Source organism: Coptis chinensis, chromosome 1 (assembly GCF_015680905.1).
Source record: "Coptis chinensis isolate HL-2020 chromosome 1, ASM1568090v1, whole genome shotgun sequence".
NCBI lineage: Eukaryota > Viridiplantae > Streptophyta > Magnoliopsida > Ranunculales > Ranunculaceae > Coptis > Coptis chinensis.
Genome location: NC_141456.1, coordinates 25,837,980 through 25,910,068, shown reverse-complemented (window position 1 = coordinate 25,910,068; position 72,089 = coordinate 25,837,980). Strand labels below are relative to the sequence as shown.

At 37.2% G+C, this 72,089-nt stretch overlaps 2 protein-coding genes across 8 annotated transcripts; both read right to left on the bottom strand.

The window, feature by feature from the left end:
- Nucleotides 1–30,991: 30,991 nt before the first annotated feature.
- Nucleotides 30,992–35,134, bottom strand: LOC147523155 (uncharacterized). 7 transcript variants are annotated; one of them, XM_086561525.1, is made up of 8 exons: nt 34,987–35,134; nt 34,841–34,898; nt 34,644–34,757; nt 34,147–34,278; nt 33,399–33,489; nt 32,584–32,685; nt 32,066–32,500; nt 30,992–31,754 (listed from the first exon to the last, which is right to left on the bottom strand). In XM_086561525.1, exons 3-8 carry the CDS (start codon nt 34,730–34,732, stop codon nt 31,368–31,370), a joined length of 1,236 nt encoding a protein of 411 aa, XP_086417651.1. In that variant the 5' UTR covers nt 34,733–34,757; nt 34,841–34,898; nt 34,987–35,134; the 3' UTR covers nt 30,992–31,367. The 7 variants fall into 7 exon arrangements, with proteins under 7 accessions (XP_086417651.1, XP_086417631.1, XP_086417637.1 ...); XM_086561505.1 differs by having other exon boundaries at nt 34,841–34,870; XM_086561511.1 differs by having other exon boundaries at nt 30,992–31,751; nt 34,841–34,870.
- A 104-nt stretch (nt 35,135–35,238) lies between these two features.
- LOC147523154 (uncharacterized) lies at nt 35,239–43,323 on the bottom strand. The gene is made up of 11 exons (XM_086561492.1): nt 43,021–43,323; nt 42,865–42,916; nt 38,602–38,638; nt 38,430–38,514; nt 36,995–37,464; nt 36,701–36,910; nt 36,529–36,621; nt 36,309–36,416; nt 35,960–36,202; nt 35,760–35,891; nt 35,239–35,683 (listed from the first exon to the last, which is right to left on the bottom strand). The coding sequence occupies exons 5-11, from the start codon at nt 37,427–37,429 to the stop codon at nt 35,420–35,422; spliced, it is 1,485 nt and encodes a 494-aa protein (XP_086417618.1). The 5' UTR covers nt 37,430–37,464; nt 38,430–38,514; nt 38,602–38,638; nt 42,865–42,916; nt 43,021–43,323; the 3' UTR covers nt 35,239–35,419.
- Between the last annotated feature and the right edge of the window lie 28,766 nt (nt 43,324–72,089).

Here is a 72,089-nt window from a genome sequence, read left to right as displayed (position 1 = left end):
TTCCCCACCCCCTCTATTAGCTATTAGCTTATCACCGGGATTTACACCCATTGGAAACATGTTTTTGACATTTAGAGTGTAAATTTTACACTTTAAACAATTTACACCCTCCATTGGAGATGCCCTAATGGGTGGAACTCTTATAGAGTTGCATCAGTTTTTATTTCCAATATTAGTATGTTCTAACCTTGTTTTGCAGATATTCCAGAATTTCACGCGTTTCTATGGTATTTTTCTACCCTCTTTATTTAAATGCTTTGAGGACAAAGTGCTTTTGTTTGGGGGTATAGAAACACGTGTAATTAAGGCATCTGTTAGGATATAGATATGTATAATATGCATTTGTTTTCAAGTTAAAAATTTCAAAAATATAAATAAATAAGTTTATGCTATACACTTAGGAATATTGGTATTGTTTTCTTTCTCTATGCTCTTAACAATCTAGAAGTCTCAATGTAGCTTTTGCTTCCTAATAATTGTTAGAAACTTAGGTTAATATGTAGATAATAATCTTTGCATCTATCTATAAATATATTACATGAGTATCTATGATTGTTAGCGATAAGTTTCAAAATCTAGGCTAGAGTACTTATTCTACAAATCCTGTGAGAATATAGCCTAAAGCCTTATATGAGCCGAAACATTTGAGAAATGACACAAGGGAGAAGTAAAATCCGGATAGAAAATCACACGCCCACTTGCTTGATCACTATGCCATATCCTAAGCGAGAATTTAGGCCCTCTTTGGATCGATATAGCCAGAAATTCAAACCTATGAATTATTTTCCGCTAGTCGCCCCCTCGAGCCTTTCTTTAGCCTTTCATAAACCAAAATTCCTTTACCCCATTACAAAAAACAAAACAAAATAAAAAATAAAAAATCAACCTACCCAATCTAGAATAAGTCCGAGAATAGAATGAGGAAGAAAGAAGAAGAGAAAACCATGTAAAACAAAAATTAGTTAGTTGCTTGAAAAAAAAAAGAAGTTTCCATCCAAGGAAAAGAAAAAATATATATAAATAAATAAAACTCCAAAAATAGAATAAAAGGGAGTCAAAAGCCAAAGAAAAGAAAAAGAAAAATATGGCTAAGGATGGAAACAAAGTATAGAAGAAAAAAAAAAAATAACAAGGTTTTCTCTAAGTTACATAATATGAAGACTCTATTATCTCAGACTTGTCCTTTTGAATATCCATTTCCTTCCTTCTTAAACCATCTCCTAATCCCCACAACACCTAATAAAGACATCTAGCTCAATTAGGAATAGGTTAGTGTGATAGTAAGTGGCAGATGTGTTTGATCGACTCCGGCTTCCTTGTTTGTCATTGAGATTGTAAGGTAAAGTGTGCCCACTGCACACTGGAGTAGCGAAACTTGAGAGGAAAAGTCAGAGTAGTTTTTTGTCTTGACATTTATGTGAGGACCTACTTAAGGACGCTATTCTGAGTTTTCAAAAACGAACCTGCTAGGCATTTCATAGTATTACTCATAGTATATATATTTGTATCATAGATGATTGATTATTATGCATATATTAGCTTAGGTTTTTGATTTGGTTATTCTTATTCAATTGCTAGTGAGATGTATAGATAGTTGAAACAAGAATGAGGAAACAATAGTTTTATTTCTTAGTCGTTGTAGTATAGATGAAGTTTGTGAGTACCTTCACTGGAAAACTCTCATGAGGCTATAACTCGTCCACTAGGGAATTCCTAGTGGTTTAAGGCCTTGTTGCATATGGTCAATGCAATCGCACTCAGAAAAACGAGAGTAGTTAGAACTCCATTTTGGTCACTTATTCTAATTTCTCATATTTGCTTGAGGACAAGCAAAATGTTGTTTGGGGTGGTTTGATAAGAGCCCAAAACTGTAGTTTTAACCCCTTAACAATCGTACTTTTAGACCAATTATGTGAATAATAAGTAAGAGTTAATACCGACACGTGTTTTTATGCATTTCGTGTTCAAAGTCCATTATGTGCAGAAATGTGCCACTTTAGCGAGATAAAGGAGCAAAAGTCGGTTGCTAAGGAGTTCTGTGATTAAATGCCAATTTTCAAGAAGACAAAGCCTCTGTAAAGCCCGGTCAAAAGATGAAAAGTCAAAGTCCACGCGGCCAGAAACAGTGCACAAAGTTAATAGAACTTCCGAAGACCATATCTTTGGACTTAGACCTCGGAATTGGGCCTACCTTACGTCAAAACGACCGTCTCGGAAAGAGCTTTCCAATGGTCTAAGCCTTAGCCCAATCAGAGGAGTAGAAGTGGACAAAAAGTCTGTCGAAGTCAACTGCAGCTGACGAGGCCTTTTTGGACTGAAAGTATTGGGTTTTGGGCCTGATTATCTGGCCCAAAACATGGCTCCAAGCCCATACACGATTTTTGGATCTGAACATATAAAAACCAAAGCTTAGCTCTTTGTTAATGGTAGATAGTTAGGTTAGAAAATAAATTAGGTTAGGAAGCTAATGTTAATGGAGTTTAGGGTTAGAATAATTTTTAGATCTAGAATTAAATCTCCATTTTAATTAGTTTTCATTTCCCTTGTTTTAATTTAAAGTATTAAAATATTGTTATTGCTTCATTAGATAAATAAAGTAGTTTATTATTGATCAAATTCGATTTTGTCATTTATCTATTACTTAGATCTAATTTCATTTCTTGGTTGTTAGTCATTTCGTAGTTATTGATGTTGGGTTGGATTATTGTTTAGTTAAATTTCATAAAGTTAGAATCTTTAGATTATGTTGTATTCAATTTCATATAGAAATGATAGTATAATGATATTAGAAATTTCACATCACACATTACTCTCACCATTGTTTCTTGTGTCGAGTAGTTGAATTCTATTTAAGTCTTGAAGGTTTAAGAGTGGAACGAATCCTGACTCTCTTATATTACTTCGTTATTGAGAATAGGAATATTGATATAAACACGTATTTACGTAAATTGATTATTTGTGTTTACACATAGATAGTTAGAATACGTAAAATCATTTTTATCAGTCGTGGAATTTGAGATACAAACAGTTGGTAGACGGAGGATTTTTTTATCCTTCCCAGATACAATAATAAGTTCTATGAAAGAGAAATGGAGGGGATGAGACCTGACGTGGACAAGATGTTGAGTTTGAAGAGTGAGAGTGAAGGGGATGAGACCCTTCATGGATACACTAATGAGTTTTATGAACGAGAGCCAATAGATTGAGACACGTTGTGGACATGATGATTTATTGTGAAGAGTGAGTGCCAAAGGAAAGAGACCCTTTGTGAAATGGTAGTGAATTCTCTGAAGGAAGAGTGAGATGAGTGGAGGATTATAATACAATTCACGGCTAACAAAGTCACAGGGTCAAGAAAGATGAGAGCGCAGAGTTCAAGAGTTTGCGGACAAAGAGAGTAGGGACTGAGTTCTTCATAGACATATGGTACAGTAGTAGATTACATGGATATAAAATGTCCTGAGGAGAAGAAGACTGCATACAGTCTCAAGATACTGCGGATATCTAGAGTTCAAAGAGAGTGACAAGGAAGTTCAAGGACTTCTTGGCTCCACCGTCGTCATCGCCGCCAAACCCGAGAGGGGGCAAATGTATTAGCCATTTTCATAGATGGATCATATAGGTATTGGGCTAGGAGATTGGCCCAAAACCATACAATAGCCCATGAGATAAACCTAAAGATAAGAGAGGGAGGAGAGAGAAAAAAGGGCAGGGGGGAAGGAGGCTGGGAAAGAGAGGCAGCTCATAGGAGAGTGAGGAGGGGAGGAGGGGGAGGAGAAAATAGTGAACTACGGCGGCTTGATGTCGAAATGGGTACGTAGGCAACCTAAGATGTTGGTGCAGCCGATAAAACAGAGAGCTCTAAGACATTTCACGTAATTGGGTGCGATAGTATCCATGTTCGTTCAATATCATTCTATATAGCAATTGCTGGCAAGTTTCCATCTCCAAGATCTAAAACTCACTTGCTAAAGTCTTCTATAGAGCTAACTCTTTTAGGGCCTACTCTGTTATTTTGTAATCTCATGTTTTGAGTCAGATGAAAGACTTTACATTCTTCCCAGATTTTGGACCTGTCAAATATAGATAATGATAGTAAAAAAATTAAATTGTTCAAGGTTACTAAGCGAATTATTTGATAAAATTGAGTTTTTTGATATATCCAAAATCGTACCTATTTATTGAAGCGTCAACAATGTCACCTCTTTTACCCCTTGGAATAACTGGCAAAATTTTTCTGAAGTCACCACCCATTAGAAATGTTTTGCCACCGAAACGTTTGGTTTCTTCATCCATTATGTCTTTTAAAATTCTGTCAAGAGCTTCAAATCCGTGCCTATGAGTCATTGGGGCTTCATCCCATAAAATACGATCGGCTTTCTGTATGAGCTTGGCCAGTGCTTCATGTTTTGAGATGTTGCAAGTTGAATCTTCTTTGGTCGGAATTTGAATATTAAACCTCGAATGTGCTGTTCATCCTCTTGGTAAAAGGGGTGATGCTATTCCTGAAGAAGCAACTGCAAGTACAATTTTACCTTATGATCTCAACTTTGAAATGATAGTCTTGTACAAATACATTTTTCCAGTTCCATCGCACCCATAAACGAAAAATACACCTCCATTATGTGAATATACTGATCCTATGATTGATTGGAAAACTTCACGCTGCTCAGTATTAAGGGCTTCATGCAATTTAACATATTCATCACGTAATGCACGACAGTTATAGTCAAGTTCTTATGCAATTATTTTATTCCCAACTAGCATTTGGTCCTCCATATATGGAAATGAAAAGTCCTTCACAATTGCCAAAGTTTTTCCTCTTTTGAGCTTGATATTTTCAATCTCACACAGAGTGTAATTTTTTATTTTCTCTTCTGATAAATTCAATGTCTTATTTCCATTGTTTCTTCTATACCGATATAAGATGTCTTCTCCAAGAGCATGATGATGTTTTTCCCATAAATTTTCAGGAAATGATATCTCGCACTTCAACATTAATGTCACAAACAGTTCACATAACTCTTTAAGGCATTGAAATCCGCTGGCCTCTTTCAGAGCATCATCCCACTCGCTGTCATCATCAAGCAAACCTAGTGCCTGACAAGTAAATTTAATTTAATAATATATATATATATATATATATATATATATAATAGGATGTGCTAAATGAAATCAAAGATGTGCCTCTGATTGTGAAAAACTTTTAAATTTTTTGGAGCATTCATTTTATAAGTTACCTAACATGCTGCTTTGAAAGTAGGATAAGTAGTTCCATTTACTATTATGATCTCTTCAAAGCTTCTAGGGCCTTTGACAATATTAAGCAACATACAGAAGTAAAATCTTTCTCCTGATGTAGGGTGAGCATAGTAGACACTATCGATCTTCGATCTTTTTTTTACCACCACCTTTTCTAGGAGTCCACTCCCTACTTTTGGTTTGCCAAACCCATTTAGTGGGAAAATCCATATAAGTAAGTTCTCTAACTAACGGGTACATGGCATTTGCTTTAAGCCACTATGTAAACTTTGTCTTTGATGCATTCTCGCGCTCTATGACTTCTTCTGGTAGATCTTTATCACTGTAATAGACCATTTGCTCTCCTTCAAGATGGAATGGTAACCCTTCTACGCTTGGGTTTCTGTATTGAATTTCAAAATTCAATAACCTCCAACATGCTTCAGAAGCAGAAAGAGAACAACAATCAAGAAAATGTTCAACTTTGTCTACATTTCTAATGGTTTGTTTCCCCATGCCTACATCTGTTGTGACATTTTCGACAATAATGGCAGTGGCTCTGTCTTTTCCCTTGTTAATATACTTGAAAAGATATTTTATTGACCTCACCTTATTACAGTGCTCAAAATTTATGTGTGCTTGAAATTTCACACACAAATTGACATTATGTGGTATCACCCACCTATTGTCTAGTTCTTCAGTTTTATCAAAAACTTTAATCGTGACTTTATGACCATTGTTTCTTCTCCTATAAACGGTGAAGTCATTGTGATCAATAGAAGTCCCATTGCAAAAAGCCTTAGGATAGTGTCTAGAGCACTTATTTTCCAACATACATGTCGAGCTTGAATTTAAATCTCCACAAGGCCCACGCATCATAAATTGTGTGACTGCTTCATATGCAACTTTATCTTCTGGGTCTGGAAGCTCTGCTGATATTAACTTATTAATCTAAGCAGGGGTCTTTGGCTTCGCACCATTATCCAAGAAAAGCAATATATGAGCGTGTGGTAAACCCTTCTTCTGAAACTCTATTGTGTATATTGTTGCATAACAAAAGTGGGAAAGTATTATTTCTCTGACATAGTCAAAACTTGAAAAAACAAATTGAGTGGAAACTTTGGTGTACAAAAGAATATTATTATTGCTTCGAAACAGATTATATGTGCGTCTGTGTTTTTTTTTCAGCTTTGAATCCTCTTATCGAATTTAGAGAGATGAACGTATCAAAGCAAAATATGGAATTACTCCTGATCCTGAAGTACTTGACATCCTTCATACAATTCATAGGACCAAAGGGTACTCAAATTTAAATTTCTTTCTATAGTATGTTTGTAACCATATATAGAATACAAAGTGATTTGTGTATACCGTCCATACTACTAGCTTCGTGGTTATTATGATGGTCATGTTATTGAAAGCCCTATGACAGCTGGTGTGATCATTACTGAGGGTGAAAGTTCTTGGAGACAACTAAAGTTTCCAGTATGGGTCAGAGACTATTTTCTTGGATGATGCTTTCCATTGGATGATTGATACGAAAGATAAAACACATCCAACTACTCTCTAAGAGCGAATACTTGCACTCGATGTTAGTAATGAGGAGTTTCATACTATCAATATCCCTCCTTCTATTGTCTTTCCTGACTCTTTGTTCTTAATTAACTTGGCAGGGTACCTAGCTTTTGTTGAATCTACACTTGATACTTCATCTTAGATTTGGCAAATAGTGGGTTCTAAGACTAATGGTACATAAATTTTTCGATACAGCTGCAACTGTGTATCTGAAACAGATGGGTTAAGTTATTTTTGAAGATTGTTAAATATGTCGAGTGATGGATGGTACTATTATCAACCAACAGAGCATCTCCAAGAAAATCGATCGATTTCTCAACAGAGTCCTAAACCATGTGGTCACCTGGCCCTCTATAGTCCTGAGAAGGATCAATCATTCTTTCTGAATATGCACGGTAATTGAGCCTCCTCCTATCACTGTTAATCTCACATCAACAGGAATTTGAGATGGATTTTTTTCATTGTTTTGATTGTGATTTCTTCGATTTTGAGTTGGGAACAGGGTGCTTTATGAGCTCAATATTTCCTCCTTAACACGTGTTTCCAAGATGTTAGCCTTTTGCAAGTTTTTCAATCATTAGGAATAGTGTTCTAGTCCAAACACAATAACATCTTTTGGAATGTATAGCCCATATATCTTGTTTTATTCAATTCTATCTGGAGCCATGTCTCAGGATTCATAAGTACATCCAAGTCTAAACTTGGCACCCGAACAATGTTCCTTTGGTTTTGCTCTAACTTATCTGGATTCCTCAACCCGTAAATTAGTCCTGACTAGAGCTGTTATTGGTCTACTCTGCAGTACTGCACATGACTGAAGTGAAATTGTTAAGAAATGCTCAACTATCAAGTTAGACATCCTACCTGCATGGCTGGCTGCATCATTTAGAGTAGCTGAATCTAGTTGCATATGGAGTAAAGCACTTCGTACCAAGTAGTTCCAGTGCTTAATAAAATCAATCGGTATCTCAGATATCCTTTAATTTATTGGCATTAGTTCCCTTATTCTTTATGAAATTTTAGTGGCACATATGAAACTAAGTTTTCTAAGGAAATGCTATTTTAATAGCTGAAATTCTCTCTGGTGCTGGCTGATGAATACTTTTATTTTGTGATCAATGCGTTGTTTATTCATGGAATATGATATCTATAAATTTTGTGTGGTCTTCATACCATTTTTTTTTTTTTAATCATTTGTTATTTTATTGATATAAACATGGTGTTACATTGATCACTTCTTGCTCCAGGTTATGTTGCAACCATATTGGAGCTACATTAGATCTGCTACTTAATACATTTTGATAGTCCACCTCCACAGTTTTAGCCAACCATGGTGGAGGGTTCTGTGTTCAGCTATAGGACTGTGGGTATTTTACTGCAAAGCTAGCTAGTATATGTGCTGCTTTGTTTCCACTTCTGTGAACATAAGCTATATTTACATTATCAAAAGAGTTCAAAAAACATGCTGCATCAGATAGAGTTCCATTTGATTTCCATCCTACACTTGATGGTTTCCCTTGTAATTGATCTGTCACAGCTTTTGCATCCATCTCTACTACTAAGTTAGTAGTTAGAAGAAGCCCTCGGCACCATTTGAGGGCATAGAGAAGTCCTCTGCATTCAGCGTCTGTTGGGTCTGAGGCCCATCCTAGAGTGGTACCTGCAGCCAAAAATATTCCATTATCATCTCTTAACACATATCCAAACCCAGCTCTGTTACCTGTACTATGGTAACTAGCATCCACATTTAGCTTATGATAGCCTTTTGGTGGTGATTCCCAAATTACAGATGTGGGTACCTTTGTGATATTTGTAATCACTCTATGATTTGTAGGTTCAGAGAAGAAGCTAACAATAATTTTTGAAATTCTAAATAAGGATGCAATATTTTTATTATGAAACACAGAACACCTCTCTCTCCAAATATTAGAGTACAAAAGCAAACAAAATTTTGTCCAAGTCTCATTGTGGATCTGCCAGTTTGTAGGTGGATTAAACCATAAACCTATCCATTCTTTAACTTGAAGATGCCTAAACTTCTCAAGTCTAATAAGCCAAGGGGTTTGGTACCAAAGAGCCCTAGTAAAATCACATTCTAATAGAAGATGATGTATACTTTCAATATAAGAGCCACATAGCATACAACTCTTGTCAGGTATATAAATAATAGTAGCCAAATGATCTCTAGTTGGAACAACATTATTGTATAGCTTCCAAGCTAGTAAAGCCTGCCTTGGTGAATGTTTGTTATTCAAAAAAGACAGGTAAAGAGATTGAATAGTGGGTGGTACATATCATGAAGGCGTCATCAAAAGTGGGTGATAAGGCAATTATTGGCTACAGAAATTGGAATGCCTACATAATCGCATTGGCTGCATATTTTCTTTTTGTGGTTCTTCCAATCTTTCTGTTTTCACTGTAAGTATTAAGTGAAGACGTCTGTTGAAGTACATATAAATTTTGATATTTCTGTAGTTTATTTGTTATCTAGGGAATTTATTATTAGTTTTGGAATCATACATACAAATTTTTAAAAATCAAAATGTACAAGCAGCTTCCTCTCTCCCCAATGTGTACCACTTCATTGCTTGACACTTAATATGGGATTTCCTTTCAAAACCAGTACATTTATATTTGTGCCATCGTGAACAACATCAAGATTATCAGCTACAAAAATGTAAATCAGCTTGATATAGATTAAGGGTGAAGGTTTTAGTGAGATTAAGACATTTGTTCTTGGTACACACCCCACTTAAAATATTTCTTTAGATTGGAAAACCCCATGTAGTCCACTACTTGTTGATAAGCTTTTGTGTGCAGGGTCTTGGTTGGTAGTGTTAGCAACTACATTGTGACAAATGCTAGTTGTCCGGTTACTTTTGTGAAAGGTGCAGCAATGTCCAAGCCATTGTCACAAATTAAGTATATTAAAAAGAACCATGTCACATTGTATACTCAGCAAATTAAGTATATTAAAAGGAGCCATTGTATACTTAATCAGACCCCTTATCCATGGTTGGTATAGACCCCTTTTAATAGCACTAGCATAATTTGTGATGCTTGTGCTATTAAAAGGAATTTGAGTGGGAAAAATATACAATTCTAGATAGGCTGCAAATTTAAAAGTAGTTTTTGAATTTAGTGGCCTTAACAGTTATTTTTAATTGGAATTTCTCTATAAGTGCTCTGATTAATTTATTTTATTGACTTAAATGATTTTGTTAACTGAATAACTGTTCAGTCACATTCTCTGAGCTGCTCAACAGGTTTTCCCTCTGAAGTTGGGAACAGTTCGTTAAGTTCATCAACCCCCAAGCAAACTGGAAGAAGAACTAACGCAACAAATAAGAAAGAGGAAGAAAAACTCAAGAACAGTGATAGGATGAATCAGCATGGTTCAGAGAGTATTAATGTAAAAAAGGGGGAAAAGATTGACAGAAAGCAAGTAGCAAAAAGTGGCAATGAATTGAAATGATAAAGACGATAAAAGGAATTTCCATTGGTGAAAGTTCAGGGATGGGTTTGCCTTCAGTTGATGTTGTCTCCTGAGTAAACCTTTAGTTACTTTGTATCCACGATAGTCTTTCTTAGCTTTTCCAATATCCATGTTTATTTTTTTTTTATAATGAATGATACAAATTCTTAGTCAAAAACTCAAAATAGAAATGTGTAGTGGTAGGGTCTCTGTTGGGCCCTTTTTTTTGTACCACTTATCTGTGAAACACTTCTTATGTTTTTTATCACATGTTGAATGATTTAGTCCCCGAGTGTTTTTTGCACAATTGAGACTCAAACTTTTGTCATGTAATCCAGTAAAACATAAAAAATTAGGGGAACTGGAATGGGACTAAAAATAATGTATATATACATGATCGTTAATCCCAAATGGAACTATGCTTATGCATTTTATAAACTTAATGTGCAGAAATGATAGGCAAAATAATTAAACATAAAGTCTGACCTGCCCAAGCTTTACCAAAATGTTTACGTCATTGCAAATTAGTCATTAACTTGTGCAGTTTTATTTCGAATACCCGAGCAACAATTTCAGGGGCATCTTCAGGTTTTAGTCCCTTAGAAATCTTGTCTAATGCCATTTGAATTTCAGGCCACTTGGGGTTGCAAGTAAATGTGGTGAAAATATTAGGAGTTCCAGCCCATCTGGAAATGGCTATGGCATCCTAATAATTTTGTACCATATATCTTGGACCACCAGTAAAAGACGATGGTAAAACTAATCATTTGTCATTATATATTCATTTTCAAAGGTTGCAAGTTAGTTTTGGGAATTTAATTGAACTTACCTATAAAAGACGATGGTAAAACTAATCACCTACCAACAGATGCAGGTTTAGTGTCCCCAGAAACAACATCATCAACCAAACCTTGGTATAGTTCAGCACGAATCGTATGTTGGTTATTTCTAACCCACGAAAGCCTCATTTCCTCAACAGCAGTGTATGCATCAACCCAATTTTTATACTTTAATTGGCCACCTCTAAATATTGTTAGTCCTTCATTTGCTCTCATTTGCATTCTAAAAGCATAATACTCTCTCATGGTAACATGTTGTCTCTTACCAACTTTACTACCATTTCTGTATTTGATTTCAGGCCTATACCCATCAGCTCCATCAGGAAATAAGAGAGGGTATTGCATTGACATAAAACTTGGAAAAGTCTCATTGATTCTCTTCAAGTCGTATCCTTTCTTGTCAACAACAACGTCACGGTGACCTTGAAAATCATCTCCATTACCAACAATGACACCAGCTACCTCATTAGAAGTTGGCAAGTTGTATACTCTTCCGTCAGTCTGTCTTGTACTAATGAGTCTTATACTAACATCGGCGATTTCAGATTCTTTAAATCTATCTCTAGCCATTCTATAACTCTCAGCTATTATGTTGTTTTAATTTAACATTTCAATGAGTCCTACTATAATGTTTGGATCCAACAGTTTTTTCTTTTCAATCTTCTTACTAAAAGAGTTCAATCTATTTTGTACTTCATTTGCTGTATCATATACGTATAACTGACCAAATTTAGGAATCTAACCTAACATAAAGAACAAAAACCAAATTAACACGTACAGGACATGCAAAAAAAAAATTGTTAAGAAAAATCAAATGCCAAATTATTTTCTACATTGTTCATTAAAGAAAATTATACACACTAAAACAATCTAATATTTTAATATTTTAGAATATAATATTTGGAAATATTGTGAAGAGGGTTTTGCACTTCATTTGCTGTATATATGTATAACTGGCCAAATTTAAAAGCCTGACCTGGAATTGGTAGCAAGGTTCCAATTTTGTGATGATTCTGCCCACTGATCTTATAAACATATGGCCCCTTTCTGTTGTTTATTTTTTTATCAACCACTCCTCCAGTTGATGTGAAAGTAAACATCGAGTTATACGCCCGTATATTTTCTCTATAATTTGCTGACCTTGTACCACTTTCATAATCTAGTAGTTGGTTTAGGAATGGAGGTGCATCAGCTAGAACAGGAAGTTGAACTTTTCCATGTAGGCAACATATTCCAAACTTTGGTTTTTTGGTTTGTCTTCTTCGCCCAACCCTTTCTTCATACCATAATATTGCTCCACAAAAAGAACACACAAAGTTTGGTTCTCCAAAATTCCATGCTTCTTGAAAATTTCCTGTGTAAAAAAATATCAAAATAACACACAATTAACTTTATTTTTCCTACATTTTTTACATTCTAAATATCAAAATAACATATATTTAGATTCTTACTTGTATGTTCATTTTCTCCAAGCATCCTGTCTTCATATGAATTGCCTTCTTCATCACCATCTGATTGACATCCACTGATTTGTGAATAGTAATCATCATCTATGAGCGAATCAAAATAGCATCTTTTTCTCTTGAGGTATGTTTTTTTTTGGATGAGAATTTCTTTCATTAAATCCTTCTTTAGCTGATTTTGCAAATCACCAACACTTAGAGGTCTATTCCTTTTTTTTTTTCCTAAAGAAGACATCTGATTAGATCGATTAAATTTACATTCTTCTTTACTTAGTACTGGAGTACTAAGAATTGGCTTTTTTGCCAAACAATTTTCTAGGTCAGATATGTTTGTTCTTTATCTTCTTGCAGCTCTAGGTTTAGTTGTACTATGTGCTGCTCTGCAACTATTTGTAGTACGCTTTGTTGTCCCTCTTACAACCATATTAGAACTATAAGTTGCATAAAACATAAAATTATTATAAGAACTACTAAAATTTACTAAAACAAATATAATAGTTTTCAATAAAAGCAAGAGGCATTGTAAAGACTTGTCTCTATACATTCGTCAAATGGGCTATGTTATATAGGCTTTTCCAAAGCTATGTTATATCGGCTTTTCAGTTTTTTTTCTCTGGTAAGTTTCTTACACTTGTCTTGGGAACACCACGTCTACAGGATTTCTGCAACACCAAAAAAGAGGAAGTTTTGTCTCAAGTTTGTTTTAGAAGGTGAAAGTGGCAGAAGTTCTTCCCTCATCGTCCCTTACAGCTCCAGCCACAAACCCATTTCTCCTAAACTCACAGTCCTCGCTCTCTGCTCTGTTGCTTTGATCTTCATTATAGTTCTACTTATCTACTACCGTAGACGCCATGTATGGGTAAGTTGTGCGAAATATTTTCACATAACCACTTTCTTTTGTCATTTTTATGCACTTTTTTGTTTAATATTTACTTATTTTGATGATTTATTTTACATTTTTTTTTCAATCGCGTATCTTAATTTTGGTTTCAGCCGAATGAGTGTTTATATTTTTCGGGTGAATATAAATAAGATAGGTGTAGTAGTGAGCCAATGGAAGATTGTTGTAAGGCTTTCACATCAGTACTCCAATTCTGCTGATGGGTTGAGTTTGGTTAGGTGCTCCTAATAAAGTGTTTGAATTATGGACACTTGATCCTAAACTAACAATAACATTTTTTATCAGCTAATATTTTGTCTAATTGAATTTGTTTAATTTGTTTTGAAGGATATGTGCTTGCAGCTTGGTAAATTTAATTGATTCTAGTTGTTCGGGTTATAATGAAGATGATTTAGTTATTTTAAGAGAAATTGCTAGCCGTAATATGGCAAAAAAAAAATTGGAATCATTTTATTACCAAGAAGGGAGATATAGCCACGTGTTGTTCTAGGAAAGTGAAAACCCAAGTTTCTGATAAAGTTGTTACGAAAAGAAGCAGGAAAACTATTTTAACTGGAGTTGTTGGGAATAACATGAAAGGTTTAGACAGTAGTGCTGATGACGACATTATTAGTAGCAGTGCGGACGACTATCCTACCCAAAAGAAAAAAGTTAAAGGAGCAAAGATCAGGTAATTAACAGCTTTAGCATGTATATGTATTGATTTTTTTGTTTATTATTTTTGTAACCTTAACAGCTTTAATATGTATATGTATTGATTTTCTTGTTTATTATTTTTTTTTCCAGAAACTAAGCTGAGGTTAGGCAGACATCCACTTGTATTGATTTAACCTTTTCTTACATACCTTTGTCCACTCGCATCATCATTTACAATACTCTGCAGTACATGATCTAATGGAGGGACAAATTGAATTGAAAGGTTACAACTACCCTGAATTTGAGATGCTAGGTAATATGCCGCTCTGTTTACTTCTCTATACACATGTGAGAAAGAAACAAAGAGAAACTTTTCCTTTTTCTTTTCAATGGCTTCCAGAATATCCCAACAGTACCAAGGTGGCTTCTCCAGTTTATTGATAGCCTTCATTGCCCTCAAAGAATCTGTTTCCACCTCTACTTCCTTATATCCCTCTGACAGGCATCTCTGTAGACAAACATCAATGGCTTTTAATTCTTGAAAGAGCACTGAGTGCATTCCTCCACTTCCACTAAAACAAGCTAAAACACTGCCATCTTGATTCCTTATCATACCACCATGCCCTGGCCCATTGATACTCAACGCACCGTTAGCATTTGCCTTCACACGATTTCCAAGTGGAGGAGTCCAGAAATAGTCAGTATATCTTGGAGAGTTCAATTAAATATCTATATTCAACCGATGGAACAAATTCCTGGCAGTGATGGACTCTTTAATTTTCGGTTTCAGAACTTGCAGGTAATTTCTTAACTCACTTACCATTTTGTCAAATATCATCCTAGCTGATTTAAAACTTTTCCTGAATCTGCGAGAGTTTCTTTCCTTCCATATACTATCAACAGCTGCACAAAAGAAGACTTTGTAGATTTCCCCCACCTCCTCATTCTTACAGAGTCTTTGGATCGAAGACCATTCTCTATTTGTTGTTCTATTATCCGTAACTATGCCCATCAGTTGCTTGACTCTGGTAATAATCTCCCTCGAATAAGAGCACTCAAAGAATAGGTGCTCAGAGAACTCTCTGATGTTACTACAAAGACATCAAGCAGAAGAGGAAATGATTTTTCTTTGTACCAACCTGTCTTGAGTAAGAATGTTGTTTGAGAACAGTTGCCAGGTAGTAAATGAGTGTCTTGGTAGTACCCATCTTCCCCATACCAGTTTATACCATCCTTTCGTTTCTCTCCTCTGAGTTAGAGCATCGTAGGCACTGTGAGATGTGAAAAGTTCACTCTGATGTGGAGTCCATACAATCTTATCAGCTGGCAGATGCTGATTAATCTCCACTTTCCTAATAGTTTCTTTCAGCGATAGTGACTGTAAACAATTAACTTCTCCATTCCACCTCCCATTTTCAATGATTGCACTCAATTTTGTATCAACAGGGAAATTCCACTCTGCTTTAGCTTCTTCATCTTCTATCAGTGGTGATCGATCACACCATATATCATGCCACAATAAGATGTCATTCCCATTTGCAATGGTGTATTTTATGAATTTTTTGGCCACTGCTCTTGTCTTCAGGATACTACGCCATGTCCACGAGCAATCTTGTGGCACCTTCATAGTCCAAAAATAACTTGATTTGATGTGTTGCTTCCCCGTCCAATCAACCCATATTGTATCTTCTTTTGTCACCAATTTAAAGATCAAAGCACAATACGCACCAATATTCCATCTATGCAAGTTCATAAATCCTAACCCACCTTCTTCTTTTAGCTAACAAACCATTCTCCAACTTGCTTGGTGATAGCCTTTGTGGTTAGAGCTTCCAGACCATAGGAACTTGGTGCAGATCCTTTCAACTTGCTCTAGAACAGTCTTGGGTAAAATGAAGGTTCTAGCCCAAAAGGTATGAAAAGATAACAACATTGATTGGATTAGTTGTACACTTCCTGAATGAGAAAGCAGTCTCGATTTCCAGTTTGTAATCTTGCTTGTTACCTTCTCCACAAGAGGCTGACATTCCCTTATGCCTAACCGAGCCGAAAATATTAGGTGTACTAAAACCACAAATTCTAAAAGAAGTTTCCAGAAGTTAACTGAAAATATCAAAAGCTCAGTTCGAGTTGTTATACTTTGTGCTCTTAGAGCAAAAGATTGTCCAGAGCCCAGTGGCAGGAGATGTGGTGTCTAATATATGTGAACTGTGAAGTTTGTTTTGGCTTAGGCTTGGACTTGGGTTGATTTTTTAGTTAAGGTTGTAGTCTTTGTTGCCATTGTCTTGTATTTTTGCTTAAAGTTGAAAGGCCTTGTTCCTTTGGTAGTTGTCCAGGCCACAGACATTGTAGATTTGGTAGTTGGTTATCATTTTGTTCAGAACTATCTCTTTGCTTATGTATGTGATTTTAATTTGCATATATGTGAACTGTGAAGTCCGTTTCAGCTTAGGCTTGAACTTGGGATGATTTTTTGGTTAAGGTTGAAGTCTTTGTTGCCATTGTGTTGTAGGTTGTATATTTGATTATGTATGTGATTTTAATTTGTGTATATGTGCACTGTATGTCAATGGTTGTCTGATTACAATTGTTCATGATTATTGTTTGTACACTGGTAGAAGGCAATTATGGAGAGAACTTACTCTTATTAATCAGTCTAACTTGCCATGGCTATTGATTGGTGATTTCAATACTTACTTAAGCCCTACTAAAAAAGGGGTGGCCTCTGCCCCTCTAATAGAGCAATGACTGAATTCAGAGAAGTTATAAATCATAATATGATGCTTGACGCCCCCAGCAAAGGGTATCATTTCACATGGTGCAATAGGCAACTGGGAAGCAACAGAACTTGGGGTAAGCTAGACAGAGCATTCATGAATAAAGCATGGAGTACCAAATTTCCAGGTTGGTCATCTAAACTTGTTAGTAAGCTTTGCTCAGATCATTCTCCTCTAGTAGGAAGACAATTTGCCTGCCCCAAACCTAAGAACTCACCTTTTAAATTCTTTAAGATGTGGACTCTACACCCTAATTTCCTCAAGCTTATGGAAAATAGTAGGTCTATGCCAGTATAGGTTCATTCTATCTTCATCTTTTCTCAGAAGTTAAAAAAATGAAAAAGAGATACCAAGAAGTGGAACAGGGAGGTCTTTGGTCACATAGGCACTGAAATTTGAAAAGAAACAACAATACTTAAATAAGCTTGGACTTCAAATAGCAATAGGTAGGTATTTGTTTCTCGTGTCATCAGGTTGTGATTGAAGAAGAGTATTTGGTAGTGGTGGAAAGGGTTTTGTTGTTCATCTTAGACTCTTTGTTTAGAGGATGGTTTTTTATGGATGAAACATTAAACTTTGTAACTCTTCTCTCCTAGTCTCTAATGGCTATTTGGATTTACTATCAATCTTAAACTTGTATTGAAATGATGAAGAAAACTTGTATAGAAATGATTAAGAAAACTTGTATTGAATTGATTAAGAACTTGGTTTACACTAAAGCTTGAAGAACATGAAAATGGAAAATAAGTAAATAACAATTTATAAATTAAAAACATTTAACCTACTCCTAATGACCAAAAATTAGATCTAGGGTAAAGGTCTTTCTCTACAACTTTGGTTTATATAGGACACCATTTACAATCACACCCTTCCTTCTAGAAACAAACTCATGGGCTTTTTACTTAAGCCCATACACTAGAAGTCTTGAAATTGGCTTTAGGTCCCTGGGTCAGTAGCTTTCAGTCTAGAGTCCTTGCCTTTCACTGTTGACTTGACTTTTGACTTTGACTTTTCGACACTGTTGCTCCTAAGCTAGAATCTTCCCAAGGAGCATAAATAGCCATCCTTTTTGTGCCAAAATGCACGTATTAGGAATATGCCTCCTAAATGGCTTGTATCCTGCATATGGTAGCAAAAGCTATAAGTTGTCTGTTCATTAAGCATAAGGAGGGCATATTTGTAGCATTCATAAAGGTAATAAAATGTACATTTAGGGACTGATCAACTACCGCCAAATAGCATTTTGCTTGTCCCCAAAGAAAAGATGAGAGAAAAAACTAAGATCACAAATGTGTGATTTATTATACTAATCTCGTTTTGCAGAGTGCGATTGCATTGACCATATGCAACAAGACCTTAAACCACTAGGAATTACTTAGTGGACGAGCTTAAGCCTCGTGAGAGTTTTTCAGAGAATGTACTCACAAACTTGCTCTATCTAATACAAAGGATCTTGCTTCCTTATTTATTCTCAAAGGTTTATACATCTCATTAGCGGGAAATAAAGAAAAGCTCCTTTGAACTCAGATATATATATTAGTTTAATCATCTAAAGATAAACGTGCAAAACATGAGTGGTGAAATGCAAAAGCAGAGTCGTTTCCGAAACTTTTGGAGAACGTCCTTAAGTTGGGTCCTTACAGGGGTGTGTTGCAATCACAACTCTCTGATAGATTCACTCAAGTTTCATTTTCTCAAGTGCAGAGGGAACTTTTATTCCTCACATACTCGAATGACATCCAAGAAAATCGGGGTCGATTGATCACAGTATCAACTTACTATCACACCATCTTATTCCTAGTTGAGCTAGAGGTCTTTTATTAGGAATTACAGGGCCAAGGTAGTGGTTTAGAATTAAAGTGAAAGGAAAACAAACTCTAATAAGTTATGAAATTGGGTCTTCAGGATATTTGTAACTAGATAAGAACCTTGTTTTGTTCTTTTCTTCCGAAATTGTGATTCATTTTTTTTAGCCCTTTGGGTTTGTGACTCCATATGATTTTGAATTTTTGGGAGTTCTAACTTTGCTTTTGTTTCTTTTGACATCGACTCCTTTTGATTTTGAACTTTTGGGAGATTTCGATTTTTGAATCTTTTCTTTCTTTTCTTTTTCTTTTCTCTTTTAAAGCTTCTAACTAATCTAATTTTGTACAAGGCCTTCTCTTCTCTTTTTACATATCATCCAATTCTCAACTCGTCAGCTGGGTAAGCTTTTTATTGTGTGTGGTGACAGTTCAGGGATTGATGGCGAAGAAATAAAAAGGCTTTTAGAATTTGGTGAAGGCTCAAGGGGGGTACCTAGAGGAAAATTTATCTTTTGGGATTTTTGACGTTTATTTGGCTATATCAATCCAAAAAGGGAATAAATTCTCTCTTAGGATATAGCATGGTGATCAAGCAAGTGGACGTGTTATCTTTTTATCCGGACATCCTTATGTCATCACTCAATAATCATTCATATGAGGCTTTTGGCTAGATTCGCACAGGATATGGAATTTAACTGTTCTAACCTAGGTCTCGGAAACTCACTTCTATATACAATCAAATGCTGATGCATGCCATTCATGGAAATGTGCATAAACTATTGTATGTATATTAGTCTAAGTTCGAATAACGAATCTTTACTCTATTGCTATAATGAGACTTCTAAACCATTTATTCATCATAGAGAAAGGAAAACAAAACTTTTAGTACTAAACAGAAAAAAAATATTTTTGGTCTTTACGAAATATTTTAAGAAAGAAAGAAATATAGAAATGTATCTGATATAATAAATGTTATATGATAAATGCCTAGTTTTTGCAAATGTTACTATACCACCCCCAAACAGTAATATGTTTTGTCATCAAAGTATGAAGAAAAGGAAAGAGATTACCATAGGAACATTAGCAAAAATGGCAGAAACCTGTACTCCATTCTTCGTTATGAAAATATACCACCCGCAAACAAGTTTGGAACGTGGGTTGATAGGTATAGAACGAGAAATACATGGTTTATCTAAAAGGTAAAAAACATAATTATTCTAACATGAAATTTTTGGCTTTTTAAAATTTTATTTGTAAAACATGCATAGTGTAGAAAATAAGAAAAATTTGGGCATGATGTATTTGTATGTCCTTCTACTCATATACCACAAATCCTCATACATTCCGCAAAACACAGATAAACATAATAAATGATACTAAAAAAAACTAGAAGTGCAGAAAGTAAAAATAGTTACTATAACGACAATAAATTACATATAACTATGCAGACATTTGGGAGTTGCCTAGTCAGATTCCGTGCGGGATAACTAACGACGTCGACCTACTCCTGTCTCTCATCTCTCGTTGAGCTCTCTCAGGCATGGAAGCATGTGGAACTAACTTGTCTCGCAACTCCTGAAGCATCTAGAGAGTGCTGTCCTGAAGGGTGCGTTGCTCCTGCTGAATAATAGTCAACTGCTGATGTAGTAAACGTTGACCCTCATGCATGCATTACAAAGCATCTAAGGGACGCGTGCACTAAGATAGAGCTCCTGGAGCAAAGTAGTCTACTGGAGGTGGAGGTGGAGCGTCGTCATCATCGAGACTGTGCTCGATCTCTTGTACAACCTCTAGGGACCAGTCGTGCTGAACACAATGAAGGTAGACAGGAGTGAATGTGGTAGACTTGACTGTCACAAAGTCAGTCAGAACTGCTGCTCCCCAACTAAGCATGAGCCTAGTTACAACGGTAGGAAGGGGAGCAGTACTCCATCTACACTAAGAAAGTTGGTCCCACATGAAAGAAGCAATACAGAATCTGTTGTTCTGGGTCTGTAAAATCCAAAGAATGTGAATGATCGACTTACTGATATCTGAAGGTTTCATCATCCCCACAAGGTTGTGTGCAGTCCATATTGCCACTACTAACTGGTTATTTCTCAAAGAAGTATGCCTGGCACAGGAGCAACCAACGATGTACTCGCCCTCTAACACAGTCGCATGCATCAAACCAAACACTGTGCCATGAAAATGCTGACTCTCGAGTACCTTGTGTCGCGCTTAAATACCCAAAACCGTACCAATTGTTTGCCTAGAGAACACACGAGAGCGACCACCAAACGATACGGTAACCAAACTTTCGTTATCGCGAGCTAAGCCGCGATAAAAAGCTTGAACAAGAGAAGGGGAGTAATGGGCGGTGGGTTACGTTCTAGCAAGAGTGGCCTCCAACCTCTTCTAAGGATTTGTGCTTTAAAGAAAACATCAAAATCCTCGAATCAAAAAGATTAGAAAAAATCCATCTCGGGAACAATCTTTCGATTGGCAGTCATGGGAGGATGTTTTGGTTAAATTGAAGGTGGATATGAGGTAGGGTGAAGGTGGGCGAGTGGTAGTTGAAATTATTTTTGATTTGGTGAAAATTTAGGCGCGGCGTGGGTCTTGGCTGGCGCGAGCGCGAGTCGGCTTTTGTTTTGTGAGCTAGGGTTTTGAGTGGAGAAGATGGCATGTCGGGCAGTCGCATGGTTGGGTTATAAACCCATGTACAACCATCAGTTGTTGGGTTTTTAAGTTTTGAATTTTTTTGCCCAAGCCCATATGAAATGTGGAAATACCGAAAAGGTCCCGTTCTATCTCGTAACGCGTAAAATATAAATCCCCACTTCGTTACCAATCCGATTTGGACAAACGAACTGTCTAAACGATTAGTTCAAAAAATCCTATCCAACGGTATATCACATGCTTTGATCCAAGGTTGTATGACACACAAGATGATAGATGAAGGCCTTGAAGCATGAAGATGACATAAGTTGTATACACGAATGAGCTCTGATAATCATAGTTTTTATAGGTTTGTTATTTTTAAGTCCAAAGTCCGTAAAACATTCGATTAGTCAAGCTACCTTACTCACGTGGGTTGGTAGCATAGATCGAGTAAGGGATCGTCCAAACCTTAGGACTGGGCAAAGTTCACAACTAAATTTACAACTTCAAAGGAATTAGTGAGTAGGATTTTAGGTTATTTTTTATGTTGCTAAAAATATTCTCAATTAAAACTTGTAATGCAAGTTAACGTAGAACTACAAAGATTAATTTCTTAGTAAACTAGATAGAGAGAGAGAGAGATATAGGAAGAGGGTTAATCATAATCATGCAAGATCAGTTACAAACTTTTATAGCACCTTATCACTACATCTCTAATCCATCTTGAGTTCATAGATAAACCCGAAATGGCGTCGAGTATCGATCCCTAGTAAGATGTACTCATCTCTGAGTTCATCTCACTAGCATAAGGAGTTGAATTAACATTTCATCTCTGGAATATCACTTCAACTCTTGGTTTAGTTATACACCAACTGGGCAAACTAGAGGGCTAACGGCTACCATAGGATCTCGCACGAGACTTGACCTAGTGTTAACTTGGTCTCGCACGAGACTGATCTAGAGTATCAGCACTCCAAACTTGATCAGACTAAGTCATTTTGGGACTGGATGTATAATCAAAACCTATTTTCCTAAGTAGTGATTCTGGACTACTAAAATGTAGTCTGATCCTCACATGAGCATCATTAACCCTCCCTTTGGGAGGGTTTTAGCTCATGGTCCTTGGATGGATTTTATGTCTTTGATGTATGAAATGAAAAAGTAAGAAGAAGCAAAGTAAGAACTGGAAATTTAACTTAAAGAAAATAGATCTTATTAGAAGTTCAAGACTTCCTATATCAACCTAATATAAAAGCTTCAAATAGAAGAAAATACCATGCATGAAATGCAAACATCAAAAATGAAATGCAAGGATGAAATGGAATCCTTTCTCCAACATCCCAAAGATATATCTCTCCCCACCCCACTCTCACATGAAGCCTTCCCACCTTATATTACATGTTTCTCTTTTTCTTTACAAATCATCCAAATTTTGTCATACCTTTCCTAGTCAAAAGTGTAGTCATGCATTTAATTTCTTGTCTTATCTTGTTTTGCAAGGTGTCCAAGAGCTTGTCACTTGTCTATGCATGATGACTTATCACTTCTTGTGGGCATGCAAAGTTGGTCCACGTGCTGTGTCCAATGGCGGCATGGGATGTAGGAGTTTTTACAACTTTCTGTCTTTGCGTAGAGCTCGTCGCCCTGGTCGTTATGGCAGTTCACTTGCCGAAATCGGAGTCCATGTTTGAAAGATGCGAGCTTCGAAAATTTACTGCTTCTTTGCACGTGGTCCTATTCTGCACTGGTTTTGTCTCGTTGGAATCTTCGTCTCTAGTCAGGCTTTGTTGGGCTTCATTGGGGCTGAGTGGGAAGACTTCAAGTATGCACAGTATTCTCGTGCTTTGATGTATGTTTTATCATCATATTCACATTAACTGAGAAAACCTGCAAAAGTACGAAAATATAATTATTTCATGATTATTAAACACATAATTACCTAAAATGCTATGTCTGTACAGGGTTTAGTATTACAATTTTGGATGCTTATCACACCACCCCCTAAATAGTACTTTGCTTGTCCTTAAGCAAAGAAGAGACATTAAAACGATAAGTGACCAAAAATGTGCTGTTCAAAACTAAGTCTCATTTCGGTGAGTGAGGTTGCATTGACCGTACGCAAGAAGGCCTTAAACCACTAGGAATTCCCTAGTGGACGAGTTATAGCCTCATGAGAGTTTTCCAGAGAAGATACTCACAAACTTCATCTATACTACAACGACTCAGTAACAAAGGCTTGTTCCCTTAATTAATCTTAGATATCTATATATCTCACTAGTGGGGGAAACGAGGATTAATTCCTTTGAAATTCAAGTTAATATACATACAATAATCAAAACATCTACATATGAGCATGCATGTAGTGATCTTTACAATGAAATGTACGAGCAAGGCCGTTTCTGGATCCTTTGGATATCGTCCTTAAGTAGGTTCTCACAGGTATGTATCAAAACACAAATTCTCTCATATTTTTCCTCTCAAGATTTGCTAACTCCAGTGTGCAGTGGGTACACGTTTCCTCACATACTCAATGACAGTCAGAGGAGCTGAGGTCGAGAATTCACATCTATTACATATTATCACACCATCCTACTCCTAATTGAGTTAGAGGTCTTTATTAGGTGTTATGGGGCTTAGGTGGTAGTGTAGAAGAAAATGGATAGGAAACAATAAAAAATGATAAGTATGAGAGAATAAGGTCTTCGAGATATTTACACTAGGAAAATCCTTATTTTTTTCCTGCTTCTAACATGAGTTCCCATACTTAGCTCTTTTAAGCTTTTGTATTCCCTTTTGATTTGATTTTGAGGAAAGTTCTAACTTTGATTTTTCTTTTGATTTTTAGAAACATATTTCTATTTTTCTTTTTCTTTTCTTTCTGAAGCAAGTAACTGATTTTGATTTGTGACAAGTTTTTCTCTTCATTTTTCCACTCTTCATCCTATTTCTCATACTTATCATTCGGGTGGGTTTATTTTATTGGGGTTAATAGATGGATAAGGAATTTTTTGTGAAATAGAAAGGTTTAATGAAAGGTTCAGTGGGGCGACTAGCGGTAAATTTTTTACAAGTATGAATTTTTGGCTATATCAATCCAAAGAAGGCTTAAATTCTCGCCTAGGATTCGGGAAGTGATCAAGTAAGTAGACGTGTAATTTTCTCTATTCAAAAAAGCTATTCCTTTGTGTCATTACTCATATATCACACATGTTGAGGCTTTTTGGTTAGATTCTCACAAGATACGGAAATTAAATTGTCTAACCGTGGGTCTTATAAACTTACTGCAATGTACATTCAATGACAGTCAGTGCATGAATGCTCATGAAAAGATGTAAAAACTATTGCATACATATTAACTTAAATGTCTACGAACAAATCCTAATTATAATATTATGGTGAGATTTCTAGATATTTTTCATCACAGAAAAGGAAACGATACTTTGTCACTAAATACACTTATTTAGACAGAAAATAAAGCTATATACAACCTAGAAATGCTTAATTTTTGCGAAAGGTTCTAATCACCCCCAAATAGTAGGATGTTGTATCCTCAAAGTGTCAAGAGGAAGAAAGAATATACCTGAGAGGCTTGAGCAAAAATAGGGCTAATATCTACAACAAGAAATTATGCTAACACAACATATAATATACAAAAATAAAAGGGAAAGGGCACATTAAAAACTAAAACAACAAATATGTACATCAACTTACACTTCCCTAATTAAGAATTAGGGGTATGTCCATTCTAGCTTCATCTCTATCGAAGTGCCATTCTTTGGCGTCAGGCCAATTTATCGTCTTTGGGGAAGCAACGAACGTACTTCAGGTACATTGAAGAGCGCTGACGCCAGACCCGAAATCTCAAAGAACGAATTATCTTGTTCACCAGACACATAGAATCTACTCATACCCAGTCATGAAAAGTGGCTGAAAACTGTGGGAAGAATGCCCTCATTATCCGGCATGCGGTAATGGGTAAGGTGATATAATGGTGTCGAAAATCACGAACCTTTTTCAGGTTCTCAATTAAGAGGTTCGTGATGTCGAAGAAAGTATGTTGCTGAGCGAGAGCATGGAAAGTCTTGCAAGCTGATTCGGTGGTAGTAGAAAGATGTCAATCCCCCATGATGTTCAGAAGGATAAACAACATGGCAGTCTCGACATTCATTGTCATACTTGCTAGGGGAATTGTTTTGTTTGGCTATCGGCCATCTTCCTCACCTTCAACGATTTGGGTGAGGACATCACCGTAGAGGCTGACAAAATCTTCCCAATAGTAGTGATTAAAGGAGTTTTGTATGCTATATTGAATGGTGGGGGTGGGCTCGTGATAGGGAAGGTCCAAAGTCATAGCAACTGTTGGCTCATGAAAGATATGTCTGGTGTCACCCATACAGATTGCGAATCTATTCAAAAAGAAACCACGTGCACCATTAAATGTTGTTGTATTCTCCATATGATCATAAAAATATGCCACTAAACATGGAGAGTATGTCTACTCAGGTTGCAAAACGAGGGAGGATCAACCGGCTTGGGTGATAAGGTGTCTGAAATGAAGTCCTAACGAAGGAGAATCTAACATAGCCTGGAAGGATTGTTCAAGGATGATCTTTGGAGGTTCCATTATTGGAGATGCAAATAGTAAAGCAGGAACTGGATGAAAAAAGACATGTGATGAAAGACACCACTTGGAGACAAAAGTAAACTAATTTTTAGAATTTGATGGAAATGACTGAGTAAAAACAAATGACATTAATTATAATAGGAAAATTGTGCTACACGTAATAAGGGTTACTAAAGAAAAAATCGAAAACGACAAAGAACGAAAATTCATGAAATTTAATTTGGGCCATGGCCCGGGTAATGGTGAGGATCCTTAGGTGAGAGAAATCCATTTATAAGATTCTTGATGAAGTCAATCCGTGCAACAGCCCATTGCAACAACGCGCTCTGTGTCTAGTAAATCTCGGATTGGTTCTCCATTATGAGATTGTGATTTGTCAAGAACTGGTTGTGGTTGTGCAAGAATTGTGCTTGTTCCTCGACGTGCATTGTCTGAAGCTCGTGAAACTCAAGAAGACTGGTAATGATGATGTTCTGACGTGTGTATAATGTCATTAGTCCTTGGTGAATTAAACGAAAGCCTTCCATATTATTAAATATGTTGTGTATTGCATTGTCAGCGAAGATGTTGACAAAGGAAAAAGCTTTGCCGGTTTCTGCACCGACATGGTTCTTTGCAACGTCGAGAGTCCAAAAACCATTCATACACATGGAGTGAATGGTGAGAATGTTAGCTGTTCTGAGATAGGTGGTAGGAGCAGTAATAGGAAACCCCAACGCACCATGATAAGTGTCACAATGGTTGGCAAAGGAGCTGACTTCTTCCTGGCATGTGCGATCGCGTTCCAGAGAAATTAAATTATGCAAAAATCATTGCTTTTAGTCTGCAGGACCCAGAGTAGATGGAGGAGGGGTTTGGTTATTTCGGAAGTCTTAGATGTGCCGAGCACATTATAGGCTAGCCATTGGATCACAGCTAATAGGTTCTTTTGCAAGAATCGCTGATAAACAATGTAGTTTTTCCGGTTGTATTCGTCATAAAGGATAGTTGCAAATATTAGATGCCTTGTATTGTCGAATGGTGAATCCTGAAGGTGTACCCCAGGGTTTGTTATGGGAATTTGAAGGACCTCGGAGATGATTTCCTGAGTCAATTCGCGCTCTCATCCGTTTGCACGGTCAAAGAATTGACCGTTTTGGAAATAACCGTGTGTATAGAAATGTAGAACCAACTCTTTGGAATAAACTACGTCCTTATGATGTAATAGAGGGAACCATCCGCGACGTAAAATTTCATTGTCAAAATATGGTTAAAATAGACTGCTCTAAAAATTTTCCATAAAGTTTTGCTCAGGCATGAAAATTCGAGTGAGGGCCATTGAAGATGGAAGGAATGGAGTGGTGAAGATAATTGAGTGAAAAAAAAAAAGACTGGATTTGAGAGGTGTCTAGCCTAGCTATAAATAGGCACCAATCCGAAAGTTTAGAAAATATGGATCAAAGTGTCACAGGGTAGTTAGACCACATGTATCTTCTAAAATAATTCTATCAAGGTGCTTGCCCAAAAGATCGTTTAAAGTCAGATCCCTGAGACTGTGAGTCAGACGTGGGAAGAGATAGAATATACGAGAGAAGGTTTCACAGGGTAGTTTGACCAACTTGTATATTCATAAATCAATTAAACAAGGCGCAAAAGTGGATGTAGTGTGGAGGGGAAAGAATAGGGCATGCGACTACAAGGAGTAGCGCACTATACCTAATATATATATTTTTTAAGCAAGATCTCTAGACGTAGCATAAGTAGAAGAACAAGTAATGCGAATACGTAAATAGGATCTTACATTAAGTTGTAACAACGTACAGGGATGTGAAAACACACCATAATGACAACGGAAAAAATACAGATCTAGATATTAGATATGACTATATGTTACATCAACAACATTACGATAATAAAACTAACGAGCTTGAAGGTGAGTAGCATATTCAATTTACTGCTGCTCAAACTTTTCTAGTGCATCCATGAAGTTGAAGATTGGTAAGAACAAAAGCATAATTGGAATTAAAGAAAAAATATAGAGGGGAGAAGATGAAAGGAGTGAATGTAAAGGATGTGGTGAACTTTATATGTATAAAAAGGAAATTGAGCCGTTTTTCTGACCGTTGTGGTGGCGGTTTTATGACCATTTTCTGACCATTGTAGATCGTTAGTTATCGGTAAAACTTGTTGTTATGTGTGACGTCAACCGTTATATATATATATATTAGAATATATATTGGAGATATATAAGATCAAATATAATACTTGACAAAGCAGAATTTTTTTGAAAATGTAGGAAATATAAGACATACGTAGGTAGAAAATTAAAATGGAAACACGTATATAAAATATCCGATATAAATAAAATACAAGTCCAGGCAAATAAAATGTCTACTGGGAATCCTTAGGGGTTGCTGAAGAAGAACCATGATTCCTGCGACGGCTTGCAGGACGAGCTCCCATGGAGGCTAACTGCTCCTGGATATCGCCTAGAGTATGCATCACTTGGACTTGAAACTGGTGTTGGTTTTCCATGAGCATTCGCTAGAACTGGTTCTGGCGAGTACTTAGCTGATCCTGAAATGCATCCATGGAAGTGCGCATTTCTTGCTGAAATTTGCCCATGGTGATGGTCAGTGAATCGTGGCGAGTGCGCATATCTTCCCTAAATTCGCCCAAGTAATGTTCCATCGATACTTGGCGAGTATACATGTCTCGCATGCCACTGTTCATAGTGCGTAGGGCATCTATAGGACGACTCATCTGGCTCATAGCAGCCTCATCAAAGAAAGTTGGAGGGGATAAGGGAGGTGGAGTCACGTTATCGTGTTCCACTATCATGCGTGCTGTGGGTTCCCATAGGAACTGTATGCACTTCTTGAAAACATGCACATTCTCATATTGCAGCATAGGAACTAAAGGTGTAGCAAATAGGAAACCCAAATTTATCATAACTTGCGTGACAAGAACGACGAGAGGAGCTGACCTAAGTGTGGCATGAGTAATGATGTCGAATAGAAAGGTCACAATGTAGAAGTTTCCCTTTCACTTCTAGAGGACCCATAGTAGGTGGAGAAATGTCTTGTTAATGTCAGATGGCTTAGAGGTGCCAATGACATTCTGACCCAACCATTGAGTCACTGCAAGTTCGTTTCGACGTAGAGAACGTTGATAAGCGCATTTCCTATCAAGATTACAATCACCCTCGATTAGCGTGTCAAGCATTAGGTCGTAATTCCGTGGATTCACAGACTTCTGCTGAGTTAATACATGGTCGACCAAAGGTATGCCAATGATCCCAGAGATCAAGGCGGGTGTGACTTGGCGGCGCACATCGTCGATGGTGACCCAAAAATGGCTGCCATTAAAACCGCCATTGTTGTAGAACTTCAACACCAAATCCGTCGAATAGAGACCGCCATTGGCATACAACAGATACTCCCAACCTCGAGATTGAATTTCACTACCAAAAAATGGGGAAAACATCCCATTTTCAAAAAGTTATCCAAAATTCCTTTCTACTAAAATTCGCCTATTTTCGACCATTTGAAGATCTGAGGAAGAGGATGGCAATTGTTTTGAGATGAGAGGAAGAATTTGAAATTGGTGGCGGAACATAAATTGAAACGGGGTTGTGGTGGTCTCGTGCGAGACTGGAGTTGAATTGGGGGCTATCTCGTGCGAGACTCGAATGGAGGGGAGCTGTAAGACCCGGCCCAAATTATTTTTACATTATTTCATAACAATATTTAGTATTTCGGAATTTTGATATTTTGTTTCTTGGTCAACGGGCTAGTAAATGTGGGCTTGACTTTTCGATAGAAAGAGACAGGAGCGAAAAACAAGTTAATATTTTCGAAAATTTTACTATAGGAATTACTATTTTTGAATTTTGAATGATTGGTAAATATTTTTTTTATATTCGGAAAGTTTGCAAATAAAGGTATATAATAGATATACTACTTTTAATAGATAATAACATTCTATAGTTATGAATAGATATATTTAGTAAAATGAGAAGTTTCTAAAAAGTTATGCTAAATATATGGTAAGTAAATTCTTTAGAATGGTCTCTAGAAAAATAAGGTTTTTCTTTAAAACAAAAACTACACACACAAGCTAAAAACAAAGAAGAACGGAGACAGACAAGGCGGATTGTGCAAGCTAGCTTGGGATTGGTTTTCTGGCATAATATTCTATATACTTTTTCGCGATACAAGAGGTGAGTAGTTTAGTTTTTCTATTGCACGTCTATACAGAGATAACTTTACTGTCAAAGTTTTTCCGCTCAATTTTTGTTCGGCTTTTCCTCTGTCGTTATTTTTTCTCATCTTGTCGAATTGTTAGACTGGTTAGATGTCATTATATTAATTTGCTTCATTACTGAAACTTTTGGGATTGAACTGTTAAAGCTTTATGGGCCGTTAATGGTGGCGCAAGCCCAAAGAAATCGCCCTGTATAGTATTTTGAATTTTAACCTTTATAATCTTGTTGCTTTCTTGTGGTATGGTTGAATGATGTTTGGTTGTTGTTGTAAAGTGTTAGGTATGTGAATTGATGTTTGCTTGGGTGTTGTCGAAGCTTGGAGGGTCGTTAATGGCGGACGATCCAGTGTGGAGGAAGGGTTATCGAGATAAATTATTTTGTAGTTGTTTTGGTTGATTGGTAGTGGATTGTAGTGTGTGTGTGAGTATTGTAGTGTGTGTGTGTGTGTGTGGGCTGTTAAAAAAGCTTGAAAAAGGCGTTAATGGCGGTCGAGATCTGTTGGGGAGTGATTTCAAAAGTTAATGAAATCGAGTTTTGTGTTTACTAAAGTAGTAGGGCCGACTACAACAAAAATGAGATTTGACATCACTCGAAAAGTGATGTCAAAATACTATGACATCACTTTTGCAAGTGATGACAATAGTGGTGTCGTAGAAAGTCAAAAGTTTTGACATCACTCTTAAAAGCGATTTAGTTAAGTGTTGTTGTAAGTGTTTCGAAGTCACTTTTGAAATGATGACATAGGGGCGAAGAAATCACATCACTCAAAAAATTGATGCCCAAAAGTGATGTTATTAGAATAGACGTCACTTGTTAGGTGATGAATATTAATTGGTTCAACATCACTTTTGTAAGTGATACGAAATTGTGATTCAGAAAATATTTGAACATCACTTTTAGAGTGAACTGTAAACTAATAGTATAACATTTAAAAAGTGATGTTATACACATTTTCGTACATCACTTGAAAACTAATGTCAAATGTCATTCCAAATCACTCTAAAAGTGATGTCTAATTTTCAAAAAATTTAAAAAAAAAAATTAATTTCATTTTGCACCATTCATATCCTTCGATGAATTACATTGCAAATAAGTTGAATGGAATTTCTTGTTACTTATTTGCAATGTAATTTGTTACTTATTTACACTAGGGACACAGATTGTAGAGGCTGATGCCACTTTTGACCCAAAATTCCAGCAGATGATCCAACACTAGGAGTTCCACCAACCGGAAACCCTGGAAGACCTTGAACTCCTGTCCTTGATAGGGATGAGCTAATGCTTGTTGACAAACCACCTAGGGAAGGATTCCCTTCGGATTGACCTGAAACTCTAGAATTCATGCCAATAAGGTTAGAACCATCTCCTGAGTTTGACTCTCGCGACAGCCATGTTGATGATGTCCGAGGCCCGAAAGTCACATGTCCTTTATGTGCTGCGAAAAAGGAATCAGTGACTGTTTCCCTATCAATTCTCGAACCAATATCCATCTCCACACGTGGTAGTGGTAGATGATCTTCAATCTCCTGCTTACAGTTGAAGAAATCAAGGAACAAAGTTAATAAACCAGTAATTACAAAATAATTCAAAAGCACTTTAACTCGGTAATCATAATAAATCAAAGATCTAAAGTCAGCATATAATTGAGGAAATTATAGTTTGTGCTTGGCAATGATTCAGTAATCATAATATATAAGAAACAGAAACAAGAGAATGCTCCACACGGTACAAACTGACTTCCAGCATGACCTCTCATCCTAATACATAGAAGTAGCCATACAACACAATAGATTTGGAGAATCTTGATGTCCAAAATAATTATTTCTCTATAAACACTTACCATTTTATCTGCATCATCACCAGTCCAGCCTTCTTTCCTCGGGAATCTGGAGTTCATATCATCCCACATGTACTCCTCTTCCTCAGAGTTTTTCCAGTTCTCATTTATTATTCTGCTGTGTGCGACGCTCTGAGTTGGAGCCTTTTGTTGCACTTGAGTACCAGCTAGTGCAGATTTGGGTTCCCTTAATTTAGAATATCCCAGTTTGCTATCAAAACCATTCCTTTGGCTAATTGTTGCCTCTCCAGCATTTCGGTTAGCTCCATACCAAGGCTTATCATGTTCGTCCTGCTCAGTAATCCTCTCACCAGCTCTCACATATCCCAAGTCTGAATCCCTAGAAATATCAGAACTGTAATTGTTATCTTCATATCCTGCACTGTTCTTCTCATGAAAAGATTCACTTGATGTGTCTCTTTTAAGATGCTTAAATTCCTACAGAGTTCAACTCATGTTATAGCCAGTTTAAGAGATGGGGAAAGTATTTAAGTCGCAAAATACATGTTGTTTACAAGTACCTTACTGGGTAGATCTGTCCATGCCCTTTCTCTTCCAATAAGAGTTACATCATCATCATCTGGAAGAACTGAAATCCCACTATTGGCATTGACTCCCTTTACCTACATCACATAGACCCAATTGGGCAATTAGTGAAGTCCAAAATGATGTATGATATTTTCTGAAAATAATCAACATAACGAATACGGAGAATAGAAAAAATGTTAAAAAAAGAACATGTGAGCACCAAAGTCTCCTTGGAGAAGAAATCCCAAGAGAATAAACTCGAGAGGGAGCTCCTTCATATGTCTCCATTTCTTGCAAAAAAAGAGCATCATAGTCCTAGTGCCTAAATTTTCTAAGATATGCCGTAGCATGTGACTCAATGTGAATGTGGTTGCTCTAATCATCCCAAATAAAATAAAACTGTATTACCACTTCCTAGCTCGAGAAGCACCCATAGGAAGGCCAAATAAAAAAAAGGTTTGGTCCTAACCCCATAAACATCCTTATTAGTCCACTAACACCAAGGAGCTTATCCTAACGGCGATGTGTGCCCATAAAGGTCGTTAAGCCTGCAACTAAGTATCAACCAAACATCCTATTCACAGAAAAAGGAAAAACACGCAAGTCTGACTCCCTTATGACCCAAGGTCTCTTGATGTACATTGTTGCGCTTTCCTTGAACAACTCACTCAATTTAGAGAAATGGAAGTTCGCATTAAAGACCAACCACACATCATTCACTTTTAAATTGAATAACACAGCAGAAATTTACAATTCATATTCAGAAAATGAGAGCTATAAGTATACATCATACGCAAAATGGTTTTACCCTGCCAGATTGCTGAAGGCGCTGCCTCGCCTCTAAATACTTGGGATTCACATGAATGCTATGTGTAGGCTGTTGTGACTGTGATTCAGACCTAGAAGTCACATTTCCAGAAGATGAACAATTAATGGCAGGTGGAAAACCAAGCTCCTTCCCAATCATCTGAAGACAAGCAGGAGGAAAACACAAAATAGTAATGGATTGGCACAGAATCTGCTGCGCGTGTTAATTTCATATCTGGCGCAGTACTAATGCTTGTACATTTCAAAACTTCATTTCCTAGTATCTGACAAGCAAACATCACAAAATATAAAAATAAAAATTTGGTACGTTATGAGAAACAACCAAAATGCAAATTGTGAACAATCTTTTATTAATAAAAGTTAACAACAACTATTTGGTGTTATTAGGAAGAAACATTTCATTAGATTGAAGTTCTGAGACTTCTGGGGAAATGGCAGGAGATGGTAACAGGACCTCCAAAGAAGAAACATTTGGCTATGTGCCTAACTGACTCTGCAACCATCCCCTGGTCCCAGAGAATCCACCAGACACGATCCAACAGTTCTTAAAGCCAAGGCTTGTAAGCTCACTTGCAATGATTTTAGAATTATCACAGTGCCTGAGTATTTCAACGATGGATACACGTATAAATTAAACACATAAACACAGCGCCCAATCATCAAGCTAGAGTAATAAGCTTTGAAAATGATGCAAAGTAAACATAATGAGAAAGTCAAGAAAGACTCACGAGTCCATGATCACGATGTTTGAGTGCCTATGGAATGTCCTTAGGTATGAAATTTTCAGGGCAACTATCCCAGCTCCTGCTTTCTTTGCGTTTCTGACAAGGTCTTTAATCTTGCTTGATAGTTCTTCTATACTAAAATCACAAATTAAGGTATACTTGTTTTTAGGATCTTATCAAGAAATCGAGAAGTTCAATTTGATTGGAGAAATGAATGGAATATGAACAGCATACATGACTTATAGATGCATCTAAACACATTCAGTTGATAGGCAAATGAAGCTAAGTCATTATCTTACCAACCTAAGGATAGACTCAAAGAGGTAACCATGAAAAATAAGAAATTTTGAAATGTTCGCCACATCATATTACCCAAGCAACAGGAGTAATTTATCATCACCTCCCTTTTTCCTCACAGTATACACCTCTCAAAATCGTTCCTAGAGGAAATTAAGATATATGATTGAATTGACGCAAGTACAAAATGAAGGAACACTTACAGAACTGAGATCATCTTGTTTTTGGCACTAGAAGGAAGAAGAGGAATACCAACATTGTTCTTGTCATTCTCTAACCGGATATCGATCATATAGTAGATAGCAGTTAATAGACACCTGAACATATAGTAGATAGCAGTTAATAGATCTTGAGAATAACTTTTCTTCTGTGGCTTATACTTAACAAATAGGATTCTTACAGAGAATAGAATCGAAGCCAATGATGCCACCTGATGCAAATTACTTATAGCCATCACTCTAGAACAAAAGATAATATGACCTATATTACACTTACACAGATCCAGCAACAACATTTCCAAGGAAAAAGCACAACCTTAATACTTACACCAACATCAAGACATTTATTCACTCCATGTCAGCCTTCTTAAGGGCAGGGGCATCATTCACTCCATCATCAGCTTTCTCTTCAATTTTCCCTTTTCCCCTCCTCCTTTACCCGGGCTTGGGACCGGCAATGTAAAGCTATAGCTTTACACAGGCGGAGTTAAAAAAATGGTTGCCTGTAAGATGAAATCAACAACAGTTAGTATACATGTAGCATTCAATTACACAAACTTTAAAATGAACAATTAATAAAGAACCAAAAGAAGCAACTTAACCATTCAGACTTCCAAAACATAAGTAAATAACATACTTCGAAGTTTAGATAGCCTTCAATACATTAATAGACAAAAATGAAAGGAAATAAAATGTTTTCAAAGTTTAGGCAGTGTTCCAAAACACCAAAACTCAAGCACTCCAAAGGTGTAAACATCACATCAAGACTTTACTATAAAATTTGTTGGCCAAGCCACAAAGCTACCCACAGCATCTTCTATTGTCTTCAAATATCTATTTCCCCTAACGAGTAGTGCATCTTTTTGAATTGCAATGTCGATGGAAACCTTTGAATAACCAAGGCCGAGAGGTGAATGATGCATTGTTGTCGCAGGATTATCAGTGTACCAAAGACCTTCTGCCACGACATCTTCTGGGACAAGTCTAAACAATTTGCACTTCACTGGATTAGATGAACGACCTCCCTGCATGAAAATACAATAAAAAGCAAACTCTATAGATATGGTCAAATCATAAATGCTTTAAGTATAGGAAACCTACTGAGTTTGACTTCTGATTGCTTTTCTTAGAATGACTTTGATGGTCACTGTGATTTTCAGGGGGTTTTTGTGTAGGGGCAATTTGTTCTTCATAGGCAGGCTCGGCAGAAGGTTCAACAAATGAATTGTTCAACTGAAAAAAGATTAATATCATAGTAAATGCCAATATATATATAATATACAAAAAGAAAATGGATATACCTCTTGATTATTCAACAATTTGGCTACAAGCTCCTTGACAGAAGATAATTCATTCAAGACATTATTATATTGGTGTTGTAATTCATTCACCCTCCCTGAATACTGTTGAACACCATATAAAGTTGTTGGTGTAACTCCAAATCCAACGCCTCTTGCACGACCATTAGGATCCGGACCTAAAACCTGTGATAGAGCATCATCTCTTCCACAATCCATAGTACAGTCTTTTTCATTCAGTTGATCCTATATTAAAATCAAAGAGAACAAGGCAAAAAATAATTAACTTGAGTCATCACCACCGCAGTAGCATATATCTATGAATATATTTTTTAAATAATGAATGACATACTATTGTTTCTTTGGTGTACTGATTAACTGGTTCCCCATTCTTCTTCTTGTGGCCTGCAACCCATACAGTGGTTCTTGTAACTGGCAAATGACTTTTGTTTTTACGTCTCTACAAAATAGATAAATGGAACATAGTATTCAATAAAGGTGAACACAAAATTATTTGTCGAGAAAAAACTATAGCAAGCTAAACATAAATCATCTAAGTATAAATATAGTACCATGTCATCTTCCAATCTAGCAAAACCTTTACGACTAGAAGTGTGGGGCATCTTGTGCTTCTTAACTGCTTCCTTTCCTCTTTGCCTTAATATCTAGGAAATCAAAAGTGACACTAAATTAGTAATAATTTCTTTTTTGTGCAAGTCATACTATATATATGACCAAAAATACCTTGTAGTCGTCGTGAGAAACATAGGTGACAAATGCTTTCCAATCATCTAGCCTTATTTTTTTGGGGCAGTTCGCAAGTCTATCCTCGCCATTATCAAAAGCATCATAAAACTTCTTTCTCAACTTAGTTTTGTACCCACGCCAATTCTTCCCAATCGTCTTAAATGTCTGCTTCTTAACTACCACCCTGTCCGGTACTATAAAATGTTGCTATAACATTTAAACAAACTAAAATCATAATATATACTTATTTAATCATATCTCAAGTTCTCCACTATGGAAAAAAAAAAGAACCTTTATCAAATCCCATAACTTGTCCTTAACGTTTACTTTGTCAACTTTATGCCAAGTAGTATACCTAATTGGAACACGAGCCCTTGATAATTTGCCTAAGTAGCTGCTGTATATTTCGGAATTTTCACGAATTGGTTGACCTTTTTCATTGAAGTCCACAACCTTCTTTTTACCAGTTTCTGTGTCCAAGTGAGTCAGCATTGTCGGTCCCCTCACACCCTTCTTGGTACCTTGCTCTTCAGGATGGTTTGAACCTTGAGATGTGTTACCCTCTGTTTCTATTCCTTCGTCTTCCCAATGCATTTCCTGATCATTTGGGTGCTGGATTGGCATGTCTATATGCTGATCATTTTCTTGTTGTCGTGGCTGCATTTCCACATCTATTTCCCTTTCTATATTTTGATCATTTTGTCGTTGGTTTGGCAACCTCTCCATTTCGGAAACTTTCTTGCTACGCAGTTTAACTTGACCTGTAATAATAGATTGTACATCTCATAAAGTAATAAACATGCATGATATGTGTATTAGAGTAATAGACTGTATTGAAGAAAGCTTGGAGAGTAAGGAACTAGAATCACTTCAGGCAATGCCAGCTCAGCAAGGAAGTTACAATCGAAGCTTCCTTTATAACAAACTTGTAACTAACTGATTAGGTTTGTAATGATTAGTATAAAAACAGATGATTGTAACTCAAGTTCTACAATTTCAAGAAGTTCTACTGAAGCAAAATATAGATCCTTAGCATCTACAGGTGCTGAAATGGCTTGGCTATGTATTCTTCTCAAATATCTACAGATTTTCCTACATCAGCCACCAATACTTTGGTGTGATAACTTAAGTGCCATTGCACTTTCAATGAATCCAGTGTTTCATGGAAGATCAAAGCACATAGAAGTAGATTTTCATATTATCAGAGATCAAGTCACAAACAAAGTACTAAAGCTTCAGTATATCTGTACTCAGGATCAAATTGCTGACGTATTTACTAAAGGATTGAGTTCTTCCAGATTTGAACTGCTTTAGAAACAGCTTTCAGTTAAGAAATCTTCAGATTTAGGGGGTGTCACCTAAACAAGCTCATTGTTACATCGCAATGGCTTGAGGGGGTGTATTAGAGTAATAGACTGTATTGAAGAAAGCTTGGAGAGCAAGGAACCAGAATCACTTCAGTCAATGCCAGCTCAGCAAGGAAGTTACAATCGAAGCTTCCTTTATAACAAACTTGTAACTAACTGATTAGGTTTGTAATGAAGAGTATAAAAACAAATGATTGTAATGAGATCATTAAGTCATTATAATAAAGTTTTATTTCTTTTATCAATGTGCACTCATCAGGAAGTGGAGATTCAAATGACTAACAAAACTGATATTTAACATTATATACTCATAAACATGAAAGCTATACATACTAACAATTTCAAAATCATGAGCACACCTGTATTTACTTGTGCATTCTTCTTATTTGCTTCTGCAATTGCCCTTCTAAATTTCTAAACCTTAACTCTTGCAGCTAATTGATACTGAATATTTAACCAAACATAAATTAGAATTTTGAATAACATGATCAAACTAAGCAAAGTGAGAAAATTATATCTAAAATATCTTACCGTGGTGAACTCTCTCTTTTTATTTCCCCCTGACATTCTTCACAAATACACAAAAAGTAAGGAATTAGTTATCGCAAATATATACAAATGCAATATCAACATTTGAGTTTGTGTGTCCCCCTAAAACAAACAAAATTAATATTCAAGCCATTTCGGAAGTGTCGTTACAATAAAACAGTGGAAAAACTCAAATAAATTAAACAAAGAAACCATTTACTTCTTATATAAAACTAACCATTAAAAATCAGAAAAATGAAAACACACCACTACAACTCAAAAACAAAAACTGACACACTGATACAATTAATGCTTTTTTTTCTTTTGGTACTACGTTCCTGGACAATCCTTACGCTCATGCGCATGAACTCCATCATCTTCTATGTCATTAACCAACTCAACGTTTTCAAAATGCGGTGGTGGTGTGGATACATTGCCAAGATCTTCATCAGCACCACATTCAAAATCATGGAATCCACGAGGAGGTGCTCTCAAAACCACATACCAACTGCTATCACTTGATTCTCGAGAGTAAAAAACCGGCTCAGCTTGGGATGCAAGGATAAATGGATCTTGCTTTGTGGTACAAACTCTGATGGAGATTGACTAATGTAAATCCCTCCTCAACTTTAATTCCACTTCCCGCGTTTGCCCAATCACACTTAAAAACTGGATACTTAAATGTACCATAATCTAGCAAAATAATTTGCTTGATCACACCATAATAAATCACCGTTTGCTCAACTTGCCTGGTGTCTTTAGCACTAGCCCTACATAGGGTATTAGTTGACAATGACACTCCAGAGTTTTGAGTTCCTTTCTCACCATCCTTTGTGTGATAGCGGTGACCCTTTATCAAATAACCTTTATAGCTCAAAGCATCTATAGAAGGACCATCAGCCAGCCAATCCAACACTTTGGATACAGCTTTGTGTTTCTTCTCAGTTTCAATCTAAATGCACACAAAAAGAGATTTAAATGTTAAATTATTAACGTTATGCATTTAAAAAGTCATGATGAAGTACATGACTTCCTCACCTCAGTTTTAAACCACTCAATTGAACTTCTCCGGTGTGTTTGGCTGTTTAACGCACCTTCATTTTGCCCAACCTAGAATCCTTTCGGATGAGTTCTTTTTTGTGTTCTCTGCTTGATAGGTGTTAAATTAAAAATACTAACAAATACGAAGTATAATTTACCATGCTATGTAAATTTACTTACTCAATGTATGGTTTGAACTTCCTTGAAATTGAACAAAAGGCAAAGGTGTCTTTGCTTCAAGCATAGATTCAGTTAATGTAATTGGTGTAAGCCTTTAGTAGAGGTTTACCTTTAGGAATAATGGAGTTTTCATCATAATCGTCATTTCTACTCACTTGCTCACTATTACATTTAACATTTTCCATATTCTCAGCACAAAATCTAACACACTCATCAGCCAAGTGACATTCAGCCATACATCCTTCAGGCCTAGCATGGTTCCTTACACTTGCTTTTAAATCTTTCATGTACCTAAAACATAATAATATATGTCTGCTTTAGGAATTAACATTTTTCAAAAAAATATTTCTTTTGGTGGAAAAAGCCTCCTAGCTAGTGAGATAGTAATACCTTTCAAAGGCATACATCCAACGAAATTGTACAGGACCTCCAAGGCATGCCTCCTCCACAAGATGAATTGTCAAGTGCACCATAATGTCAAAGAACGATGGAGGGAAGTATCGCTCCAATAGACACATTGTCTTAACCACTTCATCCTCCAAGCTCTCCATTCTTTCCCGATCGATCGTCTTTTGGCAAAGCTCATTATAGAACGAGCAGAGTCTGAAAATTGTGTTCCTCGGGCCTTTAGGTAAAAGATTTCTCAAAGCCACAGGCAACAATTGTTGCAATAGCACATGATAATCATGAGACTTCAAATCATATATAGTATGGTCATCCAAAGAAACCCGATAAGAGATATTTGAACTATACCCATATGGCAACTTCAATGACTTCAATCTTTCACAAAATATTTGTTTCTTATTTTTTGACAGGGTGTATGGCGCTGCAGGAAGTAATGTTCTGTTCCCGTCTCGTTTAGGATGCAAGTCTACTCTTATTCCTAACTCTTCCAAGTCTTGCCGAGATTTAACACCATCTTTTGATCTCTTCTTCATATTTAACAATGTTCCAAGCAGACTTTCACAGATGTTCTTCTCTATATGCATAACATCTAAGTTATGTTGTATCAAAAGGTGTCTCCAATAAGGCAAATAAAAAAAAATAGATATTTTTTTCCACATTTTGCCCTCTCTACTATTTTTTTTGGTCAGTTTTGTGGCTACTCCCAATCCAACTTTCATTTGCACACCCATTCCTCGCTTCCTTTTTTTTGGTCCTATGGCTTTCCCCCAATCTTCTCTCAAATTTTTTTTACGTCGTTTTCCCCAATCAGCTTCAATAGTATCTACCTCCGTAAAAATTTCTGCACCTTTCAAAGGAATTGGTTTTGGGTCAAGCTCCTGTTTCCCATTAAACCAACTTTTCTTGAAACGAAATGGATGATCATCTGGAAGGAACCTTCTACTACCCATGTAAGAGAATTTTCTGCTATATTTCAGCCATTCCGCACGTGTATTAACACCACACTTTGGACATCCCACTCTACCCTTTGTTGGACATCCAGCTAGGTTACCTAATGCTGGAAAATCATTAATCGTCCACATTAAAACAGATCTTAATGTGAACGTGGTTTTTGTGCATGCATCATAAGTTTGCACTCCATCTCTCCATAAAACCAGCAGGTCAAAAATTAGCGGTTGTAAATAAATATCTATGTCTTTACCTGGCTGGTTAGGGCCGGGGATTATCAATGTCAACATTAGATATTTCTTTCGCATGCATGGCCACGACGGTAAGTTATAGATGGCCAAAATGACTGGCCAACAACTATACCTTGAACTGAGAGTGCGGTGAGGATTGACACCATCAGCAGACAATCCCAATCGTAGGTTTTGGGCATCTTCTCCAAAAGACGGCCAACTGTTATCAATATGTTTCCAAGTCGGAGAATCAACTGGATGACGCATGATTCCATCACTACTTCTATTCGAAGCATGCCAAGTCAAATCTTTTGCTGTATCGACTGACCTAAACATCCTTTTGAACCTAGGTATCACAGGAAAATACCTTAGAACCTTCGCTGGAACCTTCTCAAGTACCTTCTTTGTGTGGGGATCGACTTTCCATCGTGAGGTTTTGCACTTTCGACAAGTCACCAAATCTTCGTCTTTATCCCAAAATAACATGCAGTCATTTACGCACGCATGCACCTGCTTAAAATCCAAATCAAACTTTCTTAACATTGACCTTGCTGAATGATGTGACCGAGGAATAATGTTATCCTCAGGAAGGATATCTTCAAGTATCTCCAACAACTTCGGGTAAAGCTCTTGTTAGACCAACCCCTCTTTGCTTTTAGGGTATACAAAGAAACCATTGCATCCAATTTGGTGTACTTAGAACCTCCATACAATGGTTTTTCAGCTTCCTCAATCGCCTTTTGAAGCTTAGCTTCTTCTTTTGCACTGACAGGAATTTCCTTAGAATTACTTTCATTTGTTGCTTTAAACAGCTCATATGTCTCAGTGTGGTTGATGTTTGTATTTTAAAACCCTCGTCTTCTACGGGAACTTGCACTTCTTCTCCGTGCAAAATGAATGGGTCATAGGTCATATCAATACCCTTCGACATCAAATGGAATTTTACAGTATCTATGTCAAAATGTTCTAAATTTTTGCACCCATTGCATGGACATCTAAGAATTTCTTCATCTTCCGCATGTTTAGATGCGAATTCGATGAATTCATCAACACCAGCTTCGTACTCATCGGTAGCTCTGTTGAATTTTAGCATATACTCATTAATTGTAATATCCATATATGTAACAATTATCTAAAATAACAAAAATGAATTATAGTGTACTAAACCTGTATAATGATCTCCATGTCTTGTCCATAATGTCCTTAGTAATCTACCTATAAATAGGATACCTAATGCAAGCAAAGCTTTCTGTATTTGGTCTTGGGAGAAACAAAAATATCAGCAACTGGAGCAATACAAACATAACTTTACTTTGAGGCTAAAATCAATCTAATATCAGCTTTTGAGCAATAGTCCAAAAGATTACAGCCAAACAATCCCAAACAATAAATCTTAAAGATGAATCGTACACAACCAAACAGATAAATTCAATAAAGAGAGAGAAAGAGAGAGAAAACGAACCTGTTTGCCTTCTTCCTTTGCTCACGTACAAGATCTACTGAAAAGGATGATTCTTTTTTGGAAGAAATCGGTAAAACAAGGTATAAATTAGTTAATTTCAAAATGGTATATGAGAAGAAAATCAAGAGGGGAGGAAGAAAGGAAGAAGAAACAAACCTGCTTTGCAATAATTTTCGGCCGACTTTCTTGCTTTTCCCATAACAGTTTGCCCTAGGTATAACTTATAACGATTACCACTTCCAAGTTCTCAGCGGGAAACCAAAAATTTCAGTATAAAATTTGCGGTTTTTTATTTCTAATTTTCGTTTAAGGTCTAGTCGAGCAAACCAGCGCTATTTAATTTCTATTTAACCTAATTTTTCGATGGTCTTTCGATTCTAACTAGGAAACCAAAATATATTTAGTAGAAAAAATCGCGTTTTTTTATTTTCTATATTTTGTTTAAGGGCAGTTAGTCTATCAAACCAGCGCGCGCGTTTCATTTCTATCTATATATATATATAAAAGCTCGCGCACATTCTCTCTCCTCACCATATCGCTCTATTTTGCACTCCGAACAATATGATTGGCTCCTACAAAATTAGATGTAATAATAATTAGTGACACCTCCCCAGATTTGTTTAAATCTCCCTAATCTATTTTTAATTTTCTATGGACTCCTCAAAGTAAAAAAAAACAATAAATTAAATAAATCTTATACAACCTCCTTGTATTTGTTTAAATCTCCTTTCTCTATCAAGTAATAATATTTATCTCCCTAACAAAAAGACCATTAAACCACACACTACTGTAGAAATTGGAAACCCGAAAGTCAGAAACTCCGAAAAGTGATCAAACCTAAACCTAAAAAAACTCTGCGATTTAAACCAAAAAAAAAACTTTGATACAGAAAAATCCTTCTTACGCTCCGGCCTCCCAACTTCTCTCTCTTTCATCTCGGATTTCAGTTTAGTGGGAACTTGCGTAGAACTGGCTATATACCTCAGGTTGTAACCCTATCTGAAGACAAAATGGGGTTATTAACATTCCACCACGGCACCACCAATTCCGAAAAATCCCCCAAACATTATTCCTGCTAACAAGACCATTACGAGAAAAGTAAGCTTCGAAGGTCCAGTACTTTAGTTTGAAGATGTCCATCCTTCATGAAAATACCAAGCATACTTCCATTTTCGCCCGGACCCTACCAAGATAAGTATCACTGATAAGAAATTTCCAGGTCTTGACTTTTTGGTTTGTTATTCTTTGCTTTTTCTTCTACACTGGTACTACACAGCAAATTACACAACAAACAACACATTTCAAGCTGATTTCAGCATCCGTATTTCATCTATATCCCCATTGTTGGCTGTTACGGATGGCGTAGAGTCATTAGAATCTATGAGGACGATAGCTATGGTGCTACTGGTTCAGGAACCCTGACACTTCTTTCAGATGCATTGAAAGCTGTAGGTGCAGAGATTGAGCACTCGGCAGCTTTCCCACCTTTGTCTTCTCTCGTGCGATCCAAAATCTTTCATCCAAGAAGAACTTGAGAAACTAGATGACAAGCAATCAAGGGTCTTCATCATTGTTCGGTCTTCGTTAGAACTAGCCACCCAGATAATTACAGAAGCAAAAGAAAGCGATCTCATGGGAAGGGATTCAGCCGATCACAAAGGACTTCGATTACAAACCAATTTGACACGGTTAACTCATTAGTTATGTTCTCCATGGCCTGAAGGCGTTATAGGAATCGAACCCCTTTCTCCTCAAACTAACCCTCCAAAACTAACCCGTCATTAAGACTTCTCTATAAAATTTCATAATCTTTTTTCGATCTATGTACCCTCAAGAAGACAACTCAACAACATCAAATATATGCTCTCCATTCATATGATACACTTTCCACTCTCCTCCACTATGATAATTGATTAGAAGAAACAATTATCTTGACTCTGATCACTATTTCACTAAGTCTTTCTTGAGCCTACCAAGAGAAGTATCACCATCATCGAAATTTCTAGCATTGACTTTGTTGTGACTTTTCTTCCTCAAGACCACTTCCAAACCGATGTTACTAAGGTATGTTTACAAGGAAATTACACAACTAACAGCACATGAAGCTAATCTCAACATTTTACTTTCTTCTATATCCAATAATCTCAAAATAAATTGACTGTAATATGTAGAAAACTGGCCTGGTATTCTATCCATCAGAGTTGAGGTTGAAAGAGAATCCTACTGAACCTGTGTTTCTCTGCTATTTTTATGAGATGTAGGTGAGCAAAGGTATGTCTTTGTCTTAGAGGTGAAAGTGCAGCATTGAGCAGAGTCAATGAGTACTTTTGGAGTAAGGTAACAAATTGCTCCTTATAACTTTCTTGGCATGGAATTGCATATTGTTTCTGAAATTAAAGATGCATTGTTGAAAAATTGAAAATATATGTACAAAGTGTAAACGTTGCATTACATTTTTAAGAAAATGAGATATACCTTTCAACTTATCTGCTGACCAAGTCTCTCCATTGGATTTATTTTCAGTAAGACCAAACTAAGTATGAATAAAAGAAAAAAGAACAAGAGAAATTCTACAGATCTTCCCTTCAATGTCTCTTCAATGTCCTCAGAAGGTTGTCTTCCTTTCCCTTTAAGAAATTATGGAAATCTACGTTAATTTTTGGCAAGTAGGAAAAATGAAATAATTTATTGTATACTTTTTGTGATGAAACATAGTTTTTAGTGATGAGTGTAGTGTTATTAGGAGAAGTATACATGTTGTGGTAATGTCCTGCAGAAAGCATACATGCATGAACAGTAGATCCCACCCTTTACTTGCAGTGCATGTATTAGTGCACCAAAGAGTTGAGTAACTTAAGTTCCTCTAACTGTGAGTGCCCTTATACATCCAATATTCATTTTCTATCTTTTTTTTGTTCATAGAAATTTCAGCACCAACGTTTTTATATCCAGTATGTGTCTTGGCGCCATAATCTATATCGTCTTAAAATTTGGTAAATGTTTATGAAAAAGATTACATGATTATTAGATTCTATTAAACTCTTCATGTAGGATTTGATTAGGGTTTACAAAGAGACAAGAAATGGAATGTTAGGACCTGATTATTCAACAAAATTCTCTCTTTGGCTTGCATCGGGATGTCTTTCTCCACGTCTGGTGTTTGAGGAGGTAAGAGATGTCTTGGCAATACTTGCTTATTACATATTTCATTTCTTAATGATTTTAATCCAGCTTATGAATCCCACAAACTGATGATTCGTATTATTCTCTCATGAAGGCGGAGATGATATTTTAACCTCTTAACCTGTGCAAGCGAAGTTACTCTCAGTATATATTACTAACTTATTTGAGAACTTACGACAAGGATTTAAGGCTCGATCAAATTTACCGTCGTTGTAAAATTTCTAAACATTGAAGATCTTCAAGAACACCGAGAATGGCTGGTAATTGTTTTTACTTTGCTTTCTAATGCAATGCAAATATTATTCAGATAGTTTGCCTATTTTCTTTTGCGTTCATCTATCCGGTTAACAAATTATAGATTTTTTGTTTTAAAGAAACTAAAGATTTTTCTCACTCTCTTATGGGTAAAATAGCTTTAATACGCAGGATACTTGCATCTGCACAAGGTCAAACCTTATTAGCAGCTCAGTTTGGTAGTCAGTTGCAAGAGTAGTAGCATTGAGTGGTGGAATTCCATGACCATCTCTAAGACCACCGAACCGGGGTGCTAAGGTTTGTCCTTTATCTTCGTTTAACAGAATCTTAGTATTTGAGCTCATATATTGGATTGAAGCATTGCCTGTTCCACCAGAACGTGATGAATTGGTATATCCTTCTTGATTAACCCCTCCTTTGTGTGGAGCATTCTGTGTTCCAATTTGAGGTAACGTGGTAGATCCTTCTGCATTACCCGTTTCAACAGTAGTAGCATAGAGTAGTGGACCTCCTTTACCTGCAGTGAAACCACCACTTTCTAGGATGTGGCCAATAGTACAAACTACAGAACTGTAAGGATCACTCCTAGAGCCTCCTGGGTTCAAGATCTAACTACTAATCTGTAAGGATGACTCCGGAGCCTCCTGGCTCATTCGAACTTAACTGAGAACTATAAGGATGACTCCTCAAGCCTTTGGGTTCATTTCATGGATCGGTATTTTGAGTGCGTAAAGGCCCACCACCCCCTTGAGAATATGTTGTGGGCGGTCTAGGCGGTCCATCGCGTCCTCTTCTATAATTGTGGTTTCTCTCGTGAGGTGTTGTTATTAATTGCATCTCGCCATGATTCTTTTGACCTATCCATCCTTAAAAACAAAGAAATAAGCTCTAGAGCCTCTCAAAGACCTCTTTCCGGACACTAGGAGAATCAGCCTCAAGTAGGAAGAACTCTGCAATCAGTGACATTTGAAAGAAAAAGGAAAAATAAAAAACCATCTAATGGAAACTAGCATAAGGTGTTGCAGTAAAGAGATTATAGCTCCTTCAGCTTTTTGATTCAAAATATACTCTTTGATTCAAGACTAATTGTCTGTAGCATTCTTAATAATGGACACATGATGACCTGACCCATCTAAAGCTAAACTTGGATCTGAAGTCTTAGTGACGAAAATATGAAAACTATGAAAGTATGAATTTGCAGTGTAGAACCTCTCTTCGTCCAAGCATGGGTTCTTTACATTTGATTTGTATACGGTTTCTAAAAAGCAAGTGTAGTTCACGGGTAACCTGTTTGGTTCATTGACTTTATTTTTATTTTCAGTTTTCTCTTCCAACCAATTGTTCATGTAAAAAGCTTCAGTTATGATATGTTTATTTTTATTATTTATTTTTGCTTCTTATAGAATTTGTATTGCAGGGAGCCCACAAGATGCACAACATTCCAAGGGTGTAGGCTTAAGACAATGTACTTATGCATAATGTACTACTTGGACGACCGAGAATCTGTTGTTTGACTACCGATTTTGTAAAGACGAGGGGTACTTGATAATGTCAAGAAGGATTGGAAGAGGGTTGCTATCCTCAGCATCATCTTTCTCATCTTCATCATTATTAGTCATTACGACAAAATATTTGCAAGTATGTCTTACATTACTTTTGTTCCTGTCACAAAATGATTACTTTATCCTTATTTTCAATTCATAAACAAAACCTTTTCTTTTCAATATGTTGTTTATTTTATTTAGTATTTATATATGTTTTTGCAGCTGATATCAAGTTTGTATTGGCAAGAACATCTAGGGGACTATTTCATGCTAGGTGTCTTATAGTCCTGACTCCTGTGTCAACTATTTGTTTGAAAAAAAATCTTAAGAGATGTCTAAAGATGGGTTTCAATTTTGACTTCGTGACTGCAAAAAGACAAGGTTATTGGGTGAGATTTTATTTTTCTTTTTAGAAATTCCAACACCACTTTGTGTAGACACCAAGTATATCAGTCTCACATGCATGCTTTTGTTGTTTTGCCAAATCAAAAGTTCGTTTATAAAGTGTTCCCTTTCTCTTCATTTTTTTGCTTTTTCTTTCTTTCTTTCTTTCTTTCTTTCTTTAGTTTTCCCCCAGGACCAAGGATTATATATTCAACAAATGGACTTAGTATGTGCAATAAAACTGCATTATATGTGGGCGTCAAAGTTCAGACACAATTTAAAAAAAAAATGCAACTTTCTAGATTACACCCACTTCTCTCCGCAACTTTGACATACAGGTTTGACTACTTCACTAGACCTCTTACTTTGGTCTTCCACTCTGACTCTCTATTTCCTCTATTGAATATATGATTAATCACTTCAACGCCACCACCGCCAACTTTTGTTGTTTAATATATGTTTGTGTTCATTTCTTGGTTTTGTTGATTTCTCAATTTTCAATCATTATTTATTTTTGAGTGTTGGAAATTGACGTGAACAAGTGATCCTATTTGCAAATTGTTGTTTTCCTCATAGACTCATCAATTATTTATTAAGGTTTTGTTCCACACTAATGAAACTAATGAGTCACTTCATGTGATTTTGTTGGTTAACGAGTAAATGGTTCATTTGCGTTAGATTATCGACCTATAAATTGGACTTATACGGATCAAAGTTTAGTCGTTAGGTTGTTGTTTGCTGTTTGCTAGCCTATTTGATTTTTGTGTGTAGTGAGACCTTGCAAGTGGAAAATGTTTCAAGTGATTTTTGGCTTTAGTTCTTTAAGATTTAGGATTTATTACCTAATAGTTGTGTACCCTTTTTGGCAGAGAGAAATGATGAGTACGATGCTAGCATTATCAAACCGCAAGACACGATCTCTTCACTTCTCTTAGAGGCTTTAGGTATTAGTCGTGATTATCTTTGATCACATTGAATAGATGAAAAGTGGGTCATTGCTTGGTAACTACTATCCCCGCACACTCGAGGAGCCGGATCCTACTTTAATCACTATTCTTCTACAGTTCTCTGATTCATCATCAAAGTCAATCGGTGGATGTTCCTCCTAGGCAAGGAGCTATAATAGTGAAAATTGGGGATCTTCTACAGGTATGATTGTACATAGATTCTTGGAACCTTTACATTCCAAAACTTACCTGTTTGTTGTTTGTCAATTATGTTCTTAATTAAAAATGACAAGTTCAAAAGTGTGGAGCATAGAGTAGTAGTTGGACACTTTGTTGAAGGTTTTCGATGACATCCTTTTCTTTTCGAATGGCACTTGAATCACAAGATGGGGCTATATATGGGCAACGGGCCAATAAAGGAATCTCTTTCATAAGATAATCTATCGAATATAGGGAAAAACAACCCACCTGATTTTAAGATATGTCCACACCAAAGTGAGAATAGCGGGGAGGATATACAAATCAATTTTTGTTGTTCTAAACATTACACGATAATGATTTTTGTTTTAAACTTTCTTCATAGTAATAGAATTTGAAAGTGGTTGATCAGCCAAAAACTAAAACTTCGAGTACAAAGAGTATAACAAGTAGCTAGAATATGAGAAGTCGAGTTTGCGCTAAGTTGATCTTGGTACACACATTGGTAAATAGATTTTTGATGCTCCCTATAATAATTAGCGAGGGAGGAATGGGTCGAGAAACTAATATAGGTCTTTTTGCATGAATGAGATGGAAATTTTTGGTGCAGCCACATGAAGAGATGATTGTGAACTTAGTATGTGTTGGCTTTCTTTTCTGCGGGTGTTACGCAACATGCAACCACAGAAAGAGCTTTTGTAAAGGCTTTGTTGTCACGAATCGAGAACATGCGATGCGTTAGAAACAGGGGGGTGGTTGTGACTTCTATTCCAATTGCCCCTTTTCATTTTTCAAGGTACATAATGGAATTCATATAATATAATGATTCAAGTACGCTCATCAACTCTTATGAGTGACCTGAACCAAACCTCAATTCGTTTAGGTTTGGGGTTAACAAGTACTTAACCTACCATAGTTATGAAAAACAATGACTTAATTAAAGAATTGGTTTGCTAGGTACATGAACAGTATGAAAGGGAAAATCATTTTTACATTCTAGGTACCCCGTACTCTGTACATGAAATTACAACACTAACTGATGGGTTATAGGATGTTTTGGCTCTCCATATTGAACATTTACCTTACTAATTAAGAGACAAGTGAATGGATGAAAGTATAAGAAAGTTTGTGCAATCATTGAGCCATGTAGAATATGAGTCTATCTCACTAATACATTGAAATTGAACTATTTTAGGTGGTTCAGCATGAAGGTTGTGATTGGTTATTTGCTTTGATTGGTGGTACTGGAACAAACTACAAGCATTCGTTATGCAACTTAGGTGGTATTCGAAGGTACTTTGAATAATTGTCTATATATCTGCAATCCATATAATTGATACTTGAAATAAGAAAATCATTGTTACAATGTAAATGATGGTAGACTATGTAGTGAGAATCTTTTAGGAGTTTCAAGGCACAAACTAAAACTTCATGTTAATGAGTTGCTTCTTTCATCATCAAGAACTGGTGGTTAGTTGCATTCTCCTTTGGCATCTAAGCATGTGTTCTTGGCCTTTTTCAGACACCACAAGAAGAACACTGCATCGTATACTGAAAGCTGATGCATTACAGTTTGGTGGTGATGAATAGTGATGGTGAGATGGTAATCGTCAATAAATGTCCATTGATTGATTAGGGTGACAAGATTCGGGAGAATCTCCACCGAGTGCTACATGAACTTAATGTGAAGTTAAGAGATATAAAGGCGGGGAGCAGCTAAAGAGGATTCGAAGACATAAATATTCTATCACGGGACATAAATATCCTTACTTCATTATCAACTATAACCTTTTGTTTTGATTTATGTGTTGTGCCCGACCGAGACCTGTACCTAAAATCTCGGCATATACCGACATTGACTTCTTAATTGTATTAACTCTCAACTAGACTCCTGTGAGATCAGGAAATTTAAGTCTCACTTTGAGGCCAGGAAGCCAATTCTGCTAGGGTTATTGCAGTAAATTAAATCTTGAGCTGAGCTTTTCCATGAAACTATGCTTTTGTTTTTTGATGTATATTAGATTTGACTTAGAAAATCTCTGCCTAAATATCCTTGCACTTTCATAGAGTTGTGGCTTAACTGAGTTGCGTGTAAGTGTGTGTTTGATTAGGTTTAGAGTAAGTGTGTGTTTGCTTAATCAGTTTAAAACAGCAATTTGATCGAGCTCTGAGATTGAGCGGAGAAAACATTCACCAGGAATACTTGGCTCAAATCAACAGTATGATTACATGTATGCACTATCTAATTTGATGTAACAATTCCTGGCCTCTGGCCTTGTGAGTAGTTACTGATAATCACTGACGATACATTTGAGGACAATGAGAGGCAGAAGAAGTCATAGATAAAATTTGTCAATGCAAGCCAATGATCTTCAATGACTTTTGGTAGCTACTTTGACTAAACCTTGAAGTGGTGAGAATTGGATCCATGGGTCGTAAAACATCGAGAACTTCGCACAAAATTATTTGAGTGTTCCACGTGGAAAATTACTACATTTGTTTGCAAGTGCACTTGGTAGGGATGAATGACTAACCAATAATTTTTTATTCTTTTACATATATTTTTCACAGGTTCTAACTTCACTGAAACACTTCTTTAACTTTAACAATTTATTAAATTTCTGCAACAATGAATGTGCAAACTAAGATCCTATATGACTCTAAACTCTCAATGTGTAAGTTTGAAACTTCTCATTTTCTCCTTGCAGACTTTGCCCGACAATTCTATTGAGTGTATACTGCAAATGCCTCACACCTGTATAACTACACCTGTATAACTGAATTTCATGGATATCCCCAATTAACTTAATCGGGCTTTCTCATAGACTCCTAAAAAAACACCCATTCCACAGCCTTTCATACGAATCCTAATAAAATAAAATTCTTAAAACCTACTAAACCAAAAACTCGACTTCTTATATCAAACTCACTCTCAAACTTAGCAAACAAACTTTCTTAAAACTCTCAAACCTAGCAGCCGAGTTAGATTTTGAAAGCTATCAGCATTCAGAAAGACAAATTATCAGCCACCATCCTATTCATGTAAGTTGTTCTTTAACACATTGTCAAGCTAGGTAATAGGGAATACACTTTGGTAATATATTGAAAGCTACTTTTCAGTCTCTCACACCACTAATTAATTGATGTTATGCCATATAGCAATTTTTATATGCACATATATATTATAATTGTATTATGAGGCTGTCAGGACACTAAACTACGAATAATGAAATCCTTTTCATTTAAATTTGGTGGTGATTTTATAGATGTACAATACAAAACAAGACAAATTCAAAGCATACCAGGGGGTAAAAACGAAGAGTCAAATCCCAAAAGATGGTATTGCATAATCTTTCTTTTTCTTCTAATGTAATAAATACCCCACCCATGGCTCAGCATAATCTTTCTTTTTCTTCTAATGTAATAAATACCCCACCCATGGCTCAGCATAATCTTTATTTTTCTTCTCATGTAATAAATACTGACCATCTGGAGAGGGGGAACACCAAAGTTATATTCACTAACTTTATCTGGTTAGATGGAATACCTGTAGTGGCATCAGGGGGAAAAAACAGGGTAAGAGACAATTGCCTCGGCAGTTCCATGAAACAAATCCCAAAAGACGGTATACCCACCCATTGCTCAGCATAATCACTCTTTTTATCTGGTTAGATGGAATACAGTGAAAATGAATTTTGCCTACCATCAGAAACATGACCTTTAATGTTGAAAATAAGCAGAGACCAAACCAAAATTACATAGCCCATTTCAAAGCTCATAGACAAGTGTTTACAATATGTCTTATTTTCAAACCAGTAAAGTTACACCCACCCACTAATTTAACATTTTGACCTACTATTTAAATCTACTGATGTGTCAAAAGTCCTAATCATTGATTTACATAGAGATACATGTCCGTGTGTATTGCAATGCAAACCAACATTATCCAAATAATCAGTTGCAATAGTATGTCTAAAAGGAAAGTATGTGTAACACTACTCCATTAAAATAACTGTTGAAAAAAAATTCCAAAAAAATATCATGTAACAAAAAATTGGAAACTGGATCAAATGCATTGAACTAACCTAAAAACTTAATTAAAATGGATGCAACTATACTTAACTTAACTCAAAAAATAATTAACGAAAACTCGGAAACTTTATATAAATGCATTGGATTTTTTTTTAAATAAACAATGAGGCCAAAACGATTTTATGGACAACTCGATGTTTAGACGACTACACCATCACAAAACTCCAACCAATTAATGGACCATGGGCCAAAGTTTGGGCTTTCGTAAAGTACATACATATTTAGAAGACTTTGGGCTTTTGACGTTATTCGTATATTTTTTGGGCTTAATACACTATTCATACATACAAAATACACTCTAACGCTTTGTTCAAACAATGTTACAACATATTCAAACAACATTATGCAAAGTTGCATACATGTTTGTAATATTTTAACTATAAATTCCACAAACGTTGATAAATAGTAGCAGATAAATAATAGTTCGGTTAATACAAGTTTTATCGTTCCAATTCTTTGATTCTTCTTCCATCACAACTTCTTTTTTTTTTTTTTCATAACTAGGGGTTAAGGGGACCCCAACCTTTTATTACTGGCAAACTCTCAAGTACAACTTTCCTTCTTTATCCCCCTTGATCAAAGCACTAAGTTTTTTATCCATGGGGGGGAGGAAGTACATGCATTGATTACTACATTCTATAATATGAGTACTACAATTACTACTAACTCTTGACAGGTAATCCGCAACTTGATTTCCTTCTCTGAACACATGTTGGAATTTAACCTCTGCAAGTCTTGCTTTTACACACCCAATCTGAGCCACCAGGTTCTTACAATACCAAGGTGGAGCTTCCCTCTTCTCCAAGATCTGTATCACTCTCAATGAGTCAGACTGCACTACCACCTCCCTTATGTTTAGTTTTTCCACCCCTTCAATGCCTTTTTGGACCCCAAGCAGCTCCTAATATAAGACTGACTATTTTGTGGAGTTTCCGCAGAAAGCCATGAGAACCTCTCCATATCGATCCCTTAAAACCCCTCCATAACCTGCTTTTCCCTGCTGTAGAGATCCATCCGTGTTAAGGACAAGAATGTCAGAGTCAGGTTTCATCCATTTGACCCACGGGTCCTCCCTTCGCGTGTACGCTACACCAATCCCGAGCCTAGTCAAAACGGTTAAGCCTTTAGCGACATCATCCTTCACTACTTCCAAATGATTTCCTAGATACAATTTCATACTATTCACGGCCTTCATGCTCACTAAATCATCGACTTAGAAACCGCTGCCTCTTGACCTCCAATTCCTCTCATTCCATATCACTTGCACCGCGGCACATGTTAAGCTCTCAACACTTCGAAGGCTATGGATTTCGGTCTACAAATGCACATGATGTAATACCATTCTGCATGGGAATTTCAAACTCTGCTTGGCAACCCCATCGCCTCCTTAAAACTACTCCACACCAGTTTCGAATAGGAGCAGTCAAAAAACAAGTGCGCCGAACTTTCCACATATAAATCACAGAGGCAGCAGCGCGAATGCCCAATCACCTTCTTCGCCATAAGTCTATTCTGGGTAGGTAACGATCCAGAGAACAGCTGCCATACGGTGAATGAATGCTTCGACACCGACAACTTTCCCCATACAATCTTGTACCATTTTACTTTACTTCTAACATTCTTCAAGACCGCATAGGCAGAGGACACAGAAAACAGCCCTGAACTCGATGGCGTCCAAACTACTTGGTCCTCCAAGGTGTATGAGTTAATCTCGGTGTTCATGATCAGCCTCTTCACCTCACATTCAGGTAGGTCGATGATACTCTCTGCCCACTCTCCATTAAGAATCACCGAACTGACCAGTGCATCCATTGGAACGACTTCAGCCAGAAGGGCCCTTGCATCAGGGTCCAAAATGAGTGGGCCTGCACACCACGGGTCATGCCAAAAGCTCGTCCCATTACCATTAAGCTATGTCAGTATCTAACAAACTTCCAGGCAGTCTCTCTGTTCTTTAGGATCCCTCGCCACACCCATGAGCAGTCCTGCGGAACTTTCATGGTCCAAAAATGCTTCTTCTTTATGTGGTTCTCCCAAGCCCACTTAACCCATACACAATCAGTTTTCTGAGCCAATTTCACCACTAATCCACAATATGCAGCTTGATTCCAAACCCGTGGGTCCACCAAACCAAGTCCGCCTTGCTCCTTGTCAAGTCTGAGGGTAGCGTGGCTCGCATGGTGCATTTTTTTTGCCATACTCGGTCCTGCCCAGATGAATCTGTTACACAGTTTAGCTACTTTATCCAAAGACGGCTTTTCGGAGAACAAAAGTTGTGGCCCAATAATTCTGGAAGGATGAAAGCACTGACTTCACAAGCTGCACTCTGCCCGCCCTGTTCAACTCCTTGTTTTTCCAGTTTGAGATTCTTCCGGTAATCTTCTCTATGAGCGGCAAGCATTCTTTTACCCCTAATCTTGTAGCCGTGAGTGGCAGCCCCAAGTAAGTGATTGGTGGGGTTCACGAGAGATGTTCATGGCTTACGCTAATGCTAGCCCTTTCCGCTTCAGTCATACTTCCGGTTAGAAGAGTTGTCTTTGCATTCTTGAGCTTTTAGTCCCTGTAGCCCGGAAAAGAATGTAAGATACCCTTTACAGCCATAATAGAGTCCATATTACCTTTTACAATGCAGAGCACATCATCGAAGAAACATAAATGAGATATCTCAAGTTTTTGCACTTTGAATGGGCTGAAATTTTCGAGGCCGGAGCCCTTGGCGGAGTAGCTTAACTCAGAATCTCCATGACTAGCACGCGAGCGGATAAGGAGACCGCGGGGTCCCCTTGTCTTAAGCCTCACTTCCCTTGAAAATAACCTTCGGAGACCCATTTACCATCACCGAAATCTGGCGGTAGTATAGCACATCCGGAGCCATTCTATGAACACAGTGGGAACTTGAACTTGTGTAGAATTGCTTCAATTACTACCCAAGAGACAGACTCATAAGCTTTGAATGTCCAAATTTTATTGCACATCTCTTACGCCCATTCTTCCTTGAATACCCACGGCAGGTTCATGGGCCATCAAAAGATTATCCTCGAATCGATCGTCCCAGAATAAAAGCAGATTGGGGACTTGATATCAAAGATGACATGCAATCTTTCATTCTGTTAGTTAACACTTTTGATACACATTTGTACACGATGTTGCAACATGCTATAAGTCGAAAATAAGTAATATGCGAGGCATTTTTCATCTTCGGAATAAGACACAGAAAGGTAGCGTTTATACCACCTGGTATCTGCTTATGGCTGAAAATATGCTGAATAGCTCTAATGAAATCATCTCCAATAATATCCCAGCTGTTTTTGAAGAAACAAGCATTGAAGCCATCCGGGCCGGTGCCTTGTTGTCTCCCATCGCATAAAGCGATGCATCTTTAATCTCCATGTCACTAATAGGGGAAGCTAACATCTGGCGTGTGCTGAGTTCTACCTCGGTAATATGCACACCATTCAGAAAATCGGTGTCACAACAAGCTGCTGACGAGACCCCAAGTAGCTCTTTATAGTACTGCAGAAATGCTTCAGCCACTGGTTCTTTACCTTCCCTTATAGTTCCTTGCGCATCTGTAATACTCCACACCCTATTTCTGATTTGTTTCTCTTTCAAAGCATTGAAGAAAAACGCATTGCATTTATCCCCGAAGCTCAGCCAATCTATATCAGTTTTATAGTACCACTCAGCTTCCTCTAGCTTGAGAAGGTGACACAGCTTCTTCCTCACGGCAAACTCTTGTGCACTAAGAGTAAGGTCAAGCGGCTGACCGTTCAGTTTTTCTTGAATCGCTTCTAGTTCACTTCTTGTTTCAGCCACCCTTTTCTGAGTATCAGTCCTAACCGATCGTGCCCACCCTTTCAACACACCTTTTAAACTTTTGAGTTTCCTTGTTAGCATGAATGGCGGACTCCCATGGTCCTCGATTTCCCAACAAGCTCTAACAGTAGGCATAAAATCCTGGCTCATAGTCCACACATTGCTGAATCGAAAAGGAGTGTTACTTCGAAAAGATTGCAAAAAACTCAGAATCAACGAGTAATGATCAGAGAGTCCTTGGGTTAGAATCTCCACCTTTGTTGCTACTGGAATAGATGTCCAAGGCGCATTGATGAGACACCGATCAATCTTCAACCACTTCCTTATTTTATCCCCACCGCTGTTCCATGTGTAAAAGCATCCAGATTCTGCGTGATCAAATAGCCCTACCGTATTTAGGCAATTCGCAAAAGGGAGAGTCTCTCTGGGATGAACAGCCCTATCTCCCACTCTTTCGTGCGAAAAAAGCACATTGTTAAAGTCTCCCATCACACACCACGCACCTTGGGTTCCGGCACTTATCATTTTCAGCTCATCCCACAAGATGAGCCTCTCATGACTCCTATTACTAGCATAAACAATGGTAAGGTAAAAGGAGAACCCATGCTGTAGGCTCTCAACCTTGCAGTGTAAGAACTGGGCCCCTTCTACCTCTCTATGTACATCCAAACTGCTCGTATCCCATGCAATCCATATGCGTCCATGTTCATCACTCGCATAATTATGTATACATTCCCACGATGGGCAAACCAAATCAGCAATAGAGAGGTGTTTTTCCCTCTTCACTTTTGTTTCCAACAAGCCCATGCAACTAATCTTCTTCTCCACAATAAACTTATTTAAATTTTTCGCTTTCATGTGATCGTTCAATCCTCTTATATTCCAACTACACACCCCAATCATTGATGAGGAATAGGTTTAGTAACCCCGCCTCTTCCCACGCCCTTTCGGCCGTCCTTTTCCACGCTTCCCCGAAGCTGTCTGCTGTTCTGAGTTGCGTTGTTTTTGGGCTCTTGTTTGGACAACACTATTCTCTGGTGCTACGCTCACTGGGACAGGAGTGGATTGCGAGTCACTGAACAGCTCAGGTTCCGCATCCGAGAGGTCGTCCTCCTCCAAGTCCGCAAGTTCCTCAAAGATGTTCCGCTCAGCAGCAAACACTCCAGACTCAGGATGTATAATTCTGCCTTGCTGAAGGGGGGGTTGCACTACCGTCAACATAAGCTCATCAGCGCCATCCTCTTGCCCTTGAAAAGTACCTTCAACTTGACCTGGAGATACTAGTTGAATGCTGTTCTGCATACCCTACTGGCCTTCTGCACTAGGCCTCTGATAGCTTAACCCACACTGTTCATGTTCACCACTGCTCAAACTCCGCGCATCCGATCCCCTCTCAACATTTCCAGCAACCACAAGGGCATGAGAAGATTCTCCTTCTACCAGCTGCTCACCCTGACATACACTCTCTTGTGCCCTATAAGCATCCCTCTCTGTTGCCATCTGGCGACTTTCTTCTCTGTGTTCATTCTGCCTTCGTACCCACACTCTACTTGTCCCTCCACCAACATACGGCTGCCCATCTCGTTAAGTGACCCGACCTCGTTGCCCGACTTCCACATAGGCTGAGTAGTGTGCCCAAAGCGACAACACTTCTCCGCAGATCGGTGGCTTCCATGGATACTCCAAAGGAATATCAAGTTCGCGATCCCCAACCTTTATCTTTATGTTATCCTTATACTCGTGGTTTACCGAAAATTCAATACAAAATCGAGGAAACGTCAACCGTTTCCGCTTGGCAGTAGCATCGTCCATAAACTTTGGTGTTCCACCAACCAAACTTGCCAAAAAGGACAGTCCATCCAAAGTCCACATCTCCTTTGGTACATCCATCAGCTTCACCCATAACGGTATTGTATTCTCCTTATTTCTGTAGCTGTTGACGTCAATTGTCCAAGGCTTTATCACAAACACTCTCCCCACAATAAACACTGGTCCTTCATCTAAAATCATTTGCCGATCTTCTAAACAGGTAAAGTTCATATAGAACAACTCCTTATCAGTCGTAATATCAAACTCTCCCTTGAGCTTCTATTTCTTTCCCAGGAAGTCTTTGACCATAGGGAATGACAGCCGCTTATCCAAGAAGTATCCAACCAAGTACTCATCCCATTGTTTTATCCCCTGCTCAACCAGTTCCTCTGGTACTTGAGCAACGCCATCTATAATACTAGGAGAATATGATGTGAACGCTACTGTAGATTCCTGGTTTCCATTCCGTCCAAACAAGGCACTCCACCTAGAGCCACCACCGTTATTTTGTACCGTAGCTTGTTGATTTCGTGTCTCTGTTGCCTGAGACGAGGGGTTTCTGGTTGAAGCCATATGCTTTATACCTTGCTCAGGGCCAACAGGACTTCTCTCAGATGTTGATCTAGTGGAACCCAACGCTGGGGCTACTGGATTACGCTCAGGTAAGCCTTGTGCAACCATATGGGCGTTACCAATAGCCACAAAGCTGGAGCGTTTGGGGTTTTCAAACTCATACAGATTCATCCTTTTTCTGTCCTTACGAACTCTCACTCTCAAGAGTGAAGGATTTTACCAATAAGGCAGTCAAGGGAGTCAGCTATCTTGAGCAACTCACACTGTAATTCAGTGGAGGATTTTACTACACAAGACAACTAACAAGAAATCTTTCCCGAACTCACACACTCAAGTTGTGAAGGATTTCACCGGGATAAGATCAGACAAAGAAGACAAGAGGAGAAGGGTAGGGTTCCTTGGCGAGCAGGAAACTTTGCAGAGAATTTTCCTAAAACATAAGGGAAACTAAAGGTTTTAAGATAAGAACCTGTCTCCCTCTTTGTATTTTAACTATAAGCGGCAAAAAAAAGGGCATAGGATCACTTAAGCTATTTAAGTTATATCACCACCGGGTTCCGAAAATTTGGTCCCCATTACCAAATTTCAAAGAATTTGCTAGCATTGTTTGAGGTCCTCGATTTCCATCACAACTTAACGATTCAATAAGTGCAAGTTTATATATCAATAAAAAGTTCTTAATAAATAATACTCAGACCAAGGACACATTTTTAAAAAAAAATTAAACTCAACCACAATTAAATGAGTTAAAAACTTTATTATAGGCTATGTCTAAGATGCAATATAGCCCTAAGAAGTGCACTATGGGCCTAAACGATAAAATTGGATTGTATGCATCAATTTAGTTCGTATTACAGACTACCAAATGGGCTTATGACTTAAGTACACATTTGTATACAACCCACATTTTAATATAGTTTTAAAGTAATATTTTTTATACATAATAATAAAATGGAAAAAAAATCATATAAAAATGGTCCCCGTTCGTTGAACGGGTCCAAAAATCTAGTTTTACCTAATTTTTTTGGATGGTCTTTATGAGTAAGTAACTCTTATATTAATAATAACAATTATGGAAGTCACGATTTAGAAAACTTGGCAAAATCACTTTTAAAGTGATGTTGAATACATAGATAGTACATCACTTTATAAGTGACACAGTGAGTGACAACACTTTTAAAGTGATGTTGAATACATAGATATTACATCACTTTGTAAGTGACACAGCGAGTGATGTAATAAAATGTTACTACATCACTATCACGACATCACGTATTAAAATGTTGTTGTACAACTCTACTACATCAACTTCTGAAATAAGTGATATTAAAAAAAAATTGTGATAATTATTACATCACTTGCTGAAAAAAGTGATGTCATAGTTTTCTTATGACATCACTTCACTGAAAGTGATGTAAAATTAGTGATGTCATATGTCATATTTGTTGTAGTCAAACTGCGGGGATGAGAGTGGATGAAGAGAAGAGTTGGTGGCCGGAACTCGAGATGGTGGTGGAGGAGAGCGCTAGTGAGGAAGAAGAAGAGAACAGCGACTCTGTTCTCTTAGTTGGGCCTTGAGCCGAAATTTGAGTTTTGTTTGGTTGGGCCGAACCAATTAGTGTTTTGAGCAAGTTTCATTTCTTTTGTTTTTGGGTCGAACCAACTAGTGTTTTGGGCCAGTTTCATTTCTGTTGTTTGGTTGGGCCGAATCAATTAGCGTTTTGGGCCAGTTTCATTTATTTTGTTTGGGCCAGTTCTATTTTTGGATTGGGCTGGGTCCATATAACTTAAAATGGGTCAGGTTGTATAAATAGGATGTGTAGACTTTTGGGCTTTGGTTTTGGGCCTTGGTTTTGGGTTTTGTTTTGGTTAATTGGGTTAGGACTATGGGTGGAAGTGTTTAAACATGGGTTTGGGTTAGGACCTGTTTGGATGACCACTGGTTTAGGATTATTGACTGTTGGGCTTGACCTGTTGACCTGTTTACTATTGACTGTTTATTGTGTTACTTTTTATATATTAAATTTTATGGACTAATCCAATGATAGAATGGTGTAGAAGCTTGTATAAATTTGGTTGTCATTATCTAAGAAAGATTTGACGTTGATATTGTGTAATTTTAGGAGACATAATATTCTTAAAACACTATAAAAATGTTATGCGGTACGTTTGGAGCAATTGTGACATCATGTGGTATGTTGAAATTGTTGTTCTGTTAAATGAGATGATATATTAGGATATCTATTAAATGCGATATTTTTTGAGAAATAAATGTAAACGCTCCATCATTATATCTATGAGATGCTACTATAAGGTAGTATAATATGGGTTATTTATGGATATTTCCCATGGGATTGTGACTTAGTGCAATAATTTATTTGGCACGTGAAAGAATGAAAGTTGTTATGAGATGTATTGAGATATTTCTAAATATTATGGCTTAGTGCAATAATTTATTTGGCACGTGAAAGAATGAAAATTGTTATGAGATGTATTGAGATATGTCTAAATATTGTGGGTTAGTGCAATAATTTATTTGGCATGCACGTGATAAAGTGAAATGGTTATGAGATACAAATGTATGACACCTTAATAAATTACGTAACGAAAATCCTAGAACCTAGCTACCACAACTCATGTGATTTGGCCCTTATGATGGGCGTATGTGATATGATTGGCCCTTGTATAAGGTGTATATATAAGATGTTGATTGACCCATGTGTTGGGCAATCGTAGCCGAATAGTGGCTTGATTTTCTCGTTCACAAAATTAGAACGAGACGCGTGATATTTTATGCCAAATAGCGGCAGTACCCACATAATGGCGTTCATGTGAGGGTTACCTGGTATGCGATATCCTGCTTAGGGTAACTACGCACGGAGTGGTTCATTATGTGAGGGGAGGTATGTGGATGTACTTGTTCAGCATTGGGAAGCGATTGTGGTAGCCAAGGAAACTAGGTAAGACATAGAGACGACGTGATTCTAGAGACACTTAAAGAAACTCTAAACAATAATTGTGATGATATATCAAAGTGTATGTTAAATCTATAATAAATGATTTATTGTAATTTAGGTTGCATTCACAATGGTTCTGCAGAAAGGTGGGTTGAATTGATTTTTTATGCAGGTGTAACCCACTCTGTGATTAGGCTTACACCAGTGTAAGTATAGAGTAATATAAGTTTTAGTTTCGTTATTTAATTATTATATGCAGTTGATCTAGTACGGTTTGAAGCTGGTGTAACGAAAAAACAATTTTTATTCCCGACTCTTCGATTATCAAGGTGTGATGCACTCTCCACTTCTAAAAACCCATCATCTATTTAATTATTCTAATAATTTGGAACCAATAAAAATTTTAAATAAACAAAAGTCCTCTTCATTTCCAAAAACTCACAAATAGGATTAAGCTACAAATTTCCTTTCAACAACTCTTTAATTATAATTACAACTGAAATATAAAAACATTATATCAACTAAAAATCTATTACACCTCAATGGAAAACAAAGCATATCCTGTAATGAGATGCTAACGCAAACCACAAGCAGCAACCAACCTTCTTCAACACTAATTTTGTCAAGACTTATCAACTATGTTCATTTATGAACACACTCGATAAGCAAACATGCAAATCGGATCAAGATTATAAACAATGCTGGTATGAGTAGCCCTAAAATTCAAAATATACTTATACATATATATATACACAATACATAAGGCAGTTAGTTCCTCCACCGAGGCGCCTTAACTTCCAATGAATAATACAACATTCCTAAATTATAATAATTAAGGCAGGTAGTTCCTCCACTAAGGCGCCTTAACTTCCAATTCAAAAATAATAAGGAATTTAGTTCCTCCACTGAGGTGCATTAACTTCAAACCGTACTAGATCAACTACATCTAATAATAATAGAACAAAATTAAAACTTACTCTATACTTACACTGGTGTAAGCAAAATCACAGAGTGGGTCACACCTACATAAATAATCAATTCAACCCACCCTTCTGCAAAACCATTGTGAATGCAACATAAATCACAATAAATTATTTATTAGAGCTTTAACGTACATTTTGTTATATCATCACAATTATTGTTTGGAGTTTCTTCAAGTGTCTCTAGAATTACGTCGTCTCTAAGTTTTACCTACTTTCCCTGGCTACCACAATCGTTTCCCAACGCCGAACATGTACATCCACATGCCTCCTCTCACATAATGAACCACTCCGTGCGTAGTTACCCTAAGCGGGATATTGCATATCAGGTAACCCTCACACGGAAGCCATTATGTGAGTACTGCTACTATTCGGCATAAAATATCGTGCGTCTCGTTCTAATTTTGCGAACGAGATAATCAAGCCACTATTCGGCTACGCCAGAAGGGCCATTCAGATTTACTAAAATGCCAGAAGGGCCATTCAGATTCACTGAAACGCCAGAAGGGCCAATCAAATTACACATGCCCTACACAAGGGCTAATCACATGAGTTGTGATAGCTAGGTTCTAGGATTTTCGTTACGTTATTTATTCAAATGTCATACATATATATCTCATAACCATTTCACTTTATCACGTGCATGCCAAATACATTATTGCACTAAGCCACGATATTTATAAATATCTCAATACATCTCTTAACAACTTTCGTTCTTTCACGTGCCAAATAAATTATTGCACTAAGCCACAATCCCGTGGGAAATATCCAAAAATACTATACTACCTCATAGTAGCATCTCATAGATATAATAATGGAGCGTTTACATTTATTTCTCAAAGATATTGCATTTAATAGATATCCTAAGAGATGATATCATTTAACAGAACAACAATTTTCCCATGCCACAAAATGTCACAATTGTTCCAAACTTACCGCATAACGTTTTTATAGCATTTTAGGAATATCATGTCTCTTACAAATTTCACTTTCGTCACGTGTCCATAATACACAATATCAATGTCAAATCTTTCTTAGATAATGACAAACCAAACTATACAGGCTTCCGTAATATTCTATCATTCGACTAGTCCATACAATTTAATATATATAAAATAAACAAAGTCAACAGTCAATAGTCAAAAGGTTGACTGGTCAACAGGTGAGCAGTCAAAAGGTTGATTGGTCAACAGGTCAAGCCCAACCGTCAACAGTCCTAAACCAGTGGTCATCCAAACAAGTCCTGACGCAAACCCATATGCAAAACACTTCAACCCATGGTCCTAATCCTACTAAACAAAACAAAGGCCAAAAAACAAAGGCCCAAGCCTTTATAACCTGACCCAACAATCTAAAATAACTTAAACCCACAAGTCTGTTTCGGCCCACAAGTCCACAAAACACTTAAGTTTGCAAAATAACTTAAGCCCACAATCTAAACAAAACACTCAAGCCCACAACAAAATTAGAAACCGGCCAAAAGGAACAACTCCTTGGTTTTGGCCCAACCAAACAAAAGAAAAGCCCAAGCCCAACCGAAATAGAAACTGAAATGGTGAGATGGGAGCACCGGATACTAATCGCCATCATCCCCTCCACCACACCAGCTCGGTTTCCAGCCACCTCTCCTCCCTTCCTCATCACATCGATTTCACTCCTTACCAAAAACCAACCATCTTTAATAAACACACCACTCCCTTTTATCCACTGTCGAGATCACTCCCAAATCTAGATCTCGATCGCCATTAACGTCCCCTTCGGAACTTCAACAGCACACATCTCACTACCCAACCCAATCACCCTTCCCCAACCACAATTCAATCAATACACTTCACACATACACCCCGACAGCACCCATACCAACAACTCACCATCCACCAAATTGCGAAAACGCCATTAATGAACATTTCAAGCTTCACAGCACTCTCCAATTCTCCAACACACCCACTACAACTAACCCTCGGTCACCCAAAACAGATACAACCCAAAACAACCAAAACAACATTCAATCAACCAAAACAAATAATCACCTGCAATGTTAAAATAATAGACCTAACTATTTTTCTTGGGCTTGAGCCGTCAACGCCAGAGTTTCAACAGTTTAATAGCAGAGTTTCAATAGTTCATAATCAATATAGCAACGGGAACCAGTTTTAACTATTCGACAAGTTTGCAGAATAAGTACAGAAGAACTAAGCAAAAAAATACTGAACGAGAATAAAACTTGGACAATAAAGCTTTTTTCTGTATACACGTGAAATAGAAAAATGTAACTACTCACCTTATATCGCCAAAAACGTATCTAGAATATGAAAGAAAATTGATTCCGAGCCAGCTAGAAGTCGCACGATCCATGCTCCGTTCTTCTTTGTTTTAACTTGTCTAGTTCTAATGAAAAAATTAGTTTTCTTAAAAATCCTCCAGTTTTGATAAACCATCCCATTCTAAAGAATTCTCTACCATATTTTACTTTAAGAAACTTTCCATATTTTCTCCCATAAATTACGTAATTATTCTCTCCATGTTTCCTTATTAGTAAAATCCCAACACTTTATTTTAAAACTTAAAAACTTTCCTATTAAATCATTTTCAAGCCAAACAAACTATTTTCCCTTCTTTTTTTTCAAAAAGTCAAACATACATATTCACTCCACTTAACTTAAAACTTAGTCAATATTATATTATTATTATTATTATTATTATTATTTTGGACATTTAATAAAATGAGGGTGTTACACAGGTGCTGACAATGAATGCAAGCTTTGCAATGTTCGTGCGCATCGCAAAAAATGGTAGGCCAGTAAAAACCACATTGTAAAACCTTGGCCGCAGTTTTCTTCCCACTGAAATGACCACCACAAGATTGTTCATGGAAAAAAAGTAACACGTCGGTGTGTTCCCAGTTGGGAATGCAGCGACAAATGAGTTTGTCAGAACAATACTTAAAGAGGTAGGGGTCATCCTAGAAATAATATTTTACAGTAGATAAGAACTTTTTACGATCAGGGCGTGACCAAGAGGAAGGAACTTCTTTAGTAACTAGGTGGTTAACGATATATGTGTACCATGGAGAGGAGAAAATAGAGTACAAATGCTCATTTGGGAAGGAATGACAGATGGCGTAAGAATCACTATCAATGTCACCAACCAGCCTTGATAAATGGTCGGCCACGATATTTTCGGTTCCTTTCTTGTCTTTGATTTCCAGGGTAAATTCTTGCAAGAGAAGGATCCAGTGGAACAATCTCTGTTTCGCATCCTTTTTCGCGAGTAAGTACCGAAGTGTGGCATGGTATGTATATACGATGGTTGAAGATCTGACCAGGTAAGGGCGAAACTCATCCAAAGCATAGACAACAGCTAGGAACTCTTTCTTAGTTGTCGTGTAATTACGTTGAGTGTTATTAAGAGTTGTACTACCGAAGTAAATGACAATGGGATTGTCATCACATCGTTAGCCTAGTACGGCACCAATAGCAAAGTCGCTAGAGTCACACATCAGTTCGAATGGTTGAGACCAATCAGGGGATTGAATGATAAGAGTGGTAGTCAAGGCGACTTTTAGAGTTTTAAAAGCTGGTTTCCAATTAAAATTGAAGTTGAAGGCCGCATCCTTAAGCAGGAGATTGGTTAAGGGTCGAGCAACTTTAGAAAAATCCTGAATGAATCGCCTGTAAAACCCGGCGTGGCCTAAAAAGGCACAGATATCACTAACTGTTCAGGGGATAGGTAGAGAAGCAATTTTAACAATTTTAGCTTTATCAACCTCTATCCTATCTTTCGAAACAACATGACCTAGAACAATTCCTTTGGTAACCATGAAATGACACTTCTCCCAATTAAGTACCAGATTTTTCTTTTCACAATGCGTTAACACTTTAAAAATGTTAGATAGGCAGTCGTCAAAAGAGTTTCCATAAATGGAAAGTCATCCATGAAGACTTCCATATAATATTCCATCATATCACTGAAAATGTGAAGTATGCAGCATTGGAAAGTACCATGGGAGATGCAAAAACTAAAAGGCATTCGTTTGTATGCAAATGTGCCAAAGGGACATGTGAAAGTTGTCTTTTCTTGATCAGCTGAATCGATGACAATTTGGAAGTAGCCGGAATTGCAGTCAAGAAAATAGTAGTAAGCATGACCAGCTAATCTAGTCAACGAATGGAAGAGGGAAGTGATCTTTACGTGTTACGGCATTAAGTTTGCCATAGTCAATGCAAATTCTCCATTTCACCGGGATGTGAGTGGAGATGCATTCATCCTTATCATTGCACACAACTGTAATGCCAGACTTCTTGGGAACAATGTGGACAGGACTAACCCAAACACTATCAAAGATAGGGTATATGATACCCGCATCAAGTAAACATAAAACTTCCTCCCTCACCACCTCCTTCATGGCAGGGTTAAGGCGACGTTGCGGTTCCCGTGATGTCTTTGTGCCATCATCTAGATGTATCCAATGCGTGCATACACTAGGGTGTATTCCTTTGATATCATCTAAGGACCAACTGATAGCGGAGCGGTGTTCACGAATGACATGAATCAAATGCGCTTCTTCGTCGGTAGTCAAGTGGGAATAAATTATTATAGGGTGACTACCATCGGGATCGAGATGCATGTACTTCAAATCAGATGGTAGAGGTTTTATATCTGGAGTTGGAGGATTGGGGATCAAGGATTCATGAAGGACCGCCTCTTCAATGGAAAAGAGTGAGTTAGGTTCTTCTGAATCAGTTGGTAATGCAACAGTAAGGTCAAATAGTAGTACTGACTCTAATAATGCATGGACATCCTTAATTTATGACTTATCGTCAAACTTAGGATTATCATAAGAAAGAAATTAGTGTACCTCATCTACGGGAAAAGAGTTCGTGAAATATTCCTGTGCCAGACTATCAACTATGCTAATCTCACCCTCAATGTCAGGATTAGGAAGTTGTTTCATTAATTTGAACACATTGACTTCTACAGAAAGGTTCCCGAAAGACATTGTCATTGAACCATCCCGACAATTGATGAGAGCGTTAGCAGTTGAAAGTAATGGACGTCCTAAAATGATAGGAATGGAGTAATAGGCAACTTCAGTATCTAGAAAGACAAAATCAACTGGGTAGTAAAAATCTTGTACCTTGACTAGGACGTTTTCTACTATGCCCTTTGGGTACTTGATGGAGTGATCCGCGAGTTGTAGGGTTATGCTAGTAGGTTTTAATTCATGAAGACCTAACTGCTTAAATAAGTAGTAGAGAAGTAAGCTAACACTCGCGCCACAGTCTGAAAGGGCAGTAGCAGTATACTTGTCACCCAATGTGCATGGCACAGTTGGTCGACCTGGGTCTTTGTATTTAACCACACCATTGGTAGCAGTAATGGAGGGAAACCACTCAATGAGGAACATTCGTTCATCGTTTGGTGGTGCACATGTCCTTCAAAAACTTGGCATACTTAGGCAAATGCTTATATGCATCGAGAAAAAGTATGTTTATGGTCAAATTTTTGAAGGTTTCTAATATCTCATCGAAATGCTCGTCAGGTTTGTTCTTTACCAAACGGGCAGGGAATGGAGCTTTTGGGTGGAATTGCATATATGGATCAGTGGCGTCTTTCCCTAGGGACATGGCTGTAGATTTGGAATGAACAACTTCATCCGATATAGGTTGCGAGGTAGGAGTTGGAAGAACGTCAGCCGCAGCTTCCGTCGGTTGAAAGTCTGGCATACGTATGTGATTGTCAATGGTTTGGTCAGAACAAAGGGTGGTGATGGCATTCACCTTACCCTGGCTGGGATTACTAGATCCTGGTGTACTGGTGAGTTCAAAAGCAGTGTTTGTGAGCTTAGGGTTGGGGAATGCTTGGCTAGGAAACACGCCCTTTTGACTTTTATCCTGTGCTAATAGCTGAAAAGACTGTTGGATAGATACTAAGATTTGAGACTATTGATTCATGTAAGTCAGTAAAGTTTCAGCCATTTTATCGGCATTGGATTGTACCAGTGGGGCAGCAGGAACAAGTTCACGGTTATTGTTTACAGGTTGATTTTGGTAGCCATAACCTGGAGTAGCGGGAACAAGGCTGCTATTGTTTTGGTACCCTATATTAGCGGTGTTGGGAAACTGACTTTGCCCTTATAGGAACTGTTAAAGATTCCCTTGATGGTAGGAATTGTAGTTTGTGGATGGTCGTACAGGAGGGTTGTTGAAACCCAGAAGAGCTGGCTGTTGGTCAGGGGTACGCCAAGCAAATTCAGATGTTGTCGCCAAGGTGTATTAGGGATGTTGAAAGCACAAGCCTCTTCAGATGGTTAGGGAGGGCACTCGTATGCCAAATGGCAATATGAATCAGAGTGTTTAGGACTTAAGTAAATAAGACATGGGGAAGTGTTGGCGGCCATGACTTGTTTGGGTTTTTGATAATTCACTTGAATAGAAAGAGCCTCGACCTTTTTGGTTAGGGACTCGATCAGAGTTTTTAATTCCGGATCGGGTTTGACCTCGAACATAGACGTAACTTTGGTAGGAGTGTCTTTAGAAGATCTAGAAGAATCAGTGTTACCCCAATGGGTGTTTTGTTAAGCTTGTTTCTCGAGAAAAATTTATGCTTCAATAGCGCCTTTGTCCATGAAACAGCCGTCGTTCATTATATCTAGTGTTTCCTTTTGATGTTCAGAGAGACCATTAAAAAAAGACTGGACTAAGGTAACGGTCGAATGGTGGAAAGTGGTGGCCACTAACTGAATCCGACGAAGGTGATTGTACTGTTTTTCATGGTCTAGACCATGGTAAATAGGTAACAAACCGAAAACGTTTGGTCGAATGCGAAAATCACCTGCAATCTCATTGAGTTTAATGCAGAAAGCAGGTCCTTCCTGTAAGGCAGTATAGAAGTCCGAAAGGGGTTTCTCTACTGTGGGATTTTCCTGGGCCATAACTATAGGAGGTAATGGCAACTGAGATTCTTAACGAGGTTGGTTTATGGAGGAAGAACTATGTCTAGGGGATAGCTTATGCAATTGTTTATTGTATTTGCGATGACAATATGTCTGTTTGAATTCCTTATTAATACCAGACCATAGTCTCATGCAAACACAAATTTTAATTCTAGGCTCATAAGGAACGAATTATGATATGGGGTTTGCTAGACACTGATGGAATAAGATGATGATTGATGATGGTATATTATGCGATTATTATTAATATGATTATGATGAAATTTTATTATTAGGATTTTATATTTTTATTTTTTTGAAGTTTACATAATTAATGTATTATGGAGAAGGGGGAAAAAACACAGATAATATATTCGCCCAACCATATATGTATCCTAAACATGTTATTAGATTACGAAACATGCAAATAAAGACGAGAAATGCCAAAATAGATGACTAATCATGCAATTAATATTCTAATCATGCTTTAAGCACATGCTAGTTATACACAGGAATGCTACACATGCAACCCTATATTACTCATACGTGAATAGAAACACGTCCTACGCTTGCAATAATATATAGCTACACATACATAACATACAACCTACACGTGCAACTAGATGCGAGGTAGAGGAATATCAAGAACGAACTCATGCGAAGTAATGTCACGTATGCGAATGGATGTAACATACGCATACAAAAATAATCTAAGCAGGCAGTTTGAAATCACGCAGACATCCAAATATATTCGAATCATATTAACCGTATTAACTTCAATATGCAATGACGAACCACACATACTTAGAAAAAATTCTATACATGCAAAGAGTTCTCATGCCAACATACAAATACGCGATGTAAAACAGGTTATAGCAATCAACCAAATAATTTCCTCAACAAAGTTTGACGAGGAGTGGAAGAATGCGAAACATGAAGCTTCCTGCAACTCCACTTATTAGAATTAAGCGATCAAATTAACTCCTGAAATGAGTTGAACTCATGCACGTACTGGAAGTTAGCTAAATAGATCCAGAGAGTCCAAAACAGCACTGAGAAGGGAAGTGACTTAGGCTTAAAAAATGGATGGCTGATACTCCAGGGTCGTCTCGCGCTCTACCCTTGAAAGTCTCGTCCGAGACTATGAGATAAGTGCAGTACTTCAACTTCTTACATAGTTCTTAGAATGTCCTAAGGATGATAATTCTGATCTAGTTCACAGGTGCCTATAAGTAGAAAAATAAAAATCGGTATGAGCAGTTAAAAGAAACGGTAGAATCGCAAAATAAATGAAAAATCGAAAAGAGGAGGAGGGGGCTTCCCCGTGATGTATTCCAGTTGTTATATTAAGTGTACGGAGTCCTTAGGCGGGTAGCGGCGTCATTTGATAATTATAATTTTTATAAGTTTGTTATTTTTTAGACCAAAGTCCATAAAACGCCCGACTAGTCAAGTTACCTTACTCACGTGGGTTGGTAGCATAGATCGAGTAATGGATTGTCCAAACCTTAGGACTGGGCAAAGTTCACAACTGAATTTACAACTTCAAAGGA

What these genes read in the sequence shown, in the direction of transcription:
- LOC147523155 (XM_086561505.1), bottom strand. An exon ending in TGGCTTCGATTCTATTCTCT is followed by an intron (nt 34,758 to 34,840) that starts GTAAGAATCCTA and finishes CTATATGTTCAG; the next exon opens with GTGTCTATTAACTGCTATCT. An exon ending in GGACAGATCTACCCAGTAAG is followed by an intron (nt 32,501 to 32,583) that starts GTACTTGTAAAC and finishes TGAACTCTGTAG; the next exon opens with GAATTTAAGCATCTTAAAAG.
- LOC147523154 (XM_086561492.1), bottom strand. Translation starts at nt 37,429, where the DNA reads ATGGAGAGGTTGCCAAACCAACGACAAAATGATCAAAATATAGAAAGG. An exon ending in CTAGATTGGAAGATGACATG is followed by an intron (nt 36,417 to 36,528) that starts GTACTATATTTA and finishes TCTATTTTGTAG; the next exon opens with AGACGTAAAAACAAAAGTCA. An exon ending in AGTACACCAAAGAAACAATA is followed by an intron (nt 36,203 to 36,308) that starts GTATGTCATTCA and finishes ATTTTAATATAG; the next exon opens with GATCAACTGAATGAAAAAGA.